Source organism: Carex rostrata, chromosome 26 (assembly GCF_964058835.1).
Source record: "Carex rostrata chromosome 26, lpCarRost1.2, whole genome shotgun sequence".
Taxonomy (NCBI): Eukaryota; Viridiplantae; Streptophyta; class Magnoliopsida; order Poales; family Cyperaceae; genus Carex; species Carex rostrata.
In genome coordinates this window covers 2050429-2122517 of record NC_135943.1, presented here as the reverse complement: position 1 = coordinate 2122517, position 72089 = coordinate 2050429, and the positions used below count along the sequence as shown (strand labels likewise).

The 72089-nt window shown below is 33.5% G+C and overlaps 7 protein-coding genes and 1 non-coding gene across 8 annotated transcripts; 4 read left to right on the top strand and 4 right to left on the bottom strand.

Annotated features, from left to right (window-relative positions):
- Positions 1-22761: 22761 nt before the first annotated feature.
- On the bottom strand, positions 22762-24531 carry LOC144544436 (uncharacterized). The gene is made up of 3 exons (XM_078292946.1): positions 24014-24531; positions 23879-23934; positions 22762-22996 (listed from the first exon to the last, which is right to left on the bottom strand). The coding sequence occupies exons 1-3, from the start codon at positions 24483-24485 to the stop codon at positions 22841-22843; spliced, it is 684 nt and encodes a 227-aa protein (XP_078149072.1). The 5' UTR covers positions 24486-24531; the 3' UTR covers positions 22762-22840.
- Positions 24532-28727: 4196 nt separating this feature from the next.
- Positions 28728-32041, bottom strand: LOC144544465 (FAD/NAD(P)-binding oxidoreductase family protein). The gene is made up of 16 exons (XM_078292975.1): positions 31786-32041; positions 31592-31717; positions 31433-31492; positions 31226-31339; positions 31035-31122; positions 30814-30959; positions 30631-30732; positions 30456-30527; positions 30283-30382; positions 29908-29990; positions 29737-29814; positions 29551-29649; positions 29388-29438; positions 29212-29268; positions 29096-29137; positions 28728-29000 (listed from the first exon to the last, which is right to left on the bottom strand). Exons 1-16 carry the CDS (start codon positions 31924-31926, stop codon positions 28875-28877), a joined length of 1485 nt encoding a protein of 494 aa, XP_078149101.1. The 5' UTR covers positions 31927-32041; the 3' UTR covers positions 28728-28874.
- A 914-nt stretch (positions 32042-32955) lies between these two features.
- LOC144544067 (putrescine hydroxycinnamoyltransferase 2-like) lies at positions 32956-33354 on the top strand. Its single transcript, XM_078292481.1, has one exon. It carries the CDS (start codon positions 32956-32958, stop codon positions 33352-33354), a length of 399 nt encoding a protein of 132 aa, XP_078148607.1.
- A 3464-nt stretch (positions 33355-36818) lies between these two features.
- Positions 36819-37208, top strand: LOC144544066 (putrescine hydroxycinnamoyltransferase 1-like). Its single transcript, XM_078292480.1, has one exon. It carries the CDS (start codon positions 36819-36821, stop codon positions 37206-37208), a length of 390 nt encoding a protein of 129 aa, XP_078148606.1.
- Positions 37209-41956: 4748 nt separating this feature from the next.
- Positions 41957-42118, bottom strand: LOC144544709 (U1 spliceosomal RNA). Its single transcript, XR_013508312.1, has one exon. It is a non-coding gene; the product is annotated as a U1 spliceosomal RNA (small nuclear RNA).
- A 7841-nt stretch (positions 42119-49959) lies between these two features.
- On the top strand, positions 49960-52039 carry LOC144544065 (uncharacterized). Its single transcript, XM_078292479.1, has 2 exons — positions 49960-50174; positions 50347-52039. Exons 1-2 carry the CDS (start codon positions 49965-49967, stop codon positions 52003-52005), a joined length of 1869 nt encoding a protein of 622 aa, XP_078148605.1. The 5' UTR covers positions 49960-49964; the 3' UTR covers positions 52006-52039.
- A 2810-nt stretch (positions 52040-54849) lies between these two features.
- LOC144544373 (putrescine hydroxycinnamoyltransferase 1-like) lies at positions 54850-57199 on the top strand. Its single transcript, XM_078292878.1, has 2 exons — positions 54850-55502; positions 56130-57199. The coding sequence occupies exons 1-2, from the start codon at positions 55086-55088 to the stop codon at positions 57027-57029; spliced, it is 1317 nt and encodes a 438-aa protein (XP_078149004.1). The 5' UTR covers positions 54850-55085; the 3' UTR covers positions 57030-57199.
- A 7597-nt stretch (positions 57200-64796) lies between these two features.
- Positions 64797-68383, bottom strand: LOC144544648 (calcium-dependent protein kinase 10-like). The gene is made up of 8 exons (XM_078293197.1): positions 67940-68383; positions 67214-67532; positions 66863-67006; positions 66616-66768; positions 66366-66484; positions 65850-66017; positions 65480-65710; positions 64797-65202 (listed from the first exon to the last, which is right to left on the bottom strand). The coding sequence occupies exons 1-8, from the start codon at positions 68249-68251 to the stop codon at positions 65032-65034; spliced, it is 1617 nt and encodes a 538-aa protein (XP_078149323.1). The 5' UTR covers positions 68252-68383; the 3' UTR covers positions 64797-65031.
- Positions 68384-72089: the final 3706 nt, after the last annotated feature.

The following is a 72089-nucleotide window of genomic DNA, read 5'->3' as shown; positions in this document are numbered from 1 at the left end:
GTCATCTTGTCAATTTTTTTTTCAATCATATGCTCTGCTAGCACTAACTGCAGAGGGCGATTGAACATGATATAAAGGGGAAATTGGATCCATGCCACTCCAAAATGGTGAATTTAAAAAAATACCACCTCAAAATTTTGATTTTGTTAAATGCCACCCCAAATCTCATTTATTAAGAAAAATGCCACAAATATCATATTAATGTATAATTTTAAATTAACAATTTACATAATAATTGAAGTTACCAAAATAATTTTGATCCAAATTTCTTTCTCTCCTTGCCAGATGAAGGTTAGATGAATAGAACGCCAAATAAAGCTATGAACAGATTAACGCCAACCCTAAACCCTCTGCTCGCCTCCTCTCCGTTCGCCTCCACTCCGTTTTCCTCTCCGCTCCGCTACACAAATTCTCAAATGAACTGATTATTATTTAGAAATTGCTGGAATCTCTAACATTCAAGCTGAGCGGTTTATTTTTTATTACAAATGTATAATAATATGATATTTGTGGCATTTTTCTTAATAAATGAGATTTGAGATGACATTTAACAAAATTAAAATTTTAAAGTAATATTTTTCTAAATTCACCATTTTGAAGTGGCATGAATCCAATTTCCCCTAATATAAAATACAACCTCGTTTCCATGAACATAATAGCATTAGTTGCGACGTAAGGGTCAAAGCAATAGCATTAATTGGCACTTTAAATAATTAAATACAACCTCGTTTCCGTGAAAATAATAATAAAAGGTTAGCAAAAAAGTTCAATTTTTTAAGTACAAACCAGATAAATTGATAATAAAAGTTAATTTCATTTTTAGCTGTTAAGAATATATATAAGGTTTGTTTCTGTATTAGAGAATGCATGTTATTCTTATAGATATTAAATATTTAGGTATCATAATCTCTATCTTTTATACAATATTTAGTAAACCAGAAAAAAAATATATATTCATGCAATATGCAATTTATATTTCAGCTTGTAATAACTACATATATGCCCGACAGAGGCGGATGTAGGAACAAGGTAGGGGGGTTAATTGACCTTTATTTTTTTTTTATATTTATAATGATTTTCGATATAAATTATAGTAAAATGTCATGATATTGTCAAATTGATCTTCATTCTATGCAGAATTTTTTTTATAAGATTGACCCCATACATGTTTGACCCCCTAATTCGAAAGCCTGGCTCCGCCTTTGATGCATGATACCGAGAATATATATATGTTGATTATGGTGATAGTAACTTGTGAAAAAGGCAAATTTAAATGCATTTGCAGTATTATTAAAGTGTTGATTTGATGTTTTTATTTTGGAATTAATGAACTGAAAAAAAAAATCATCTAAACATATCCTAAATAATTTCCTAAACTAATCATTAAATCAACAAATTTACGGATGATCAATATCAGTCATCTTATCAAATTATTTCTCAATCATATATGCTCTGCTAGCACTAACTGCAGAGAGTGATTGAACATTTTGGAAGGAACCTCGTTAAACTGAATTCACATTCTCTTCAATACCTGAAAAGAGAATCTTTAATAATTAGTGGATCCAGACAGTTCTTTTTAACTTGGCACAAATCTCAAAGCACAATAATACTGCCCCTATGGTAGCTCGAATCTCAAACCGACTAAAATTTAATCTCAAACTGTAAATTGAAAGGACATTATCTACGGTACCTGGATCCGCAACTTAATCCCAACAAAAAGAAAAAAATAAATAAATAAAAGAAACACGCGCAAAAATTTAATTGCGACATCAGGGGCAAACGTAGGGCAAACCACACCCCGGACCACAGTACCACTTGTTTGGGCTCCTCCGAATTCATATCTTCTGCATTAACTCAAAGTTTGAGTTAAAATGTGGACCGTCCGATTGAGATATGTACTAATATTAAAGGGCCCCGTGCGTTATAGGCTTGAGCCGAATTGGTCCGAGTTTTGATCATACGGTTCAGAAATTAACTCAAACAGTAAGTTAATGCAGAGGATACGCCTCCGGCTCCTCCGCTCCTCTAAACGAATCATTTTAGATGGAATATTGATTGAAATCGGATATAACTAAGAAAAAGATATCTTGACAATTGGCATTTTATAAAATTGATAAAAGGTTGGAAAAAAAATGTATAATTATATATTTATTTTTCAGCGAGGTTATGAAAATATTTATATTACGGATCAATCTGTATTATAGATCTATATCTCGATTTTTAAATTTTAAAAACTGATTTGAACTATTAAATATGATCTTCATATAAAATATACATTGAAATCAAATTGTACTTTAAAAAAATAATAACTTTTAGATAGGTTGAAAATCACCAGATCTAAAAATTCTAGAACATCCGAGAGTAGTGGTGGTTATTTTATCTAACAAAACTAGAAGCAAAATTGAAAATTTGGCCTCTAAAAACATTATCATATGAATATCATGTTTAATAGTTATAATTGTATGTTTGAACTTTAAAAATAGAAATATAATCTATAACACAGATCAATATGTAATATGCATATTATCATTTAAAAAAAAGAGTGGGGGTATAATCTCACTGATTTTATTAGAAATCAAGTATGTTGCTCCAACTCTAAATAACTGGAGGAAGAAACTTTTACAAAGTTACTGGTATAACCAGAAACACAAAAATTGGACCATAACAATACAACACCTAAACCAAAATAACAAAGCCACATAGACTAAACCATCTAAACAAAACAACATGTGAATAAAACCAAAATACACACATAGCACATCAAACATAATAGTAACCATCAGAAAAGCAAGGTAAGTAACTCAAGCAAGCAAATCATCCGAGAATTATGTCTCCATGTGTAGGGATTGAATCTCCTTGATTCAGCAATGCTGGCATGACCCCATCCTCTTCCTCCCCATCCTCTTCCTCTGATCCACTTGCCTGACTGACTCCTTGGGTTCTTATTAGAATCAAATCTTGGCAAGGCATGCCATTAGTGTCCAATGGTAAAATTAAAGACAAATTGAGTAATGACTCATTGTTTAAATTCTGACACCAAAAAATGGCTAATGAGATAATTTTAGTACCCACAGCCTTCAAAGTAGGCATATGAGTCTGTTGAAAGCACATTTTATTTTGTTCAAGCCAAATATACCACAAGATAGCTCTGCGAACAAGTTCAACCAATGGCCTATCTTTAAGAGGTATAGGGGCATTTAGAAACCATATATCATCCATGGTAGAACTATCAAAAATAAAATTGTAATGATTACCAATTCAAAGCCATAATCGGTAAGTAAATAGACAAAACACAAATAGATGACCAGTTGATTCAAAAGCACCACAAAAAGAGCATGATGATTCCCTTGCCATCCTTTATTAATAAGATTTTCTTTTGTAAGGATCTTATTTCTCTTAAGGAGATAAAAAAAAAATTACTTTTAAAGGAATTTTTGAAAACCAAATAGATGTAAACTCATTATTTGGTATACCACCATATTCAAGCCAAACATAGTAATATGAATGTACATAAAATTTACCAACTATAGACCATCTCCACAATAATGCATCATTCAAACTTGGATTAGGTAGGGTGACAATCAATGAGCTGAGTGTGCAGATTATGCCACTCAGCCAATAGAATACTAGTTAATTGCCGTGTAAAGGATATATGTAAACAATCATCTCTAAAAGCCTCAATAACCAATATATGAGGATCTAAAGTAAGACTAAAAATATATGGATATAAAGATGCTAGAGTAAATTCAGAACACAATTTATCTGTCCAAAAATGTATGGTAGAACCATTACCAAGTTGCTTTGTGAATCCAACATCTACCACTTTTGTCCCCTTAAGAATTCCTTTCCAGAAAGGGGAATATGTGGAAGAATAACCCGATGGACCATATTTAGACAACACAATAGTCTTCCATCTACTAGAAATAATTGGATCTTGAAACCTGACCCACCATTTTGCCAATAGTGATTGCCACCTTGTGATTTGCTTTTGCAAACAGTGGACCAAGAAACCAAATAATATTTTTTCCTTACTGTGTTTCCTCCAAACCAGAGGAACCTTCTTCTCAATTGGTCTATTTTTATTCTTACCTTTGTAGGCATAGCAAAGACTGATAACCAATAAATTAATAAGAATAGCAGAGAAAGCAAAATTTAATAGAGTAATTATATCCGCATAAGATAGTAATTTACTCTTCCACTCTTGAATTCTAGAATCAATTTTCTCAATAATTGACTGTCAATCAAGTGTGCTGGCCTCTTAAAGTGTAATGGCCTCACTCTTTTATCAATTATATAAGTTGAGAATTAAATTTGACACAATTTAACAAATATTCAGTTGTTGATTAAAAAAAAAACTGAAGGATCAATTTTTAAATTGGCTTGACGGATGTGATCATTTGATCTTTAAATTGTGGGGACTGTAAGCGGGGTGGGAAATATGATCACATGACATATTTAACAACATGATCGTATAACATGTCGAATTCTTGTTATTTGAACTTGCAGTTTGGTGTGTGTGTGCGAATGTGATAGACTAAGATGTTCTTAATACCATAAAACAATAAAAGAAGTGACAACAAAAATGTCATTAGTCTTTGTATTTTTTGCATCTAACATAAATATATAATTTTTCTGGTTTATCAAATCTCATATATTGTTCAATAAAAATTAGAGATTAAACCATCTAACTATTTAATATCTACAAAAATAACCTGCATTCTCAAATACAGAAACAAACCTTATATTCTTAACAGCTAAGAATGAAATTTACTTTGATTTTCAATTTACCTGGTTTGTACTCTATTTGAGCCATTTAACAGAAGCCCCCATATTATAGTATGTATTGGAAAAATAATTTGATTTAAACTGAGACATAAAATATATATAAATAAATAGTTCAAAAAATGATAACATAATAAATTAATTATTTCGTATATATTATGAATTAGGTATATATACACATTGATGAACTTTTACAAATAAACCGGGGTATTAAGAAATAATTTGATTTAAACCGAAGTATATTAAGAAATAAACCGGGGTATTAAGAAATAAACTAAGATATTAAGAAATAAACCGAAGTATTTAAAGCAATTGATTAAGAAATAAACCGGGGCGGTCCAGATCAAATTCATAATATATAAAAGTTCGGTCGGTTTGGTCATTTTGGTTTTGAAATTTTTCAAACTGAGCTGAACTAAAGTTATAATTTGGTTTTAAAAAATAAACCTAACCGAACTATTAAACCGAAAAAACCGAACCCTTTGATCCAAATTAATTTGGTTTGGTTCAAAATCAAATAAACTGGACCCAATAAACACCCCTAGTAATATGAGAGGTAAAAAATATTATATAAATATTTTTTTTATTAATATATTGTTAGCGGGCTACTGGTCAGCTGCCCTTCAAAAAAAAAGAAGATCAGTATTGCGACATTTATCGTATTTGTAAAAATAATTTTCTCACCATACCTGTATTCTTTAATTAAACTCCTGATTGCTATTCAGGAGTGAAAGTGTTCTTTTAACAAAAGTTATTACTTAAATTCCTCTATAAAATAAAAAATACATAAAATTTATTCATCCAGCCATCAAATTTAAATTTTCTTGCAACATCACCATCTTTATTACTAAATTTTCCTAAATAAATATATTCAATTATTCATTACTAAATAAGGTGTAATATAGTGGATTAAAGTCGGGCAGGGGCAGGGCGGGCCGGGTATACCCGGGCAGGGGCAAGGGTATTGGTCGGGCACGGGTATCACGGGTATCTCGGATATTTTTTTCAAAAACTATGTCCTGCCCATCCTATACCCTTGCCCGTTGTACCCTTGAGGGACAGGGCAGTCCGGTCCGGTCTGATTTTTTTTTCTGTTTTTTTTCTGTTTTTTTTTTTTATTTTTTCTGTTTTTTATTTTTAATTTTTTCTGTTTTTTCTGTTTTTTTCTTTTTTTTTTGAAGGGGAAATTAAATTTTGGGTTTGAATTTGAATTAAAGTGGGTCGGGTATAAGGGTACGGGTACGGGTAAGGGTAGATGGGTACCCGGGTAGGGTAAAGTCGGGTACGGGTAAGGTCGGGTATGGGTATGGGTATGGTCGGTCCAGGTAGGGTCGGATATTTGTCAAAAAAAAAAGTAACTGGTCCGATTTTTGCCCGTACCCGCATATCCGTTTATCCGACCTATACCCGGCTCGGGCACGGGTACCCCGGGCATAGGGTACAAGCGGGCAGGGTAAGGTATACCCGACTGGGATATAATTAATACACTAGTGCAATCTGAGGGGACGGTCTAAGACGCTAATCGGGAATTACGTATCCATCGCGATCTCAAGAGAAGCCCGACCCCACAGCGTTGACAGCTGTTGAATCAAGCCTGAAATTATGAGTCAAAAGTTTGAAACTTCGACACCAATGATGCAGAAAGCCAGAAACCAACATGTCTAGAGCTTTCCTTAAAAAAAGGAAGAAAAAAAAAAAAAAAAAAAAACAGAATTACGGTACAGAAAGTAGATTGTGACGGCAACTTATTGTCAAAGATCCTTTACAAGATTTGGATAAATTTCTTATTTATTTATTTTTTAAGAAGGGGGAATTATTTTTGTAAATTATTTTTCCAAATATGACTAAGATAAATATATTGATAGAGCATTCAACATAAATATATTAAAATATGTTTGCTGATCAAATTTTATATTTTTTAATTTTTTAATTTCCTTTTTATTTTTTATTGAATTAATTGATCAACTTGTTATCGAATATTGTTTTTTTGCTTTGGTACTATAAAAAAAACTGCAAAATACTTCATTTTTTTTTATAATTATGAATCCTACTAATTTTAGTCCTGTGGTTTCCACACAAAATATAGGGCATATTGTTCAAATTATTGGCCCAGTACTCGATATTGTCTTACATTTTTGAAATGCTATCTCATGAGCTATTTTGTGAGAATATCCGGTCCTTGGTGGGGGATCTGGTAATATTGGAATACAACTCTGGTCTTAGAAGCATAAAAAGAAGAGTCCATTATATCATTGAATTGATATAATAAAGATTTTTCTAAGATGAAACAAGATAAATTCAAAAAGATATATTAAAATATGTTCGCTGATCAAATTTTATATTTTTTGAATTTTTTTTATTATTTATTAACATGAGTACAAAAATTTAATAGTCTGAAAATAATGATTTTGTAAAATACTTAATAAATAGTAAAAAAATTCAAAAAATATATATAATTTGATATGCAAGTACATTTTAATATATCAATCATGTTGAACAGTTTGGATCAACTGTTTGAACTTTGAACACTTTGAAAATATAGATTGTAATTCGATGTCATCAAAAAAGAATGTAAGTGGATCCCTCCTCATATATATATATATATATAGAGGAGGGTTCCAATGCCTCATTTTTTTCATACCTCATTATACCTCATATTTTATATTTTCGTTTTCAAAGTCTAAATTGTCGATCCGAACCATTCAACAAAATATTTATACTAAAATATGCATGGAGATGAAATTTTATATTTTTTGGAATTTTTTTGCTATTTTTTAAGATAGGTGCAAAATCACTGTTTTTAAACCGTTCAAAAACCAGTGATTTTCTACCCATCTTAAAAAATAGTAAAAAAATTTCAAAAATTATAAAATTTCATCCCTAACCATATTTTAGTATGGATATCATGTTGAATGGTTCGGATCGACAATTTAGACTTTGAATATGAAGAAAATGAAGATATAAAATATGAGGTATGATGAGGTATAAGAAAAATGAGGCATTGGAACCCTCCTCATATATATATTATATATGAGGAAAAGTTGGAGGCAAACTATTCAATTATTTAATAACCACGAGAGATTTTTGTATTTAAGTTTTGAACCTGCAATTTTTCACACAGTGAGAATATTATCCTTACCACTAGACCAAATGTTGGTTATAAAAAAAATAAACAATTTCTTTTTTCAAACTGATTAATTTAAAAATTGAACATTTTCTTACATCTACTATATATTTTTTTTCTAAATCTGTTATATATATAGAGAGAGAGGTTGGCTAAGATCAAAGTGGTAGTTCCTGAGTTTTGGTGCTACCAATTCGTTTTTCAATTTTTAAAGTTCAAAACGTCGATCCGAACCGTTCAAGTTATTCTTCATATTAAATTGTGATTGGAGACCAAATTTTATATTTTTCTGAATATTTTTACTATTTATTAAGCCACTTTGAAAACAGCTGATCCAACGGTGCCTTCTGATTGTACTGTTTTGTTAAGTCACCATTGGATCAGCGATTTTCAAAGTGGCTTAATAAATAGTAAAAAAAATTCAAAAAAATATAAAATTTGGTCTCCAAGCACAATTTAATATGGAGAACAACTTGAACAGTTCGGATCGACGTTTTGAACTTTGAAAATTGAAAAACGAATTGGTAGCACCAAAACTCAAGAACTACCACTTTGATCTTAGCCAATCTCTCTCTCTCTCTCTATATATATATATATATATATATATATAGGACTTGGCTACGGTGCTATGGGGTGCATAGAGGCCTCCCGTGCTACGGCTCAATATTTGACTTTTCAAAATCCAAACGGTCAATCCGAACATTCATCTTGTTCTCCATATTAATATGTGTTTGGAGATCAAATTTTACATTTTTTTGGAAATTTTTTACAGTGCTATGTGTTTGGAGACCAAATTTTATATTTTTAGATTTATTGAAAATTGTTATTTTTCAGACAAATCTGGACCATAAAAACAGCGATATTCAATAAATCTAAAAAAATAGTAAAAAATTTCCAAAAAATATAAAATTTGGTCTCCAGACACATATTAATATGGAGAACAAGATAAACGGTTCGGATCGACCATTAGGATTTTGAAAAGTTGAATATTGAGCCGTAGCACGGGAGGCCTCTATGCAACCCATAGCATATTAGCCAAATCATATATATATATATATATATATGAGTAGAACTAGGGTGCTCTTAAGCTCACCAAAGTTTTGGTGAGCTTAACTCTAAAACTCATAAAATCAATTTCAAATGACGAATTCGAACCGTTGAAATCTGCCTACCTTACGTGTGATGCATCTACATATGAAATTTTTAAACATTGGAATTAATTTAGTATAAACGTGTGATGCATCTACATATGAAATTTTTAAACATTGGAATTAATTTAGTATAAAGTCAAGCGGTCAAAATTAGAAGGTTAATAAATTAATTTTAGTGCATTCATTTTTGAACGTTTTTTGACCGCTTGACTTTATACTAAATTAATTCGAATGTTTAAATTTCATATGTAGATGCATCACACGTAAGGTAGGCGGGTTTCAACGGTTCAGATTCGTTATTTGAAATCGATTGGATAAGTTTTAGAGTTAAGCTTACCAAAACTTTGGTGAGCTTAAGAGCACCCTAGTTCTACTCATATATATATATATAGAGGTAGGCTAATATACAATCGATTGTTCCTGAGGTCCCGTACAACCAAGTCATTTTTCAATTTTTTAAGTTCAAATGATCGATCCAAACCGTTCATCTTGTTCTCCATATTATTATGTGCTTCGAGACCAAATTTTATATTTTTCTGAATTTTTTACTATTTATTAAGTCACTTTGAAAATTGCTGATCCGACGGTGGCTTCTGATTTTACTGTTTTGTTAAGCCACCATTGGATCAGCGGTTTTCAAAGTGGCTTAATAAATAGTAAAAAAATTCAGAAAAATGTAAAATTTTGTCTCCAAGCACATATTAATATGGAGAACAAGATGAACGGCTTGGATCGATCATTTGAACTTTAAAAATTAGAAAATGACTTGGTTGTACGGGACCTCAGGAACAATCGATTGTATATTAGCCTACCTCTATATATATATATATATGAGGAGAGTTCAAATGCCTCCATGTTTTTGTGCCTCCATCATGCCTCCATCTCTCTCTATCATTTTCAAAGTTCAAACAGTCGATCTGAACCGTTCAACCTAACCTCCATACTAAAATATGTTCGGAGACCAAATTTTATATTATTAGGAATTTGTTTACTATTTTTTTAGATAGGTACAAAAATACTGTTTTTAGACGGTTCAGATTTACTGATTTTGTACCTATCTAAAAAAATAGTAAAACAATTCCTAAAAATATAAAATTTGGTCTCCAAACATATTTTAGTATGGAGGTTAGGTTGAGCGGTTCGGATCGACTGTTTGAACTTTGAAAATGATAGAGCGAGATGGAGGCATGATAGAGGCACAAAAACATGGAGGCATTTGAACCATCCTCTCTCTCTCTCTCTATATATATATAGATAGAGAAGGGTTCAAATGCACCCAAATGCACCCTATCTTTCAAATTCTTTTTGTAACACTGTGAACTTTTAAAATTCAGATTAATGAAAATAATATGTGGTTAAATCGAATAATATATATATATACGTGTATACGAAATTAGTGACGTGGATGGTGAACAATAATTATACGATTAATTGTGTTAAGGAAGAGGAGCAATAGGTGTTATATAAATCATTTAATCAATATCGAATAAGTGGAGGGTTTATTTTGCAAAAATACCACTTACAAGTGGGGCCCCTTGTCATTCTTTTCTTCCCCTCCTCCCTTTCCTTTCCTGCGCCCCCATCTCATTCTCTTTTTTTTTTTTCCTTTGCTTCCGCCAAGAGAGACAGAGAACGAGAGAGTGAGAGAGAGATCTAAACCCCCCGGTGACCGTATTGCCCGAAAACGGAGATTTAGGAAGAGGAGCTCAAACCTCGCACATCCATCCGTTCCATTGGTAATTCCCCTTTCTATTTCTCGCTCATTTCGTGATTCCGTGTTTTTAGGGTTTCGGTGAAAACCCGTAGAATCGTACCAAACTGATTATTTCGTGCCTTTGTTGTTTCTATAGTGTAAATTGACTGATTCCGTGTTCCAAAGTGCAACCAAATTTCCAATTTACGGATTTTCCCAAAAATTGATTAGGGTTTAAATTGTAAAAGTGCCGGAATTTAATAAGTTGATCTATGGATAGATCCTAACGAGCACGGCTAGCGGGATTGACGAGCTTACCGAGTCGCGAGATCGCGGACCCTCTACGTGCCCTACATAACCAGGTGCGGGGGTTCACGGGATCTGTTTTGGGGTTTATTCGTAGAACTAAATAACGGTGCATATTATTATATTTATGTTGATTGCTTGATTTAAATAAACTGTGCATATCATGTTGAATCTCTGATTGAAAGCATTTGTTGCCGCATTGCATTAATTGTGATATTAGTGTAATTGAATTGTATAACTGTTATGATTCTCATGTTGGTACGGTTTATCGATTGTTGATCTGTCGTTTTGAATAAGTGAGTGGAACCACAGTATGACTTGGATTGATTGTGTGAAGTGAACAGTGTATCATAGTGGAAAGTCTAGCTAGCTACTAGACTTTCATCCAGGACCCTTATGCGCATCTGGAGAATGGCCCTAGTGAACCCAGTACCGGTTGGGTAAGGGAAGTGCAGTGAAATTTTAGGTAGAACTGTGGTTCAGTGGTTCAGTGATTCAGTGAAAGTGTTCAGTGATTTCTTTTTGAGAAAATTGATATTCTGTTGCATATTCGCGGAATATGCCCGTGTATATTTTAAGTGATGAATTGATGAAATTGTATGACTTGAAACCAGAAATTAGAACTGTTAAGCCGGAGGTGATCGATAGTTGATATCTGTACCTCATAACCAGACCTATACATATTATATCTGTGAAACCAAATCTTTCTGGAAATTCGTTGATTGATGTTGATGAGATGTGAATTGAAATCCGTTTGAATCTATTCCCGGTACATGTGCATTTATTATTATTGGTGAATAAATAAATAGATGCTCTATTGCTAGTGTATTTAGTTCTGGTGATGGATTACTCACAAATCCAGTAGCCCTTTTTAAATTCCGCACTGAGAAAACGAATGACAGGTTTTCTCACCCCCTCCCCTCGGGGAATTTTTCCCCTTTGAATTGATATGTGCAGGTAAACGCGAGTGAAGTGGGACTCGGGCTCGACACGTGAGTATAGGCCGGGCTAATAGGTTATGCCAAACCCTTTTTATGCCATTTTGAATGTGTAGTTGAACCCGTAGTCGGTTATTTTGATGTATAGGTTATTATCGAACCGTATTATGTTATAAAACCCTAACGGTATGTTTTAAATGGTTGTTATGATTTAAATGTTGAAATTGCATGTTAAACGTCATTAAAATTTCTAGTGAATGGGGAATAATTGTTTAGTTATACGGGGATTTGATCGGGTTTGAAAACGGGGTGAAATTTCACGAAAATGGGCAAAGGAATGAAAAACAGTACCCTTATTGCGGGCTGCAATAACCCTATTGCGAGCCGCAATGAGAGTAGACAGAGAAAAATTCGCAGATTAAAAAGCCAACCAGGTCATTGCGGGCCGCAATAAATTCATTGCGGGCCGCAATGAATGGAGGCAAAAGCGCTTTGCAGAGGCTGGAGATTTTGAAATTTGTTGCGGGCCGCAATAAATTCATTGCGGGCCGCAATAAATTCATTGCGGGCCGCAATAAATTCATTGCGGGCCGCAATAAATTCATTGCGGGCCGCAATGAATTGAGGCAGAGGCGATTTGCAGAGGCTGGAAATTTGGAAGTTGTTGCGGGCCGCAACAGTCCTATTGCGGGCCGCAACAGTCCTATTGCGGGCCGCAATGGGTTCTGAAAAAAAAAGCTGTTTTGGGTATAACTTAGCCAAATTAAATCGGATTTGAACCAAACTTGTTTTAAATCAAATCATATGATAAATTGACTAATCTGGGCAGTCGGTTAAAGGATTTTTATGCAATTTGACTTCTCTGAAATAAAATTCCCCGGGCTCTTTTGAGCGGTGCTTCGTAACCTCAGACAACGCTCGCAGGGGGCTGCCGCCCCCCTGCCACCCCCCGCATACTCCTAGAAGCGGGCCCACTTACATAAACATAACAATATATATATATATATATATATATATATATCTACATGAACAAAACCGCATTTTAAAACAAAACTGCGCGACCCCCTGTTCCGGGGTGTGACACTTTTTCTTTGTTTTCAAAGTCCGAATAGTCAATCCGAACTGTTAGATGCGATCTATATATTAAGATGTGCTTGGAGACCAAATTTTACATTTTTTGGAATTTTTTTACTATTTATTAAGCCACTTTGAAAATCGCTGATTTTATATTTTCTGGACCATTGGATCAGCGATTTTCAAAGTGGCTTAAAAAATAGTAAAAAAATTCCAAAAAATGTAAAATTTGGTCTCCAAGCACATCTTAATATATATATCGCATCTAATGGTTCGGATTGACTATTCGGACTTTGAAAACGGAGAAAAATGATAGGGTGCATTTGGGTGCACAAAAAACCCTCCTCATATAGATATAGATATATATATAGAGAGAGAGAGGAGTTGGCTACTATATTTACACAAGCATATGATGATATATGCTTATAAGTCATTTTTTCTTTTTCAAAATCCAAAAAGTCGATCTAAATGTTTACATTTTTCTGAATTTTTTTACTATTTATTAAGCCACTTTGAAAATCGCTAATCCAACGGTGGCTTAACAGAATAATAAAATCAGAAGCTACTGTTGGATCAGCAATTTTCAAAGTGGCTTAATAAATAGTAAAAAAATTCAGAAAAATATAAAATTTGGTCTCCAAGCACATTTCAATATAGAGATCACATCTAATGGTTCAGATTGACTTTTTGAATTTTGAAAACAAAAAAATGACTTATAAGCATATACCCCCATATGCTTATGTAAGTAGAGTAACCAACCTTTATATATATATATATATATATATATATATATAAAGAGAGAGAGAGAGAGATGAGCTACGGTGAGCCATGGAGTAAAATGCGTTTGTACTCCATATCGTATTTTCATTTTGAAACTCCAAACGACCGATCCGAACCATTAGATGTGATCTCCATATTGAAATGTGCTTGGAGACCAAATTTTACATTTTTTGGAATTTTTTTACTATTTATTAAGCAATTTTGAAAATTGTTATTTTGCTGTAAACAATAAAAATTTATGGACCATCGGATCAGCAATTTTCAAAATTGCTTAATAAATAGTAAAATTTGGTCTCCAAACACATTTCAATATGGAGATCATGTTGAGCGGTTTAGATCGGTCGTTTGGATTTTTAAAATAGAAATATCGTGTCATGGAGCACCAACTCATTTTACTCCATGACTCACCGTAGCCCATCTCTCTCTCTCTCTATATATATATATAACAAACTAACAGAAAAGTTTATACATTTAAAATGAGTCTTAATAAAAAGACAATAAATTAGATAAATTATGAGTTTTGAAAATTTAAAAGAATTATATTATGAATTTTAGAAGAAAAATACGTAATTTCAAGATTTTTGAAAAATATATCTGGAATGTTCCCTAGAAAATTTGGTCGACAAGATAAATATTTTTGTAAAGAATGTTTGAAGTTTTTTTTTTTTTTTTTTTTTAAAAGTTTAAGATAAATATGTCGATCGAGCGTGTTCCAACTATGATATGGTACACGACTAGAAGATGACAGTAGCTATAGGCTAGCTAAACCATCAAACAGATCCAATATTCCAATGTACCGTCGCATTCATACAGCCATTTGTTCACCATTAATTTCATCAATGGATACCGTTGTCTTACTCTTACTAGTCCACTCCAGTACCTATCCAGTATTTATTCATATCTTAATCAAAATTTATTTCATGAATTTAACAAACATAGGAATGATTCTCGTATTTCTCAACCAATAAATTTATAAATCTTTGGAACAATGAAAGGTACGGTATTAGGTATACGACAAAGATTAGTTATTACTATTTAATTTCGAAATTCTTTTGTATTGAATAATTGAATTATAGCAAATAAATAATAATAATAATAATAATAATAATAATGTCATACAGAATCAAGATTTTATTTTGCCTATCTGTACAAGAGTCCCCACCTGTCAGTAGTAAAGCTCCAAAAATGCACAAAAAAATATCCTGTGTTGACATGATAAAAATATGTAATATAATGAAAATAGACATAAAAATCAAAAGGCGTCATATATCAGGTTAAAATAGCCTCCGGATTTTAAAAGTCCAAAAAATGGTTATTTAAAGACATTCATTTTTCTAGAATTTTTTTTTGCAATGTAGCCTGGACAGGTTATGCAATGGGGCCATGCCTTCTTGCATACTGGGGGCCTGTATTGAATGAAGTAGTATGGCACAATTGAGTGTGTTTATATAGAATGCTAGGAAGCCTTTCAATTTTCAAGTCACAGGCTCATAACAACAACAAGTATAGTCTAATCTAGAAAATAAAAATTTGGGCCTACGACATGAAATTTGTCCATATCCTCAAGACCTCAACTTCGACAAGGGTTCGATCTAGTGGATCATGCAGCAAGTTGTCCATTTCCTCTTGAGGTAAAACAAATATTTCATGTCCCGGACAGAAGGATTGAAATTTGGCGAGCAGTCTCCTTGTCGACATAATATTGAATGAAATTCTCAAATAAAATATTCTGACAAGCAGAGCATAAAAGAAGGAAGCCACAAAAAGAACCTATTCCGCATGGACTTCCCCAGACCACGAAAAAAGGCTGCTTTCATTGATTTGATAACTAAAATAATAACTTGTTCTGTGCTGTGATCTCAACCTCGATGTCCGCACCATATCATCCAAAACATGGAAGTTCCAACCTGCGCGTCTTTACGTGGACACGTTTAAAAAAAAAAAATTATAGCTTTAAAATTAAAATGTAGAAATGTCAGAAAAAAATAGTGCTTCCCTAGTGGTTTGCAACTCGGGCGGGTACGGGTACCCCGGGTATACCCGTCTCGGGTACGGGTACGTCTCGGGTACAAGGGTATTCGGGTACGGGTATAGCGGGTATAATTTTCAAAACCCATACCCTACCCGTCCTATACCCTTACCCGTGTACCCTTGACGGGTAAGGCAGGTACGGGTACGGGTAGGGCGGATACGGGTATTTTTTTATTTTATTTTATTTTTTTTGCTGTTTTTTTTTTTTGGTTTTTTGTTGCTGTTTTTTTTTAGCTGGTTTTTTTGTTGGTTTTTTTTTTTTTTTTTTTTTTTGCTGTTTTTTTTTTCTGGTTTTTTTGTTTTTGTTTTTTTGTTGGTTTTTTTTTTGTTATTTTTTTTTAACAATGTCGTATAAATGTTATTACGTGTTTATAATTCAACTTTTAAAATATGAATAATTCAATATCAAATAGTGTGTATATATATACATAAAATTATCAAGTCACATCTTTATAATTCCTAAATAATTAAAATTTGTAACTTATATATATAAATTATTCTTGCCAAAATTTGTTTGTTTAGTCGCCTAAGTACAAATGTATTTAATTATTTCTTTACACGAGTCATTTTATTTTATTTTTAAATTCTCGTTCTAATTATATAGTTTCATAATTTATTTATATTTCGAAATTTTTAAAACAATAGAAGGTACCCTCCTCCTTTATTCCGGGCTTGGGACCGGCTATGTAAAATAACATAGGCGGAGTTCTAACTTTTTTTTTGTTAGTAATTCTTCTTTAAAATGAATAATTTAAAAACTAATTGAAATATTTAGAAATTTATAATTTAAAAAACAGAAATTAAAAAACAGAAATTTAAAAAACAGAAATTAAATCTAACCTATTCAAAATAAATCTAACATTTTCAAAAATAAATCTAACCTATTCAAAATAATTCTAACATTTTTAAAAATAAATCTAACCTATTCAAAATAAATCTAACATTTACAAAAATAAATCTAACCTATTCAAAATAAGTCTAACATTTACAAGAATAAATCTAAAAAACAGAAATTAAAAAACAGAAATAAAAAACAGAAATAAAATAACAGAAATAAAATAACAGAAATTAAAAAACAGAAATAAAAAAAACAGAAATAAAAAAACAGAAACAAAAAAACAGAAATTAAATCTAACCTATTCAAAATAAATCTAACAGTTACAAAAATAAATCTAACATATTCAAAATAAATCTAACATTTACAAGAATAAATCTAAAAAAAAGAAATTAAAAAAACAGAAATAAAATAACAGAAATAAAATAACAGAAATTAAAAAACAGAAATAAAAAAAACAGAAATAGAAAAACAGAAACAAAAAAACAGAAATTAAAAAACAGAAATTAGATCTAACCTATTCAAAATAAATCTAACATTTTCAAAAATAAATCTAACCTATTCAAAATAAATCTAACATTTTCAAAAATAAATCTAAAAAACAGAAATAAAAAAACAGAAATTAAAAAACAGAAATATAAAAACAGAAATTAAAAAACAGAAACAAAAAAACAGAAATTAAAAAACAGAAATTAAATCTAACCTATTCAAAATAAATCTAACATTTTCAAAAATAAATCTAACCTATTCAAAATAAATGTAATTACTTCACATATTTTCAAAAATAAATATAACCCATTTTTTAAACCTATGAAAAATAAATCTAACAAATCTAAATATCTAAGGAAGCGTCTAATTGTCCACAGCCTTTTGTCCACCATTTGTCCACAGCTTTGACTTGCGCGAATACTGTAAAATTACTTCTACATGCTGTATAATTATACAATATATCACATAAAATATATCAGTTAATCACAAAACATCCAACAACTATTTGAAGTGGTCACATAATAGTTAAAAAAAGATTGCAACTTGCACAACATGACAAAATAAATGTACTTTCAAACTGTACTTTCGGAAATTGCAGTTATAGGAAGTTATTGGTAGTTAGAGTTAGTTATTAGTGGTTATTGGCACTGAGTTGAATCTTGTATACTGTAAAATTGAATCTTGTATACTGTAAAATTGAATCTTGTATACAGTAAAATTTTCAATTTAATATTGTATACTGTAAAATTGAATCTTGTATACTGTAAAATTGAATCTTCTACATAGTAAAATTTACAATTGAATCTTGTATATTGTAAATGTACAATTGAATCGTCTATACTGTAAAATTTTCACATAATACTGTAAATTTTTAATTGAATCTTGTATATTGTAAAATTTCTAAAACTAGACCATAAACTATTACCATCTATACTATAAAATAAAATGTAAAAAAATGCTATATTTCAGTTTAAACTACAATCTGCAAACAATCATGTATACTGTAAAATTGCAAAATATAAACTATAAAATAATACCATGTATACTATAAAATTGCTAAATCTATACATACATCCATCATCACACACAAAATCTATTCACCACAAAATAACATCTGTTCACCACAAACAACATCTGTTCAACACAAGATAAAAATATTCACTGGAACATTCAGAATAGCATAACATCAACAAAAAAACTATGGACAAATAACTTTTACAGTAAAAACCTCCTGTGTTCATTGTTCAGATGAGTAAGAAGCCTCTCTATCATCTCTTTCCTCTAGATTTTCACAAGATGAATACTGTAAAATTACAAAATGAATACTGTAAAATTACAAGATAAATACTGTAAAATTAACAAATCATCTCTTTCTTCCAGATTTCCACAAGATGAATACTGTAAAATGACAAGATGAATACTGTAAAATTAACAAGGCAATACTGTAAAATTAAAATATTAATACTCCATATCACCTCTCTATCATATATTTCCTCCAGATTTTCACAAGATGAATACTGTAAAATTAACGGGGCAATACACTAAAATTAACAGATCAATACTCTATATCGCCTCTCTATCATTTCTTTTCTCAATTAAATGAGATCGAGTCAGTAATCTCAATTAAAATCGACATTCCAAAGGAAAAATGAATCAGAAATGTACAATATTTCTTACCAAAGCTTGAAACAATGCATTCACTGTTCGGAGTAGCGAGCCGAAATCGAACCAGTACTTGATTGAAGCAAATGAAGGACAGAGACAAATGAAGAGCGAAGGGCTTGATTGAAGCAAATCGAACCAGGTTAATGAACTAGCGAAATGATTTTGAAGAGCGAAGGGCTTGATTGAAGAGCTTGATTGAAGAGCGAAGGACATCGATCAGGGAACTAGCGAAATGATTTTGAATGAACTAGCGATTTTAATGAACTAGCGATTTTCTTCTTCATATCGCCTCCAGATCCATCTATAAAGTCGTTCACCGATCCATCTATAAAACGTAGCGAAATCAATTTGAATGAACTAGCGAAATTGATTTGAATGAAATCGTGCAGATCAGGGAAGGAAGAAAATCGCCTCAGCAAGGAAGAAAATCGCCTAAGAAAGGAAATGAATAATCGGAGAAGGTTTAAATAGGCGGAGATGAGAGCCCAAGGTGGGACCGGTTCGTTAAAATTAGTTAAGAGACGATGGATAAGGGTTTGTGGACAGATGGTGGACAAAACTCAGTGGACAGAAACATTTTCTCAATAAATATAACCTTTAAATCTCGCGGAAAAATCTTGCGGAAGGTCCCGAACTTCGTAATTTCGATACCTTCGTAATTCCGTTTGCGTATTTGTAGAAGGAATTAAATGTACAACTATATATTTTTTTAACAATAAATTTAAAATTTGAGAATAATAGAAATTTAGATTAAGAGAATAAGAGAATGAGAGAATGAGAATTGAGAAGGAGATGTGAAAATGAAGGGAGAAAGAGGGGTATTTAAAGAAATTTTGGTTGGAGGGATAAAATTTAAATTTTTAATTTTTAAAGAATAACAGTAACAGTAACAGTAACAGTAACAGTAACAGAAAAAAACAGAAACAGAAAAAAAAAAAAAAAAAAACCGTCCCATCCGGTCGGTCCGGTCCGGTTCGGGTGGGTCCGGCCGGATGGGATGGCACCGGTTTGGGGGGGAAAAATTCAAATTTTTTGAATTTTGAAATGGATGAACAGTACTCGGGTATACGGGTACGGGTACTCAGGTAGTCGGGTACGGGTTTAGTCGGGTACGGGTAAACTCAGGTAGGGTATGGTCGGGTATTGGTCCAAAATAACGGGTCCAGTCCAGTTTTTGCCCGTACCCGCGTACCCGAGTACCCGACCCATACCCGAGCTCGGGCACGGGTACCCCGGGCGGCGGGTACGGGCGGGTATACCCGACTGGGGTAAAATCAATCCAATATGCTTACCACGGAGAGTTGGTAAACACACATTCAAAACATTATTGGATAGACTTCGAACTATGAGTCTAAATCGTTGAAATTCAAGTATTTCGTGAGTCATGCATATACATGTAAAAATTTTAAAGTTTTGAATTCATTTAGTATATAGTCAAGTGGTAAAAATAATGAACATTTTATAATTTTTTTTTATGTATTAATATTTCATCATTTTTTTGTCCACTTGATCATGTACTAAATAAATTCAAAACTTTAAATTTCTTTCATATACATGTATAAATCATAAATTACTTGGATTTTAATAGTTTGAATTCGTAGTTCGAAATCAATCCGATAGTCTTTTGAAGATGTGCTCACCAATTCTTATTGGTGAACACATCATACCATATTTTTGCTCCTTTTTTTGTTTTTTGTTTTATCCTTTGATGACATGTGATTTGATTTTCTTTCATTTAAATATCAGCAAACAAATACATTGGAAATTTAAATCTTTTATTCGTTTACTCTTTAAAAACTCGCTAAAATAAGAAAAATATAATATAATAAAATTATGAACAATTGTATTTCAATATTGTATTTAATTTTAAAATTTTAAAATTTTATTGTACAACTACTTTGTACAAAACTAAAATTATTATCAAATTTATATATGTAAATATCTATCTTATTATATTTAAAAGACGAACTTTAGTGTCACTCCGTAGTCCACGTCGATCTTGTCAGATACGTCTCAAATAACGTGTGGCCAGCTTATTAGAGAGATAGAAAATATTAAAAAAAAAAACATAAAAGTACCTGTAAATTTTTATGAGCAGAAAGATTAATAGAAATTCTACCATTTAAAATTTGAATAAGTTTGAATCAGTAGAATTCCTATCAATGCAAATAAGTTGTTCTTTTTTTATGTATTCTATATTAAAATACAAAAAGATTTTAGAAAAATAGATGGAGTTTTTGTAATATATTTAAATTCTAAGATAATTTATTTATTTATTTAATTTTTTTTATAGTTTAGTAAAGAAAATTAAAAATAAAAACTGATTTAGATCGTTGAGAATTTTACCAATCTAAAAGTTTATTTGTACTCTTTCCTCAAAAAAAAAAGTTTATTTGTACTCATAAAAATGTATTGATACTCTTTTTTATTTATATTTCTTCTATTTTAATATTTTCAATAAAATTTGTGCTAATTTATGACAGTACTCCATCGCGAAAAGTACCGTTGTGAATAGAAAAAAGCAAAACAATTACGGTACTCCGTTGCGAAAAGTCACTTTTTTATCCTCACAAAAAGTGTCTCATTCTTGTTGTGGATCTACTGTAGCACATGGGGTAGTCGTCTCCTCTCAATTTTGAGTTTTAATGGTGATTTATTGGTATCGATCGACTTTGTCCCTCTCTGAAATTTTTTTTGCGTTCCTCTAGATGTTTGATTTGTAATTCGGATTAAATTTAGTGTTAAAATCAAAATAAATTTTTTGAATTATGATTAATAATATTTATTATAAGTTATAGGATCATAAATTATAAGTCAGGGTATTGAAAAATATAAGTCCAAATATTGTTTTTTTATTGAAAAATTATAGTTAATGGGTTTAAATCCAATTCGATATTTTTTTGACTGACAAAAATTCTAGGTCCGCCCGTGCTTTCGGTGACACTCGCACGCTTTTGTTTCCAGAGTTCTGTAGTTTCCTACGACGATCCTTGTGTATCAATCACTGTTACATTGTTATATATAGGAATATGCTAGCATGCTGTGCATAGCATAGGGCCTCTCCATGCAACACATTGAATTTCGACTTTTCAAAATCCTAACGGTCGATCCGAACCGTTCATCTTCTTCTCTATATTAATATGTATTTGGAGACCAAATTTTACATTTTTTGGAATTTTTTTTACTATTTCTTTAGATTTATTGAAAATCGCTGTTTTTTTATGGTCCAGATTTGCTGAAAACAGCGATTTTCAATAAATCTAAAGAAATAGTAAAAAAAATTCAAAAAATGTAAAATGTGGTCCCCAAACACATATTAATATGGAGAACAAGATAAACGGTTCGGATCGACCATTAGGATTTTGAAAAGTCGAAATCCAAGGCGTTGCATGGAGGGGCTCTATGCTATGCATAGCATGCTAGCATATTCCGTTATATATATATATGGAATAAGTCTCAATATTTAAATAGGAACAATTCACATTTTGACGATTCATCATTAACAAAAAGGCAATTATGATCACGCATGTACTTACTGTTGATATTACAGTAATTAGTCGATCATTAAAAATTGGTTCATGGAGCAGGATCTCCAACGGATGTTGGACCAAAATTCACTCCACATTTGACTAACTCATCCGATTCAAATATATACTAATCACAACCACTTCGTAAATTTCAATCGTCTATAATGTGTGCAAATTGGATGCCTTAAATTAAGCATCAGACATATTTAAGTCTGGTGCTCATCAAAACCACCCCTCATATATTAACAAGCAAATTTTTTATCTTACATTACATCAAAATATCGGTTCGATACCCATCGGAACCACTCCTCACCCATAAAATAAGCAAATTTTCTATCATACATTACATTACATCAAATCTTACTCTTATTTGTAGAGTGCTTATTTAATCTATCAATACAATATCATACATGATTCCTACAATTAAATGACAACACATTGCATGTCACCCCCACATTTGGGGCCTCTTCCTCCTTGTAAGGTTCTCCCGAGATGAAACATTTGAAAAGGAGGAGATAGTGCCGTTTCGGGTAATCCGTCCAAAATTCCAGTATGAGAAAGGCTCACCTTCTTGATTTGTTACATATAAAGGAGGAGACCTCTGCCATAGATTCAAACAGAGTCAGACTCACATGGCATGAACAATCAATTCACATATATTGAATAGCTGTTTCTTCACAAACACGCAATATTAGCAAATAAACAAAATTAAATGGCTCTCCAAATCTTCAGATTATTACAAGTTAAAATGCTTATGTAACTTTTTAGTTTCTAGCCTTCTATTCTTCCCATTTTGCACCTCATTTTATATTGAATACTAAGCAGGTGTTTGATTGCGGAATAAAGTTGGACCGGACTAAGTTACTCATTAAGTTATGCCGACCTAAGCTATGCTGGTTTAGTAGATGCTTATTAGTTAAGAAAACCTACGTAAGTTAAGCAGCAGAGAATAATATTAAAAATCTCGTTTTACCGACAATAACAGATGTCATCGGCGCAGGCCAACTTAAAATTAGACTTAACCATCCTAAATTGACCTAACTATTCTACATTTAATAGTCTAAGTGAGAGCTAAATCTATTTTTCAATTTAGTTCTCAATTATAAATAGGCTAATTTTTTTTTTCTAAACTAACGATGCTTCCATTTAATCATAGTGGAATTCCGATAATTCGATTTTGACCCACTTTTCATGACTTTACTTTTAAAATTAATGGAGGTAGTAATTAAGGGTTTGACAACACTCGACTATGATGGCACGACCGCATGAATCTGAAATATGAGACAAAATGCATGCATGATTGATATTTTGGGCTTTTGATAGACCAATCCATCCTTGAGCAGTTGATACACAAGAGTTACTTCCTTCCAAAATTTTCAGAACATGGAATTAAGTTACTACAAAAGGGTGAATAATTACATAAAGCAAGATCAGGCATCACAATTAAAACTAAAAGTAGGACTACAAGTAATTGTTTTTTTACCTGCACACTTGTATTAGGTGCAGTCTCAGTTGCATCAATGTGAAAATCATCCTTCCCTAGATACAATCTCAATACATGCATATTAATATTATCAATAATTACATTAAAATTTATTAAAAGGATCAAAATGCAAACCTTCTATCACTGAAAACCGCCTCTGTGAGAAATTCTGCATTGTGAAGCGGGCCCCAGGCGATGGCCTGATCTGAAAGAAAGGCGAGAGCTTAAATTCTCTGCGCCTGTTCTCCATCCACTCCTCACAACTGAATCGCGCAATTCTCGCAACAAGAGGAAACTGCCAAGAAAGGATCTGATTGGTCGCGTCGAACTGAAATGGATCGAATCCTGAGATCACCTCGCCAGGCTCGTCCTGATCCCTCTGAGGCAATTTGAGAGAAGTGCAGGACTCGTCGGTGGAGATTGTGTAGTGTCTGTGTACAGTGGGGGCCCTGGCGGATAGAGATCGGGCAGGGGGAGGGGGAGGGGGAGAGGGACTGCGACGGAGGCGCTTGATCCAGGGTGAATTGGCGTACGGACGGCGGTAGTGGTGATCAGTGCTCCTCCTACTCCCGACAGAGCTTTTCGCGGGATCTCGCTTGGACGACATGAGAGAGAGAGCTCGGTGAGATTGAGTAAGCGAGTTTCAAAAGTTAGCTTTTAATTCGCTTTTAACTCGGGAGTCACGAGTTTGGAGGGAAGAAATGAATGGAAAGACATTATATTCTCCAGTTTAATATTCATCAGAGGCTCCATTTCATAATGAGTAGGTTCAAATACTCATATTTTTCATGATTCAATTGTGTCGCCTATTCTTATTTTATTTTTTAAAGTCTAACAGTTAATAAAATTTTGGAAACTTTACTAAAGTTAATATGCATATCAGCATTTTTTTCCTTTTATTTGTAACCGGATTAATGGACTAACAAGTCTTTTATTAAAAAAATAATTAATTAGAGAGCCGCTCAATATAATTTTAAATTAAAATGCAATACACAATTATTATTTTTCAGAAAATTATGAATCATTTAAAAACAAATTTTTTTTATTTATCTAAAAGTCTATTAAAAGGTTTCCAAAAAAAAAATATATAAGTTAGTTTTCAAGCACATTTTAATATGAAAATTATAATAAGTGGTTCAGATCAACTGATTAAACTTTAAAATTGAAAGTAAGAATATAAAATATGAATAACTCATGAAAAACAGAAGGCATTAATCCCTACTAGTGTTGTAAATAATATTATTGCGATCGTCGAACAGATAGGGTATCATCAAACGATTAATAGGGAATAATCGGTCGATTAGTTAGAAAAATTCATAACAGTTTGATCACCACCAACGACTAATCGGCCTAAATGGACGTTTTTTACAGCTCTGATCTTTTTTTTATAATTTGTTTGTGATGGTTATATTTTAGATTTTTAGGAAAAACTCCGGAGGATATTGTTAATGGAGATGATTTTGTATAGGAAAGTGTGAGAACGATGGGAATTTGATCCCGGACTTTTTTTTCGCTTTTGCCAGGCCTTTTGGGATATCCAGCGGGCACCATACCCGGTCTATGTTATTTTAATGTATATATCTATTGCAAATTGCAAGGAGTTAGGCTGGGGTGCTATGGATAGCATAGTGGCCTCTATGCTACGGCTCAATATTTGAGTTTTCAAAATCCAAACGGTCGATCCGAACCGTTCATCTTATTCTCCATATTAATATCTGCTTGGAGACCAAATTTTACATTTTTCTGAATTTTTTTACTATTTATTAAGTATTTTACAAAATTGTTGATCCAACGGTGGCTGCACAAAACAGTAAAACCGTTGGATTAGCGATTTTCAAAGTGGCTTAATAAATAGTAAAAAAATTCACAAAATTATAAAATTTGGTCTCCAAGCAAATATTAATATGAAGAATAAGATGAACGGTTCGGATCGACCGTTTGAATTTTGAAAACTCAAATATTAAGCCGTAGCATAGAGGCCACTATGCTATCCATAGCACCCAGCCTAACTCAATTGCAAGTATTGTAATCCTAAATATGGTTTACAAATGTGTAGAATGGGCCATTGAATGTAGCCCACCTCAAATATATGTTATCTCATAGCATCTGATCTCACTATCAAAAAAATTCCTTCCCTTTACAGCTTTGACTGGTTCCCACGAGGTGGAGTAAAAGGTAATGAGGAAAATGAAAGAGAATGGGACAGAAAAGAGATTATCATATTCTTTTGTTTGATATTTATCTCAATTATATCATAATAATGAGGAGAGTTCAAATGCCTTCATTTTTTGTGCCTCCACATACCTCCATTTTTAAAAACTTTAATAACTCAAAATTTAAAACTTAAAAGTTAAAATAAAACTCTCCTCTATCATAATTTGGAGATTAATAAAATATAAGCATTAGGGAATATTGTTTGGTGCGGATGGCATGCCACAGTTCCCATGACTCGATTTGTTAACTGGACTTATTTTATTTTCCTTCTGATTTTATACATTTCATGCAATCATGAAAGAGGTGAGCATCTTCATTTGATGCAGTCATGAAAAGGAATGGTATTTGTTCGACTTGTCAGATAAATGTTGCGGAGCTGGTGGGTTCTGGCATGGATGGTGAGGTACCAGAGAATGTAAAAGCGGCTGCTTGGAACTGAGAAAAGCCTCTTTGTTTCTTCGGTCAGTCACTATGCATACTTGACGCATGAAGGCTCTTATTCAAAGAGAAACAAAAAAAATCGACATTTGATCTGATTTGGAGCTTTTGAAATTCTTTGTACTTACTGAAGCTGCTAACACTTGAAATTGACATTATTCCTTTGTTAATTTTTGCACTAAACAAGGTTACAGAAGCTAAATGGAGCAAGTGATACAGCTGTCCTTCTTCAAAAACTTCTGACAGGAAATATTTCCCAGGCCAGGGGAATATGTTGTATCACACTCTTGTTAGATGCTAAGGATAACTGACGCTTAATTAATCAATAAGGTACTTAACATAATATTACATTGACTGGATAGCATTATCCTTTCCTGGACAAATATAGCAACTGTGTGCCTCTGTGTATTGTACATAATATAATTATTTCGAATTGTTTGCTAAATTGTACTGTCTCACATGTTCCTGAGTATTTTAATATTACTCTATAAATATAATTCTATGTTGTTGTTGCTTGTATGTTATGCTATAAGAATTGGATATTATATATTCTACGTTTTTATTGCTGGTATGTTATGCTATGACAAAAAAAAAATTCAAATATCATGTTTCATTTCACCTAGAGGTTTTGAAAAGAAATATTATTAGTTAATTAGTATTGGTACAACCTTGTTAGGAAAATTATTAACATGCATCTCAGCTATTTGCGGCGATGTCTATAATTTTAGTGTATCATTATTTATTAAATTATTTTTTTTTCTATGAAGCAAAATATTATTTCTTATTTTTATTACATTCTCACTTAAAATTTAATTTTTCTTCAATAATTATAATTTTTGGGAAAAATCCGAAAATTCATTTTAGTTAAAATAATTAAAAATACTCAACATAACAAACTCTCATATGTGTGCTCAACAAGTGCACATCAATAGATATAAAGGATATAATCCAACTAATTTGCTAAATAAAGGCAAAAAAACCGTTATGTTAGCTCAACTCCTTGCAAAGTCGTTAAGATTATCTTGAAATATCTAACAAGAGAGTTTATGTAGGCAACAAACTGAAACAGGAAATTCTGGTGGAACCTTCAACGGATGCATGGCTGATCTACAATGTACAACGGAGGAGCCATGTCATCCTCGTCGCCACCACCGTCGGGGCAGCCGCATTATGGATAAAATTATCACTTCCATTACATGTATTCCTAAGGTGATAATAATAATAAACTCTAGTTTTCATTTGGTTTATGAGAATTGAACCCATGTATTGAATGAATGCCTATGAATTATCAGGAAAAAAGAGAACATGTTCTGTTACTATGAAACAAAAGTAAGAAAAATGCAAATACAGTATTGGAGCAGAAAGGCAAAACGAGATTTTGTTTAATACTCAGATAAAATATTATCCTGGAGAAATGTTCCAATCCAATTTTTACAAATTTTAAATGTGTTTTTTAATTTTCTTAAGAAGAGCAGAAAGAAGAGGAAAAATCATGAAGGAGAGCAACCACTGCCTCCAATCCCACCTAAGGTAGGTTGGTAACTTTGTTTAGCAACTTCTAATTACTACAATTACATTTTGATTCCTTCTGATGTTTTTGGCAATTTTTGATAACTGTAGACAAGGCATGAGATGAAGGCTTACAACAACACATCAGACGCAGGGGATCATGACGAAGAGGAGATATCAGACAGCGGTATGTCAGACATGACAATGAGCCCATTCTCCGATTTATTCTCAAGAGAAATGTCGATGACGGAGTCGGCAGAATCAACATCTTCAAGACAATTTTCACCAGAGACTGTTCAACTAAGGAAGGCTTCCCGGGCATACACAGAGACACCAGACACAATGTCAGAAGCCACAACAGAGTCTGAGGGTGAAAGTGAGATATCATCGTATTATGTATCTTCACCATTGCCTTCTATTGATTTAGGGCAACCCAAGAGGGGCACTCTGAGGCAGTATGGATCAGTTCTAGCTGCCGTGTCGCTCATAGCAAGTTTTGTGAGGCTGATGATATGTGGCGAGACTTGTGCCTTGCTTCTGACATCATCGATAGCTTTCCTAGTTATTATGTGGTGCCCAACGGTGAAACGTTTGGTACCGATGTGGAACAAGGAGAGGTACAGGATGTCAATGGAGATGCGCCCGCCACGTCCTCAAATGCAACGAAGCAACAATGTTTGTGCCAGGATGGCATATGCAAAGCTTAATTATAAAGGATGAAATTCACACAAATTATAAAGCATCAAATTAAAAACTACCATCTTTTCTTTTTTCTATTTTCTATTATTGTATAAACATTCCACTCTTTGTTGCAGTGAAGAAATACCATGCATGGCTATTCAAGGTTTTTTATTTTCTCTAATGGGATTTTTAATTGCTCTCGTGATGAATTTTCACAGTTACTGCTTGATGCTAATGTGCCAATGGTTGTTCCAGCTATGTAACCCCCAGTCCAAGCATTCTGTTACCAAAACAAAATAACATATACGGTGAAAATTAGAAAATATAAATATTTTAATAATTCACAGAAGGAAAATGTGAGTAGATGCTTCCAACCTGAAAGTTGAATCCACCAGTAATTCCATCCACATTGAGAACCTGAAGAAATGTACCATAGTAAAAATAGTAATCAATGAAAACTGAGAGAAATATATAAACTTTCTAAGAATTACCTCCCCAGCAAAGAAAAGATTTCGACATTTCTTGCTCTCCATGGTGTTAAGAGACACCTTCAAGTACCCAAAAAGAAGACAAAATTAGTAAACTAACTATCATGTAATAAAATTTATTTTTAGTTTTGAACCAACGATATCCATAAAAGAAAGATATCAATTCGAAAAAAAAAAACCTCTGAAAGTGGGACCCCTCCAGCAGTGACAAACTCATCCTTAAATTGGCCCTATGTTAAAATATAAACATGAATCATGATTTTTTAAATCTTTTACTATAGCCAAGGATCATAAATTCTTGATACTGTACCAGTGGGTACATAAAATAGAAAGAAGACTCACTTTTCCTACCACCTTGAAGGGGAATTGCTTCAGCAAAAGTGCAATTGAGTTCAAATTGTTATTTGAAACAGTTGCCCATGGCACATCACCATCTAAACCCTGCAAAGCGATATACTGTGTAGAAACTCAAAGAGCAAATTCAAAATCAAGAGAGTATGTAAATAATGTGTTAGTGAGAGAAATGACCTCTTCTGCAACTAAAAGCCTCCAAAATCTCTTTGACAGAGCAAATTGCAGAGGGAAACAATTGTTTAGCTTGTTTTTCTGCAGAAGGAAATTTATTAGCATAAATTAAAAAAAGATAAAGCATACAATTTTTCCGAGAACAGGAAAGGAAAGCACAAATATGAAACAAACCGCAAGCTGGTCTCTATGGTGAAAGAGGGCTTGCTTCACCTCTTCAATGTGGATATCTGGTGTGAAGTCAACATAAAGCATTCCTGTTTGATATAATAAAATAACCTAATACGTGAGTATGTATTCTACCAGACTTCCCGACATATCATATCATTTCTTTTTTATGGACCGTATTATCCGATCCATCTTTTCACATCATTACCATAACTCCATAAGCGGTAGGCATCATTACACACAAATGATCTGCTAGTTGACCTAACATATTACAATATTGCAATCCAACAATATAATCTTGCTTGTTCCATCATTGACTAGCTTAAAGATGCAATAGTTTACTGCATATTCTTCCAATAAACATTGCTTATGGCTATGTACCTCTATAATTGGAATGGAATAATTCACGTGCACCCCAAGCTGACAACCGCAGGATCACGGGCCCACTGAGTCCCCAATGAGTCACCAACAATGGACCTACCTGTCAAGGTGGCAAGTGATTTAAGAATAGAACTCAAATTTACTTTAACAATAGGAGAAATAAAAATTACTACCTGAGTTAGTTCAGGTATTCTTCTTTTTACATGATCCAGCTCCAGCTTTGCTCTAACTTTTGGAAAAGAGACCTAAATAATGCCAGGGATGTAATTTGCTCTTCTTTTAGAAACATATCAAAAGCAGGACTAAATTAAGAACCTGCACTATAAAGAAAAAAAGAAAAAAAATTACCCCAGACAAGCTTGGAAGCTTCTCATTTGCGATTTTAAAGGTAAACAAGCTAGGCATGGGCTCAATAATAGAATGACCGAGTTTAGCAGCAATCGAGTAACCCTAGAAAAGTCTCAAGTTACATCTATAACAACTGAAGAACACTAATTCCATACTATTTGAAAAAAAAGGATGTAATAAAACCTGCCAACTACTCCCAGTAGAAACCAAAACATAATTAGCCTTGATTTCTTCAACAAGGTTGGCAGTGCGTTTTTTGACCTTGACAAGAAATTGCTCGTTATCAATTACAGATACATCAGAGACCGTCTTTCCAGTCTGCAAAAGAACTTGAAAATAACTTTAACCTCAGATACAATCTACAAAAGACATTTAACTTTAAAATGAATTGCAAATTCAAGTACCTCCAAGCCTTCGAGCTTCATTGAGAAGGCAATCTACAATTGAAGCTGAGTTGTCACTCACAGGGAAAACCCTTCCATCATCTTCTGTCTATGAGCAAGTGAATCTCAGCATTAGATTAGTAAAAAGAACAGCAGCAGCTGTAAGCAATTCTGAAAAAGAAAGATGTAATTTGAAATGGTAGAAAAGAAACCTTCAGTTGAATGCCTTGGTTTGAAAAAAAATTCATGGTATCTTGGGGACCATGAACATCAAAGAAGGACCACCTCAATTCTCTATTCCCTCTCGGATAGTTCTCTGCCAATCTCTGCAATTTACATATAAATTTGGTACACTTAAGATCTCTCTAGTGTATACCAGTAACTAACCAAGTATAAGCTGCTCAGGATGAAGGCATCACCACTGGTTCGTGAAAATGGCCGTTAGTCACATTGCATCTGCCTCCACCAGAAATCTTCACCTATAGTTAACACAGCATGGAGGATTCGTAATAATAAGAAAAAAAAACCCAGTTCAACGAGTTAATCTCAATTCATATTTTAGGGGAAAAAATTCACACCTTTGACAAAAATCTGCCTTTCTCAATGACCAGTACATTAAGCTTAGGAGATAACCTCTTGGCATGAATTGAAGCATATACTCCAGCGGCACCACCACCAACTACTAACAGTAACTGCTCACTCTTCTGCCACAAAAATTATGCTTATAGAGTCTCGTGAAAAAGAGAGAGAGGGAGAGATGGTTGAAACATACTTGGTTGCCGGTGGCAGAACAGAACACAGGAAAGGAGCTGGAAGTTCTTCTGAAGATATAGGGGAGAAAACGGCTGGTCTTGCATAACCGTGTGGTTTCCATTGAAGCCCTGTAGTGGAGAAGATGGAAAGGTTCCAGCATGGCGAAGGCATCAGTGAGGCATTTCGTCGAACAGGTTGTGACTTGTGAGTGCTTCTGTTTTCCTTTCCTATAACGCCGGAGGAATCCGGCCCAGATAAGGCCTTCGGATGGGTACGCTTACTGGGCCGACTCTTACTAATATGGGCTTTGGCCTGTTAACTATTACAGCGTATAAGTTTGCCCAATGAAGAACCCTGCGGCCCACCAAATTAGGATCGTCTACAGATGTCGGATTGAATCGTTTGGTGCTAGCCAGGTATTGACCGTCCATTTCAAATATAAGCCGACTTAAGTGATTAAATCGCAAACAACAGATATACTTATGGGGTTGGTTTTGATCTGGACCGTATGAAATAAAATTAACGGTTCAAACTTGTCAGCGCTATCTACGGAGCCATTACAATCGGAGAGGAGCCAGATTAATATAAAATACGGTAGCGTGTTGTAGAGCGAGTTGTCAATTACAAGCTGATTAATATAAAAGAAAAATTTTCCTTATATTACAAGTTGCTGATTAATAAAAGAACAAGTTACCTTATGTTAATTATGTTACGAATCTTCGCTGATCTTGCATTATAGAGATGAAGAAAATCTATCGTTGTGAATTGAATGGAAAATTCTGGGGCATTCCATTATTTAGGGAACATCATTATAAGATATATGGTTTGTTCCTCCTCATTTTAGTTCAAAGATTCACATAAAATCTCCTTATGCGAGCTACCGACAGCGTATCTCTTATTTCTTCTTTTAGAAAGCCAGGCCCACCCCCACATGCATGCAGCGCAACAAAATCATTGACAGTCCTAATTCGAAGAAAATCCAAATTTAAAATAAACCAACAATCCAAATAATCCAATAGTCAAGCTCAACCGGAACAAGAAATTACTAATCTCAAATCCAACCCGACCCGACCCGTTTGCTTCTGTCCCCTTATAAAATCACACATGCACTGCACATAGTGTCCTTGACAGCTACTATTAAAAAATTTCAGAGAGAGAGAGAGAGATGGTTGAGGTGGTAGAATCGTTCATGGTGGTTCCTAGTGAGAAGACGCCACAGCATGACCTATGGCTCTCCAACCTGGACATCATGTTGGCACAAAACGGATACACTCCAGTTATCTACTTCTATCCGGCCAGCTCCAGCTCTGATCCGAAATTCGTTTCGGTGGATGCTGTCAAGATTGCCCTTGCAAAAATGCTTGTGCCGTATTACCCTTTTGCTGGGCGGCTTGTGATGGGTGCCGACGACCGGCTCAAGATAGACTGCAATGCAGTCGGTGCTCTGTTTGTGGTGGCCAACTCGGAGTTCACACTCGACAACTTTAATGAGTTGGAGCCGTCACCCGAGATGAGCAAGATGTTTCTCCCAAGCATGATTGGATCAGCTCATCAGTACCCAACCGTGCTGCTCATGTTACAGGTTTAATTTCTCATCAATTTAGTGTAGCTTTAGCAACAATTCAAAATTTTCTAAAATTGCATATACATACAACTTTACTTTCTGTATTTTGATAATTATTTTGTTTTCATACTGTATCTATCGTTTGATCTAATACCACCTGTCCTCATAAAAATATTAACATAATGTGAAGTATACATCGTACAAGTCAGATCTTTTATATTTTGACTTTACACGACGCGAGTTGTTATATCTTCCTATAAGTTTGATTTATGTTGAATTTAATGTCAATATTGAGCATATATGTAATTTAATTATGGATTGTTTACCTATATGATTGTCAATTAAAGTGATCAAATAAGGTAATAGACAATTAATATATTCATTAAGATGTGGTCCATAAATGTATAGAATAATTTAGGCAAAGATCAAATTATTGATGTACTGATTTAGAAATTTGCAATTCAATCTGCCTTTATGGAGGTTGTGCTTTCCGCACAAATATCGATGCAGTTGCACGGTTTTTGATGCATAGCACATTATATCTTTTTTCAATTTGGCAGATAACCATAAAGGTTATTATATATAAGGATTGGTCCCCAAGGCACAAGGTAACCAAAAAAAGCACAGAAACTGAACATATATTTTTTTCTTAAGAAAAATACAGTTTTGTGTGTCTTCTTTCTTCTTTCACCATCAAAGAATAGAGAAGAGAAATCCATTAGGTAATATGGAGAGGATTTCTCAAGGGCCACACCTTGCTGTCTTGGAAGACTTATTCCTCGACCCGACGACAAAATGCGAGAATAATTTCTTGCCATTGAAGACTTGTCTCGTGCTCATGGAGACGGCTTACTCTATAAGGCTTTGGTTATTTCATGGCAAACGACATGGAATCAGGTATTATGTTCCGCAATTATGATTTATGTTTTGGGTCTCTTTGACATAGGACGATCCTTAGGTTAAGGTGGAGAACTGTTTCTCTTTCCCCGTGGTATAATTGTTTGACCCCTAGATGAGATATAATTGTTTGATCTCCAGATAAGGCGTAATTGTTTGGCCTTTATGATTTCCTAACAAGTGATATCAGAGCCTTCCTATGCCGAAGGATTAAGTCTTTTAGGATCTAGAGAGAATAAGAAATTATTGATGATTTTTTCGTCGATTTTTTGTTTGATTTTTCTTGATTGTTTTAAATCTGAAAATTTTTGTTTGGAGAGCACAAAACTTGTAAAAGTTCGCAGTCATAATTGCCTATTTTAAGTTATTAAGTTGGCTAAAATTTGCTAGAAGATTTTCAATTGAAATTGCAAATTTTTAATCAAAATTTCGGTCCTAACAGATTTTATACAACCCTCCGTGTGGACTCACAGAGGCTACGCAAAATTTCGCATAGCCTTTATTGGCAAATTTTAATAGGTAGTTATGGATTTTCTTTTTGTTTTTGGTGAAATTTATTTTTGATAAATTTCCTAAAACAAAATATACAGATTTGGAATTAAATTTTTAAATTTCAAAGGTTACTTAAGGTGCTTCCAAAATTATGAAATCTCTCTAGGTCACGAGTCAATTTCAGCATAATAAATGCAGTTTTACAGCTACTCAGAAAAAAGATTCGGCCGCACGAATTTTGATGCAAAAACACGGTTTTTGATGCAAACGCACAAAATACATTTCTTAAATTGGCAGATCGCACTAAAATTCGTGGAGGCCACATAACTCTCTAGAAAATTACAGAATAATTTCTGAGATTAAAATTGCAGTTATTATGATGTAATTATATTTATTTATTTAATTGCAATTTTGTTTTATGGCTAAAGTATAAATTATAATTCTTATAAAGACATTAAAGTTGTATGTATCTTGAATTGAATTAATTGAGTTCTAATTGTACTCAAATGTATCTCTTTTGACAAGATTAATTTAAATTCATTTTACAAAAGAAAGTTAAGGTGCAATTAATGGATGTAACCATTATCGGCCCAAAGGAAGGTAATAGTTACAAAAATTATTTGTACAAGTAAGTGATAATAAAGTATAGTGATGACCAAAAATTTTATACATATGTCAACATTGTCGGCCCAAAGGAAGGCATGTTGTTCGGTATGTTCTAGGCTATCAGTACTTTATTATTGCGTCAAAGTATCATAAGAAATTGACCCATTACTCAAAGGTAGCCGCTTAATGGAAATCGATACTTTGGTTTTAAGATGGTTTTTAAGTCTCATATAATGTGATGATTTATTAAGATTTACGATACTATGAATGTAACAATGTCGATGAAAGTTCTGTCTAGGCAAGTCAGAATTCGAAGTGTATCCTTAGGGATCCCTGACTTACCTGGTTGTGAAATTCGTGTGTATAGTAACAAAAGGGAAAATCATTTTATATATTTTGAGCAAGTTGGACCTTTATTTGAATGTAATTTATAAATTTAGATTTTTTATTCGTGTTGTTCTTTGTGATTTTTAGTTCGTGATTTTTCAGTTAGCATTGTTAAAGGCCTAAACAATATTTTTTTTTTATGTTAAATAGAACCAACTTCAAATTTTGATATGAGAACATAGTAATAGTTCTCAGTGTCATGGATCTGGACCTTGCGTTTAGAAAAACTTGTCCCACTATTACGGATACAAGTACTTTTGATCAAAAGAAGGAAAAGGAAAAATAGAACAGGTCTAATTGCATGTGTCTTATGATAATGAAGATGTTCATAAAGAGGCATTAATGAGCGCTCAAGGGGTTATAAATTTTATAATCCTACAGAACATAATGTATTTGAGACAGGAAATGCAAAATTTTTGAAGGATGTTGAGTTTGTGGGGGTGAGAAAATAATTGATTTTGAGGAAGAATATGCAAATATTCCATCAGGTGTTGCGAGTTTTGTGGATATAGATCCGAGTTTTACTCAAAACACCATTATAGACTAAATCATTATTGAAAATCAAACTCAACAAGATGAAACAACACAAAATAAAAATTCAGAGACAGGTGCAGGCCACTCAGGGCCGCACCAAGTTTTGGAAGATGTTGTTGTAGGCCAAATTGTTTCAGACAATATTGGAAGCCCTCAAAAAAATTCAGAAATGTCAATAAAAAAATATAAAGCCCGTCTTGTCTCTAAAGATTTAAGAGACTTTCTATTTGATTTTATTTAATGAATGCAAGCATTAACCGGCCCAAAGGAATGTTAATGATTGTTAAAATTATGTGCACATAGAGTATAGTGATTATTATTATGTTTACATATAATTAATATTGTCGGCTCAAAGGAAGGCATATTGATTAATATGTTATTTGAATCATCAATACTCTATTTTTGAAAGTATCTTTAAATATCATATTGGCATTGATTACGCATTTTAATTTGGAGCTTTAGTAGATGAATATTAAGACAACGTTTTTAAATGATGACATTAATAAAACAATCTATATGGTGCAACTAGAAAACTATGTGTCAGGAGATGCAATCTATATGGTGCAATCTATATGGTTGCCACAGTCCACGACGTGTTGTTCGAGTCTGTGGCAAGCTTGGTGCAAAAGATAAAAGGTGCGATAGATTGTGTCGATGATAGCTACGTAAGATCAGCAATCGATAGTATGGAACTGATGCACAGCAGTGGGAAGAGTTTCTTAGCAGATGATGACAAACTGGTATCGGAGCTGAAGGTTGTTAGCTGGCTTGGAATGCCCAATCTGGATGCTGACTTTGGGTTGGGACCCCCAAATTTTATGATCAGAGCATGCACTCCAGATAACACTGTGTACATAAAAAATGATAGTGCCGGAATATCGGTCCAGATCACGTTGGAGCAAGAAACCATGTCGAAATTCAAGGATCTCTTCTATGACATGCCCATTTTTTCAAGAATATGAAAACCGTACGAATTCAAATTTGTAGACAGATGCAATGGGTGACATATGATTGTTGGGAGAATTAGAGAGAAGATTGTCTCTGGCAATTGTTTGCAGATCTCTTAATTAAAGTGCATGAACAAAAGTAATTGTTCCAGGTTAATGCTTTTGCACTCTACTCACTACTACAAAAATGGTCATTGTACACTGCACATTGTACACGGATTTGATAATTTTACCTAAAAACCGTGGAGAAATTGTAATTTTTTGGAAGCCCGAAATATCTATGGGATCTCTACACGGATGTTTATTAAAGAATCAGTGTAGAAAGCCTTGAGAGAGCTACACGGACGTTTATTAGGAACTGTACACGGATTATTATTTAAATAACAGTGTAGAAAGCTTTAAGAGAGCTACACGGATATTTATTAAAGAACCGTGTAGAAAGGTAAGAATTGTACACGGATGTTTGTTTAAATAGCAGTGTAGAAAACTTGAGAGAGCAACACGGACGTTTAATAAAGAGCCGTGTAGAAAGGTGAAAATTGTACACGGTTTTTTGTTTAAATAACAGTATAGAAAGCCTTGAGAGAGCTACACGGATTTTTAAGTAAAAAATCCGTGTAGAAAGGTTATTCTAGGGTTTTGGTTATATAAAAGACCTCCTTCTAGCAGCGCCGTTTTGATCAATTAATACTCTCTCTCTCTCTCCTTCCAGAAGTGTCATTCTGATTTCTGTGCACAAAGAGCTAGGATCTGAGATCTTTGAAGTTAATTTGTATTTCTCATCTCTATCTTGCTAAGCTTAGTCATGTATATATATATATATATTTCTCTTTTCTGTTACTAGCTTATTATTGCTTATTTAGGTCAATTATTAATTAATACATGCATGCTTGATTTGTTAAGATAATGTAAATAATTAGTGTAATGTGGACCATTTTATGAAAGTGAGAAGTAAAGAAAACGCCTAAGGTCTCCATCATCAGATCTGAGAAAAACCGTTGAAGATCAGTACTAACGCTTCCGCCTAAAGATGTCTGCACTTCAGAACTGTAAGATTTAAATTACTTTGCTATTTTATTTTGAATTTACAGATTCTGGATTGCTTGTGTTTTTTTAATTGCAAAACACGTCATGAATTATTAAGACTATCATTTGATATCAGAGCCATCGTAAATTCATATAAGATGCAATAATTTTTTTTTACGAAATTGATTTTCAATGGTTCGTATAAAAGCTAGACAGATTCAACTAATTTTATATATAAATATTTTCTTATAATTTTGGATGAAAATTTTAAAGGAGAATTTTTATTCCCTATTATGTATGCACATATATGTTGATCAATGGATTCTTATTGGAGATGCAATATGTTGGAGACCTTTAACCAAGAGGCATCATGTCATGGATCACATGGGAGCTCCTTTTTTGATATGTTGGATCTAATACGCCTTAGTTTGTATGAAATTTTGGTCCAAACTAGATCATAACCAAGAGTTTTGGCAATTTGAGCCCAACTTAACGAATTTTGGGCCAAAGCTTGATCATGTGATTACTAAGTGGTAAGGATATAACTTTTATACAAACATTGTATTGGATCCTGAGGAGTATATGTTATGTTTTATCACATCAGATTGCATGTACAAAAGGCTTTGTATATATATATGTTGCATGAATTGTAATCTTCTACCTTTTCTTGTTACTAACTAATACCAAATTATAATTGTAGTATGGACCAAAGCAAAAGTGTTACATCAAGGAGCAAATTGACGATGTCAGATGTATGTGGACAAGGCAGTTTCAATTTAAATTTTGTAATGCTCAATATGGATTTGTATAATTTTGTATAATTTAGTGTACATAAATTATTTATACTGTTGTATAGTTTTGGAATTATGAGTTTAAAAGACCTCTGTTTAATGTTTCTCTATTTTGGAATTCTAATTTTAAATGGCTAACAAAATTGGAAGCTAGCCACAAAAAAAATGGGAAAAAAAGAACAATTCTACATGGACATTTAACTAAAGTCCGTATAGAAATGTATTTAAACATTAAAAAAAATTGAAAAAAAAACAATTCTACACGGACATTTAGCTAAATGTCCGTGTAGAAAGGTATTTAAACATATAAAAAAAAAATAAGAGAGCTACACGGACATTTAGCTAAATATCCGTGTAGAAAGAGTAATTCTACACGGACATTTAGCTAAATGTCCGTGTAGAAAGGTATTTAAACATATAAAAAAAATAAGAGAGCTACACGGACATTTAGCTAAATGTCCGTGTAGAAAGGTAAATAAACATATAAAAAAAATAAGAGAGCTACACGGACATTTAGCTAAATATCCGTGTAGAAAGAGTAATTGTACATGGACATTTAGCTAAATGTCCGCGTAGAAAGAGTAATCATACACGGCTGTTTATGTAAATATCCGTGTAGCTCGGTTATTTTGAGAGCGACGCTGGCAAGCGTTTGTACACGGTTGTTTATGTAATAATCCGTGTAGCTCTCGATAATCGCACACGGATAAATATCCGTGTATAAATATTCAGGGATTTCTAAACCCTCACATTCCACACGGTAGGAAATCCGTGTAGCTCTCCTATTTATGTCCGTGTACAATCACTTATTCTGTAGTAGTGACTTTTGTCTTTTGAATTTTGTTTGTAAGATTTTTCTTAAAATGAGGATGTCACTTCTGATACTTTTTACATGTATTTTACAGAAATTAAACTGGTATCTGTGTATTGAAGCAAGACACATCACTTTCAGTCTTTCACTATTTATATTGGGTGTATAGTTTTGTTACCAGTAGTACGACTTGCATATACAACCCGAAACTTTACCAGTACATATATTTATGAGATAGCCATAATTTATATTTAATCATAATTTATATTTTGATTAAAGAAAATTTAGTAATTACTTTTGACCATCTGAGTAAAATAAGATATTTAGGGATTGTTTGCTTTTGTAATATATATTTGAATGACAACAAAATTACATTTTATCTCATTTTCATTTAATTTAAAGAAATCTCTATAATATAGTATAATTTTCTGATCAGATGAATACAAACCATCCTACAAAAATTTAGTATATGTATGAACCATCTGCCTTCACCAGAAATCTTCACCTATAATTTACACAACATGGAGGATTCATAACAATAGGAACAACAAATCCAGCTCAATGAGTTAAGAGTTCTTATTTTGGGGGAAAAAGTTCAGACCTTCGACAAAAAATTACCTTTCTCAATGACCAGTACATTCAGCATATAAGCTAGCCTCACATGAATTGAAGCATATACTACACGTCTACACTGGCACCACCACCAACCACTAACAGCAACTGCTCACTCTTGAATTCTTCTCAAAACATCCCTAGTCAGCACTTTACCTTGTAGCAGAAAGAAAATGAACAATCTTACCTTTGGTGGTAAATGAAACTTCCAAACTTTGGTGAAACGGTATCGAATCTTGCCAGCCCCTATCATCATTTTATAGACCGAGTTTGCACTATAAGTTCCGGTAGCAGTCCATCTCCAGGATAGAGTTTCCCGGGCCTGCGATAATTGAACCCCCTGCACTGGATGTGTACCAGCACTTACTGCTTTTCCCAAGGATACCTTTCTCTGATGTATTTGATTCCCCTGCGTATCAAAGGAATCTTTAGTGTTCAATTGGTAGCTGTTTGATCCAGGGTATCACATCAAATTTGGTTTCGTTCGATAGCAAATCAGAGACGTTCTATTTGTATCAAGATTCATGTCAACTTTATCAACACGAATCTTGAAGTTACTGTAACAAATCTTGAAGTTGCTCAGCTTAGTTTGCTGAATTTAAATCTAAGGGTGTGTTTTCATTTAAATATATCCACATGGGAAATTGTTTCTTTGATATCTGAGATCCACTGGTGAAGTGAAGAATCTGTAACCTGTTTTTCTTTTTAGAAAGAGAAAGGAAAAATTGATCTAATATGTTCGATTTGATTCGATGTTGTGCTTGAACTCAGCTGTCTATACTGATAAAAATCAGACAGTTTGCAATTGTATTAATGCAATGTAATTGCATGGCAAAATTAGGACCCGATCTCAGTTTGAAAGATGTATATAGGACTAGAGGAATCCACCTGCACTTTATAAGACCAAGAGCATTGTTTCAAGCAATTTGCTTAACAATTAGGCTAATTAGACATTTCTCCAGGCAATTTGCTGAATTTAAATCAAAGGGTGTGTTTTCATTGACATATATCTACACAGGGGCTTGTTTCTTGGATATCTGAGATCACTGGTGAAATGGTGAAGCATTTGTAACCTGTTTTTTGAAAAAGAAACAAGAACAATTGATCTTATATGTTTGTTACCAAAAACACCATGTCCAAGATCCTGATTGCACGGTATGTTGTACTTGAACACTAATTAGACAATTTTTGGCACTTACATAAATTAGACAAATAATTGCTGAGATTTGGGGGTTAGGGGAGATTATTAGATACTTGGATGTGGAGGTAATTATCCCTATTAAAAATTGTAGGCATTATTTTCTCAATATGATTGTTATTTGACATTAAGCTGTAACCTGTATATCATTTGAATGATGAAGTACAAGTTTTAAAATTCTACAAACAAATGACACTTGTCTATATTAAGTTATATGAACTCATTTTTCTTCCTTCAATTAAACCACAAAAGGATAAAAAGTTGAAATTTAAGAGGTATCCAAGAAATCTTTAGTGTTCAAAGAAAAGGTTTAAATTGAGATATGGCGGGGGCCGCGCGAACACGTGCCCCCTCATCCAAAAAATGTGACGTCCAGCCTCCCACTTATAGGGAGATGGTAGGCCAGAGATCCTCCAAAGTGCAATGGAGGTCACTGACCTAGGCTTGAGTCTTCTTGATCGCTCAATGACCCCGTCCAGGTAAGTACCTTTCAACGCTGCACCTGTTACCTCTTTTATAGGCCTTCACTCGCTGTTACTTCATTTCGTAATTTCATGTGGGACTAACCAGCCGGGAAGAGGAGTTGCGGACGGAGAAGCCGAGCAGCGAGCGCATGGCCGAGCGACTTCATTATTGGGTCACAGAGTTGCGGCATTGGAGCATTGGAGCAGATTGTTTGTTTTGACGTGACTATTAAAAGTAAAAGGCCGCACACATTCATCTCGGATCGGACGGTCGGAATCTAAAGGATCCGGACTCGTATATTCCACCATAGTGCTAGGTTTATGTTATGATCTGTATCTGCTTTGGTACTAATTGTCATCTTCTGTGTTTGTTCTCGTATTAATTGTTATGATATGAGTGCTTCTTTGCTGGACACGATTTTTTTTTATATATATTTTAGAATTTTGGAGGACTAATTTTTGGAGCTTTTGAGAGTTGGGAGTTATTTAAAAAAAAAAAATTAGGTGCATTCAGATTGGATAATATCCGACCGTATCTGGATCCGTATCTAAAAATTTGATATGGATATCCGAATATTCTTGTGAATACGGTTTTGAATTTTAATTATTCGTATCCAAATAATAGATATATACTATATAATTTAATATATATTATGAAAATATTTATGTATATATCTACGGATATTCGATTTCCGATCTGTATCCATGCGTATTCATCTAATATCCGATCCGTATCGGAAAAATAAAAGCGGAGACAGATATGATTTTACCACCATCCGATCCGTATCTGATCCGTTTGCCCCCTAAAAAAATGCATGAGATGAGAAAACTATTTGTCATGATATTTGGACCGGGCTGAAGAATTTTAACTAATAAAGAAAGTGATATGTACTACTTAGGGGTGTAAACGGTCGGATACGGATCAGATAGTGGTCTTACCGTATCCGTATCCGTTATAATTTTTTGGATACGGATATGGATACGGATAGTCTCGGATACGGATACAGATTGGATATTAAATGTTACGGATACGGATCGGATATCGGACGGATACGGATATTTTTCATAATTAGCTTGTTATTTACAAAACATCTATTATATTATTAAAATATTTGTCACTAATTATGTCATAGTGTTATATTGTTCATCAAAATATATATCTATATGGAATTTAATAAATTATTCATACAATATGCAATTTAATAAATCAATTTAAAAACATATATCACATTTGTTGTGGTTTAAAGTATAAACGGTCGGATACGGATAGTAAAATGCTTTACCGTATCCGTTATAATTTTTCAAATACGGATACGGATACAGATAGTCTCGGATACGGATACGGATAGTCTCGGATACGAATACGGATCGGATAATTTAAGTACTTTTTCGGATTCGGATTCGGATAAAATCAGATATTATTCGATCCGTTTACACCCCTAGTACTACTAGGGTGGTAGAAGCATTTTTATATCCATATGTCCTGGTAATGAAAAAAGTATATTTATCTTTATCCGTATCCGATAAATTAACGAAAAAATATTAATTACTTTCATCTGTCTTTTCGAATACATTAGAGATCAGATAAGCGGGTAAAAAAATGTCATTGACAATTCCGATTTGTACTTTTGATAAAATATTAATAAAAACAAAAAAATAAAATAAAAATAATAATAAATACAACTAATTTGTATATTGAAATTTTTTTAAAGTACAAAACTTTATTATATTATGTATCATCTCCATACAAATATATATAAAATTATATTTGTAAAAATTATCTTATAAAATAACGGATAAGAAATGATTTTTATCCGTAACCTTATTCTATTATAATAATTAAAGCAAATTAATCAAACGGCAGAGGAATCCATCAAATATACTATTTTCCCATTGACACCCCTATGTATGTACTACCATTCTAAAGTAATTGCACTAACATTAGCCGAAGCACAGCATGAAAGAATCACATTGTTGAAAAATAACTAAATAAATAGAAAAGAACAACAAACTCATTGACATATTTTTCTTCATCGCGTGAAGCGCGATCATTCTGGTAGTAAATATATATTGAGCTCTAACAGTAACAAACGATCAGCTGCACATGCAAGATCAATAATTCCATTTCTGCTGCAGTAAATTGGAGCTCAACCACTCGACTGAAATGGACTTGCATTGCGTATTCGGAATGGGGACTCGGCGGGTCATTCGCATCCTCTGAGATATCTCATATTTTGTGTGACCTTTTGGAATATCACAACCTTTCAAATACGTTCTGCACAAATCTCAAATCTGAAATAATACTGGGCCCCGTGCTATCTCCGAATAGGCACCGGACACGTTGGTTACGCAAAATATGAGATATCTCAGAGGATACGTACTCCTCGGCGGGCCCGTGATCCTCCGTTTGCCAGCTTGGGGTCCATGTGAATTACGCCATTCAAATTACAGAGGTGCATTTTTGCATAGACACAGGCAATATTTTTTTTAAAAATTTGTGCTAAATTTCAGCTTTAAGCCAGTCAATGATGGTACAAGCAAGATTATTATATTGTTGGATTGCATTATTGTGGTAGAATCAGCTCGTTAACCTGTGCTGTCGCCTGTCGGATTTCATCAAGTTTTTGCATGAGATTTCAATTGGGCGGCATGGATCTTTTCTCTTTTTTATAATTTTGCAAGTGCTTTTGTAGTTTTGAAAAATACTGTAGCATTATATACAGAGAGTTATCAATCACATGCTGATTAATAAGAACAAGTTGGCTCATTCTATGACAACAAAACCACCCAGGAAGTTACCCAATTTTCTCAGCAATTTTACACGTGATGGGGCTCGTTTACGCCCAATTTTTTTTTTTTTTATCAGTACCATTAAAAAATAAAACCCATGGCATTGAAATCGAAGAAACTTGAACTGTAGCACAACCATGTTTGCCCGTAACGACTGATTTAATCTCTAATATAATTAAGAAAATGATGTCGACGCAGCATTTGTATAATCATGCATTAGTGAATGAAAGATTTTTTTAATGAAAAGAAAAAGGGTTCATAAATATAATTTTAATTTATTTCTATGTTTTATATTAATGTATAGTTGTATTTCTGACCTCATTAGTTAAGCCAATTACTCACCCTTACATAATAATCCTCTTAGCTAAAAAAAGAAGTTCAATGAAAAAAAAAAATTATGAGAAAACTTCCTAAGGTAGGATTACATCTCTTTTTGGCGATCCTAGCATTTCAATATAGCTAGTTTTGCTTGATGAATTTTGGATAATGGATGAACCAAGAAAAATCAATATTTATCATGACTATTTTTGGACTTGTCAAGCCTTAGCTCTATGAAAGACACTTGTATTTTTTTTACTTTGGAGTAGTAGGCAAAAATGCTAAACGGTTATATAGACTTCGTCTCTGTTGAATGCACGTCGCACAAGATTAGCTATGCCTATAAAAAGGAAGAAGAAAGAGAAATAATCTGAAACAATTTAATAAGCAGGACCCAATATCTATTTTCTTTACTAGTATACATAATTGGCTTGAAATTTAAACATTTAGTTCACTTCCTCTTGTAATGTATAAATGTGCAAATAAAAGCGTGCATAAGTCAAAGAAAAGGTCAACAACAAAAGAGAAGTTCCAATGTTCGAATTCGTATCCTCTTTATTAACTCAAAACAAAATCTTTTGAGTTAATAAATTTTGACTATCCGATTTATTTTAAAATTCATGCAGACTAGATCTGTACTAATATTAAAGGGCATCCTATATTTTAGGCAAGATCCAGATTGACTCCGTTTAAAATCAGACGATTGAGATTCATTAACTCAAAAGATTTCCTTTTGAGTTAATGCAGAGGATATATACGCATTCCCTAAGAGGTGTTTGATTCACACTATAGATCATTTCAGGAAATAAAAAAAAATAAAAAAAAAAGAATCACCCGATGAAATCCTTAGGTGCATTCGGAACACAGAATCTCTCATTTATATTTATGCGATAGAAGGGTGAAGCCAATTAAAATGTGATGTTTTACTTTTTGCATTTGTTTTTAAGGTTGCATTTTTACTAGTTCCATGCATAGACTACAAATTCTTATATTCGAATGAGAGATCAAAATTTAGAGGGAATGGAAAATTTGAGTATTATTAGATTTTGATCTCTCTTTTACCATAATGATTTTAGGATTAGTCATCTTCAAGATTATTTCAATTGAGATCGAAATGTTGGTAATGCAAAGGTTTCCATTGTCTAAAAATTCATTAAATACAAATATTAGGAATTGTGTAGGCATTTTTGTTTATAGCTTATGCTTAGAAAATTTTCAATTATTTGCTAATTCATATTGTATGAGGACGTTTTAAGTCAACCTAAAACTAAGTTTTTACTTAGTTTGTTCGAGGATGAACAAATGTTTAAGCTTAGGGGGTTGGATAAAGCTAAAACATATAGCGAAAATCACTACTTTTTAGTATGGAAAATGGCGGAAATACGTATGCAAAGTACCCATTTTGCCGAATTATTTACTGCAAATGTGTTTTTAGGCTATTTTGGCAGGTTTTGGAGAAAATTGCGAATTTATGTCGAAAATGGAGTAAAAATATCATATTTAGGCCGATTCTAAAGAAGACGTCAAAATAGGGCAACACATGGAGTATGCAAACACCTCACACAAATTGCATAACATGCAACATGACAAAATTGACTTAAATTCGGATAAGTACAGTGCCTTGCGGCCTCAGCTATGTCGCATGCGGCATAAATGTCTATACCGCAGGGGCACACGGATTGAATCTGTGGACTGTCTAGTTTGGATTAAATCTCAGCCATTGGACATCAACCTTCTAGAATGACGAATCTTCAGATGTGGCAAGCCTTGTCTCGCCTTGAAGTCTAAGTTTAGCGCTCCAAATATAGCATTTTATGCTACATTTGGCATCCATGATCTCCATGTTCTCCATGACTCCTCACCCCAGGCTAGGATATATAAACCCCTTTTGTAATATGAATTAGTATCCATGTTTTAGTTGTGTAAATTCATAGTTTATAACATAATATTGCGTGAAATATTTGGAGTCGTGGAGAAGGAGGAGTCTTCTAAGGAGGAGCCTTCTAAGGAAGAGGTGTCTAGGTTATAGGTTATGTCTTTCTTTTATTACTTCTTTTAATTTGTCATGGCTTTGAGTAGCTAAACTCCTCCTCTCTAGAGATAGATGTAATGAATTCTAATTGCTCTTTACTATAATATTTATTTTTCTTTTATGTCTATTTGAGATTTTGTCATACTTCGAATGCTATTGAAATATGTCCTTGCATACATAGTTCTGTCTATAGATGGTCCAGTGCCCTCTACATACTAATAGGTGTTATAAGTCGTTGTACCTCGGTGTGAGAGGGGATAATGTAAGTACTATAAACACTTCAGCTAACGAGGCCTGGCTGCGGTTCAAAGGCTAGGGTTCGAACCCAGTGGGCTCCCTTGGCAAGACATAGATTAGATACCGATTTTTTTATTTATATCCAAAAAATAAATAAAATTTTAAAAAATATCCAAATTCCGACTAAATTCGAAAACTACCCAAACCGGTTATCCAATAACCGAAAATATCCATTCTTTCTGATCCTCCAATTCCCGGAATTTGAGAATTGGACCGGTTAATGGTTAACCAGTTGTTGGTTAATCGGTTTATGTGTCCGGTTAATGGTGCGCCGGATTTGTGGATTTTGCTTTTTTTTTTAAAAGAAAACATAAATTTCTAATTTTTTTTGTATTAAAATATTAGAAATGTCGAGTATATTTCTTTGAAAATAGATGGAATACAATATAATTTGATTTACTAGAAAGATTGTAATAAATAACTCGGATCAATATTTTTCAGGCCGAATTTTTCGCAGTTGTAAGAAAAATTAATATATTTCTTTATGTGTTATTGGAAAAAAAATAAAAATGTTTAGATTCTGAGTTATTGATCCCGGTTCAAAAGTCACTTCTAGGTAATCCAAAAAATATTGTGATCCTTCTAGTACATTTAATTTATAAAAAGTTATATATATTTTTGAAAAAAAATAAAAACTTTAATTTATTTAATGATTGTTTTTCAAAAAGAATTCTTAAAATTGGTTTAATTACATTATATCATGTGATAATCAGAATTATCTCCCACAAGCCGACCTTAAAGTCTGAGAACCTTTTAAATACACATATAACCGAACTCAAGTAATACGTGGGGAATAATAGTACCGGTATGCGTCTCTGCTCTGTGGGGTGGTCTATATCGTATATGGCAGTGACAGAAGGCCGTATGCGGTAGTGACGTATACAGATAGACATGAGTACCATAAATATTGTATTGAGTTAATTAGAAGAAATTCATCCAAAATTCTAGAGACTCCCTAAACTTTGTTTACAGCAATTACATTTTGAAATAATTGGTAAAGACTACCAAGTAAATGTCAGATAATGTAACGTCAGAAAATGTCATTCCAAAAAAATGTCATTATCATATTTGATTAGCACAAAACTATCAACATTCCAAGGAAAATCTATCTTTCGTCTAGTATTAAAAACTAGCGCATTAATTTCCATTTCCGACCAAATGCTGGCATGCTGCAACTGTACCTAGCTTGACAGAAAAGGACACAATTAATAATTAAAATAATTAAAATGAAAATGAGATATAAGTGCGGACTTGCGGCTGCAAATCAACTCGGATCCAAAGTAACCTAAATTTTGAGTTTGGATTCGGACAGTTTGATTTACTCTGACAAGAATATTAAAGAGACGCCGTATATTTCGAATTCATATCCCCTTAGGTAATTTGACTGAGTAGAATTGATTCGGACGGTCCGAAAATCAGGGGCGGATCTACTGTAGCACAGGGAGGGTCAACTGACCCCCTCTGGATTTTCAAAAATAGTACTAAAATTCTGCTTATTTCAGCTCTGACCCTCCCTGGAAATTAAATTGCCCCTCTAGAGTCTAAAATAAAATATCTATAGTTCAATCTGAAGCCCAAATAGATTTAGTGGAGCCGCAAAATTTTCGCTGACTAAACTCGCGAGGCGCTGTTCAATTCGAAATGAGATTTCGAACTGAAATAAGCAGTTTTGACGGACAGGCGGAGCCCAATTAATACAAGAGAGAGGAGCCCATCTAAACTATATATCTCTCTGGAAATTAGCGAAGCCCAATCAATTTTAATTTTAATTGGCAGAGCCCAATCAATTAATTTTAATTAGCGGAGCCCATCTCTCTGGAAATTGAAAATGACAGATCGAAATCTCATTCAAATTTGACGCAGCTCTCTCTCTCTCTCAAAACGAAATCGACGACCCTCGGTGAAAATTGAGACCTCTCTTTCGCTGAGACGCTGACTCGCCGTCTTGCCCTGTAAACAAACCCTCTCTTTCGCTGACTCGCCATCTCTCTCTCTTTGACTCGAAGTTGATCAGTGACCAGCGTCCAATGGTGCAAACTGCACACGGGCACGGCACACCATTACCAAGCCTTTCTCTCATTCTCTGACTCGCGGCAGCACACCAGACCAGCGACACTTCGGCAACACATCAGAGCGATATCGAATCTCACGGTAAATTTGGTTCTTTCTTAATTTTGAACTTTACTTGAATTCCTTGAATTACTTGAACTCTAATTTCTATGAATTCTTTGAATAATGATAAATTGAATTCAACCCTAATTTATTGAATTAGGATAAATTGTATTGAACTCTAATTTATTCATGGAATTAGAATAAATTGACTTGAACCAAAATTTATTTGAATTAAGGTTTAGGGTTTACTTGAATTAGGATAAATTGACTTGAACCCTAATTTATTTGATTTATTTTTTTCAATATATAGGGTAAAAGAAATGGACAAATTCTATCAGAGAGTACCCAAACGTCCATTTGATTCATCTTCGAGTTCTAATTCAATAAATGAGGTTATTAGTAATGAACAAGACCCTCCTTCTGATCCTGCTCAAAGAAAACCTATATTGGATTATAACCCAAATGAGCGTGATCGCATACGTCGATATTACCTAATCGAGGGGCATGGTCCATGTCAACCTCACAACCATGTTTTTCCCCAAAGAAATTTTAGTGGTATAATGAGAAGATTTAATCCCTCTTGGTTTGGTCTACACAAAGTTTGGTTGGAATATAGTATTGAAAAGGATGCGACCTTTTGCCTTTTTTGTTATTTATTTAGACCAGAAAATCTTGGTTCAGGTGGAAGGACAAACTTTGTAGGAGAAGGTCTACACAAAGGTGATTTTTGATAAGGCTCCCCAAAACCTAAAGTTGATTGCACCTACAATCCAAAAGGATATAGTCAATGCTTGTGCAGAGGAGACAACTAAGGATATAATTGCAGAGCTTGGAGATGAATTGTTCTCGGTTTTAATTGATGAGGCAAGAGATGCCTCAACCAAAGAGCAAATGGCGGTTGTTATTCGGTTTGTGAACAAGAGTGGTTCTGTTGTCGAACGGTTTCTAGGTATCGTTCATGTTTCCGATACTACAGCGTTGTGTTTGAAGGCGGCACTTGAGAATTTATTTGGCAAGCATGGTCTATCTCTCTCTCGATTGCGTGGTCAAGGTTATGATGGGGCTAGTAACATGAGCGGGGAGTTCAATGGTCTCAAAGCATTGATCATGAATGAGAATGAGTCCGCATACTACGTGCATTGTTTTGCCCATCAATTGCAACTAACTCTCGTTGCGGTAGCGAATAATCATGCTCAGGTTGGATTATTTTTTCAAATGGTTGCTAGATTGCTCAATGTTACTGGTGGATCTTGTAAAAGACGTGATCAATTACGTGATGAGGCGAGAATTAATGTTGTGGAAGCTATTTCAAGTGAAGAGATAGTAACCGGAAGTGGTTTGAACCAAGAATCGAGCCTTGCACGTGCCGGTGATACCCGATGGAGTTCTCATTTCAACACTTTAAATAGTTTGGTGGTACTATTTTCACCTACGTTTAGGGTAATTGAGCAAATAGAAATGGATGGGTCAACATGGCAGCAAAGGTCAGAGGCGCGTGGATTACGTAGAGAAATACAAAATTTTGAATTTGTATTTGTGTTGCTTCTCATGAGGGATACATTAATCATCACACATAATCTATCGCAAACCTTGCAGTGCAAAAGTCAAGATATGGTGAATGCTATTCGGTTGGTGAATATTGCTAAACAACGCTTGCAACGCATGAGGGATAGTGGTTGGGAATTATTATTAAAAGATGTGTGTGCATTTTGTGAGAAACACGGTATTAAAGTTCCAAATATGGAGGAAGAGTACTTCGATAACCCAAGGTACCAAACAGGCACAACTAATTTGCATTATTATCGTGTGAATCTTTTTAACACAGTTATTGATATGCAATTGAAGGAACTTAATGATAGATTCAACGAAACCAATACTCAACTTCTTATTTGTATGTCATGTTTAGATCCGAGAAACTCCTTTTCAGCATTTGACATAGAAAAGTTGGTTCAATTAGCTCAATTCTATCCTTCTGATTTCAACCAATTCGAGCTTCCCGTCCTAAATAGTCAATTGGAGAATTACATTTTGGATGTGCAAGATGATAGAGCTTTTTTGGAGGTAAGCACCATACTTGAACTTTCTGAAAAAATGGTGAAAACGAATAGGCACAATGTTCATCCCTTGGTTTACAAGTTAGTGAAATTGGGATTGATATTGCCAGTAGCTACAACTAGTGTCGAAAGGGCATTTTCGGCAATGAATATTGTGAAAACCAGTATGAGAAGTAGAATGGGAGATCAGTGGATGAACGATTGTTTGATTACTTTTATTGAGAAGGATTTGTTCAAGAGGGTGAGCAATGAAAGAATTATGCAAAGGTTTCAAAACATGAAGGCTCGTCGAGGAATCCTCATTTAGAAGTGTTGTTAGAAATGTTATTTTTTAATATGTAAAAGGATATTAGAAGTGTTGTTTTTATCATGTAAGATTGTCTTATTTTTGTTGTTGTTATGTTTATTGTTTGTTATGATGTTGAATTGTTGATTATTTTTTGTTATGTTGGATTATTGATTTCTTCAAGTAATTTATGTTTTTTGCTATGTGTGATTGTATTTTATTATGTTGAATTATTGATTTTTTTTCAAGTTTTAGTATTTTTATTATGTTGATGGATATGTTTTTTTGTTATGTTGAATTATATCCTATTAGCTAATGGGTTTGAATCCAATAAGCTAATTGAATTCGATTTCTGACCCCCCCCCCCCCCCCTGACAGAAATCCTGCATCCGCCCCTGCCGAAAATGAATTGGCACGTTCTCAAATAACAAATAATCCTGCCCCCTCAGTCATCCTGAATCCCGACCGGCTGAGAATAAATATGAGCCATCCGTTTTAATTGTGTTGAATCAGGTACCTGGGAGGATACAGATCCGTATATTTCACCTCAAAACATATTAATCCAAATTCTAATTGGACAGTCCGGATCCAAACTAAAAATTTGGAATACATTAGAAGATCCGGACCCGGTTATGGGTTGCCAATCAATTTAGTTCAAGGCTTTAATTAGTTTGTTGGAGTGTACCCTCAGAAGTTGAGGGTGCGTATCCTCTGAGATATCTCAACTTTTGCTTGACTGACGTGTCCGGTGCCTATTCGGGGGAGATGTAGCGGGTCAGTATTATGTGTGCTTTTAGAATCGTGCATAACGTAGTTAAACGGTTGGGATTTTCCATAAAGTCACGCAAAGTTTGAGATATCTCAGAGGATACGAATTCAGAAGTTGATGGGCTGTCTAACTTTTTGGTGAAATGGAAGGAGTAGAATTCGCATCCTTGGAAAATCTCAACCATTCAAATACGTTCTTCACGAATCTTAAAGTTCAAATAATACTGCCCTTGTGCTAATCCCGAATAGACACCGGACATGTCAATCACACAAAATATGAGATATCTCAGAGGATGGGCACTCATGACCATAGTGACAAGATACCAGAATTATATCCGAATTATACCCGTTTAATTCTTTTTTGGGGTGATGCCGAACCGAACACCGAATTATTCGGTTGACCGAACTTTGACCGAATTAAACTCGAATAATTTCCGAATTTTACAAACTTTTCCCGAATTTTACGAATTATTCACGAATTTTTCCTGAATTTTTCCAAAAACAATTATTTTTTTTGTTTTTTATTTTTTTGCTCCTTTGCAGGACTGAGATTTCTGATCTGAATAATTCCGAATCATTCCCAAATTATACCTGAATTATATCCGAATCACGAATTTTTGATCTCGCTGAACCGAACCTGAATAATTCATTTGTCACTATGCTCATGGCCTACGGGCATTAATGATCAAAAATGAAAAAGAAAATGCGTTGTTGGTCCTTCCCATGTGCAGCTGTTTTTGTGCCTCTCTCTCTCTACGCCGGATCAGAATCAGCTATTTTTCTTTCAAGTTTCAGATTTTCATCTTAACAGTTTATATATTTTTAACAGTCCAGATTCGGTGTTATTTTTAATAATCTGCGTATCAAATCTGAACTGTTAAATTGACGAATAGGAAGAAGAAAAATATGAACCTACCTTTATGAGAGAAAAGCAGCGAATTTTGTTCCCTCTAGGCCCACGGAAACAAATCTGCTTCGATTTGAATTGGAGCTACAGTACTTTAAAATTTCTGTTTTTGTAATCCAATTGTTAATTCCTTTTAGATATGTACATAGAAAAACTAACTATTTAGAGATGCGTTCATAGAAACATTGAACAGTGAAATTTGAAAAAGCAAAAATTTTAAGTTACTGTAGCTACCAGGATTGCACCAGATTTATTTCCCTAGGCCCACTATCGCATGTGTGATTTGTTTTTTGGCAGCTCCGTGTCATGTGCATGTGTGATTTTATGAAGTCAGCCGACTGCGGGGAATTCACATCCAGTGCAATACTGAGGTGCAATGACTAGATCCGAACCGTTCTTTTAATTTGACACAAATCTCAAAACAGACCTATATTTTTTTACAGCATTAAGGTTGATCAGGCTGGAATTAATCCAGGCCCTCCGTTTTTTCATTGTAACCCTCCAATATCCGAGGAGGCGCACTCAGTGATAGGTCTTTAAAATATGGGAATGTCATGCATATCTCTCAAAACTCTCAAATTACTGATTTCTTCTTCTAAATTTCATAATATCATATTTATCCAACTTTTAAACACTCACAAATTTGTCTAGATTATTGGGTTTTCTATTAAAACTTACTCTAAATTAATGAAGTGCTCATTTTAACTTTTATTAAAAAAAATAAAATTGTAGTTTGTGTAAGAAAACTAATATGTCTTTTAACTGGAATTTTAAGAACAAATGATTCAGTTATCTACTTGTGACACTACACGGTGATATTTAAACATATACTTTGTGTGCGTCACATGTAAGAAAATTAATCATTTGCTCTCAAAACCTATCAATTAGAAAAAAAAAATTGATCTTAAATAGTTTACATGTTTTTTTATTTTTTAAATAAATGATACAATGTATACTTTATAAACTTAAAATAAGTTCTAATAAAAAAAATCAGTAAACTTAAAATGAGTTCTAATTAAAAAATAGCGGTCAGTAAACCGAATTAATTTGTGAGTCTTTGAAATTAAATTTCAAAGGTTAATTATCATATTATGAATTTTAGAGAGAGAAATACGTAATTTATGAATTTTTTGGAGAGATATACATAAAATTCCCCTAAGCAGGTGAAGTCCTGAACTCCTTTGATCACGAACCTTGAATATATATAACCGAATAGCATGAAAATCGTGGGAATCCAAAATCTTTTTCAAAACATTCCAAATGATTCAATAATAAAGCTCAGCGGAATCACGAAATTACCCATCTCAAACCCAACCCGACCCACTTGCTTCCGTCCCCTAATTATATCTAAAATCACATATACACTGACATAGCAAAATACACAAAGGAGGCTGAGAGAAAGAGAGAGAGAGAGAGAGAGAGAGAGATGGTTGAGGTGGTAGAATCGTGCATGGTGGTTCCCCTTGAGAAGACACCACAGCATGACCTATGGATCTCCAACATTGACATCTATTATGAACAACTCGGATACACTCCACTTATCTACTGCTACCCAGCCAGCTCCAGCTCCGATCCGAACTTCTTTTCGGTGGATGCCATCAAGAATGCACTTGCAAAAGTGCTAGTGCCGTTTTACCCTCTCGCTGGGCGGCTTGTGATGGGTGCTGACAACCGGCTCAAGATAGAGTGCAATGCAGCCGGTGCTCTGCTTGTGGTGGCCAAGTCGGAGTTAACACTCGACAGCTTTACCAAGATGGAGCTGTCACCGGAGATGACGGAGAAGTATTTTCCAAGCAAAATTGGATCAGCTCATCAGTACCCCTCGGTGCTGTTCATGTTACAGGTTTAATTTCTCATCAATTTAGGCTAGTTTTAGGTTACATCTACCTTCAATTTATGGTATGTTTATTTAATATATAATTAAAATTATATGAAATGAGTTTTCATTATTTTAACCCAATTTTTTTTTTTTTTTTTGTTGTTGTTGTTGCAAACTTTCACGCCCTTAGGCATTCCTTTTCATTGATCACAACCAGTACAGGTTTTAGCAGAGTACAAAGGATATTTTAGCAACACTGCCTAACCAAATTTTCTTCTGATGAGAATCAGACCCAAATTTTTCTCTCTTTACGGATGACCAATCAAATTTTATATATGCCAATTCTAAATAAACAGAGAATGCATATATAATTTTAAGTTTTCAATTTTAATGATATTTGGTGAAAAATATTAAATGCACAAATTAATTGCCCTCAACTAATAGTTGTGTCATTCTGAAAAAGGACAAGTTGTATAATTAATTGTTGTACTTGAGTTTGCAGTAAGAAAATTGGAGCATGTTGCACAACGGAAGAGTAACCTCGTGGCAAATATTGAACCACACATATATATATGTGAAAATATTTTGGATCCTTTTGTCTGGTACTTTTTCTTGCAAAATAGATATTATCTAAAATACATAAATAAACAGATGACCTTTTTTAAATGCGGCGGCGTGGCGCTGGGTGTGGCGAGGCACCATGTACTCCACGACATGCGGAGCGCAAATCACTTCCTGCAGACTTGGGTGAACATGACTCGAGGCTGCATCGGTGCTGATCTCCCCCCACCACCATTTCTAGACCGTACCGTCCTTCGTGCCCGGTCCCCTCCAGTTGTCCAATTCGATCATCCTGAGTGCATCCCCAAAATAATCAACCCATCACAAACTCCCGGTGCCACGACTTCTATTTCCTGCGCAATGAAACTATCACAGGATCAGATCAACATCCTCAAATGTAGTGGCAAACCAGACTCAACCGTTGATTTGTCCACGTTCAGTGTGGTTGCTGCGCATGTTTGGAAGTGTGTGTGTGCAGCGGGTGGCCACGGCTTCTCTCCAGAAAACAATGCACGTCTCGTCCTTCCAGTTGACGTTCGCAATCACGTACACCCTCCTCTTCCACAGCAATATTTGGGCAATGCCATCATCCAGACTGCAGTGGATGCGAGGGTCCACGATGTGTTGCTAGAGTCTGTGGTAGGCATGGCTCAAAAGATTAAAGGTGCGTTAGATCGTGTCGATGATAGCTATGTAAGATCAGCAATCGACTGCATGGAACTGATGCACGGAAGTATGAAGAGTTCCTTGACAAATGATGACAAACTGGCATCAGAGTTCAAGCTGGTCAACTGGCTCGGAATGCCGACTCAGGGTGCTGACTTCGGGTGGGGACCCCCAAAGTTTATGATTCGATCACACACTGCAAGTGACAATGTGGCATTGATGAAAGACGATGGTGCCGGAATATCGCTTCAAATCAGCTTGCAGCGAGAAACCATGTTGAAATTCAAGGATCTCTTCTATGACATACCCTGTTTGGATGCCTAAACATTATTGTTTTCTGTATCTCTTATTTATTAATTGCTTTGGTGTGGTTTGCTTCGATCCGTGGAGATGTTATTAATTTGGTTACAATTTGTGTATTCCTAGTTGCTTGTCACCTTATAAAGAATAAAGCAATTGGAAGAACTTTGAAATTATTGTTCCGTTCATTTTCAGAACCATCAGTTTACCTATGTTCTCTTCTATAACATGCCCTGAAATTATTATATCCCTGTTAAAAGGCTTAAGCCCTGAAATTATTATATCCCTGTGGTTTGGCAAGACCAACCCTTTATATCGCGAGTTTGTGATGGGTTTATCACCTTGCGGTTGCGGAAGTACTCAGGATGATCAAATTGCACGACTGGAGGGGACCGGGCGTGGAGGACGGTACGGTCTAGAAATGGGAGTGGGGGCAGATCGGCACCAGTGCTGCCTCGAGCCAGGCTCACCCAAGTTTGCAGGAAGTGAAATCCACTCCGCCCGTTTTATGAGTTATGACAACATGGTGCCTCGCCGCACCAAACGCCATGCCGCCACATTTAAGAAAGGTCATCTGTTTAGATAACAAGTATTAGTAACTCTTTTTGCTAGAATAAAGCCCCAAACAGAAGGATCCAATAATTTTCACATGAATTCAGAAACTTTTTTTTATAAACCATAATTAATAAATTGAAATTTACGGAACCAATATGATTATTATTTTTTTTTTCAAAAACCACAAAGACCGAATTGACAATTCAATCTTGAAATTGAGCTTTTTTTCAGATCGAAATAGCCATTCGGTCTCCTCCATTTTTTCACTTTTTCACGTGCAGCCTTTGTACCGCCATCTATATTTCTCCAGACCGAATTGCCAATTCGGTCTGCATCTATTTTGTTTCCAATTCGGTCTGCATGCTTTGCCACGTGGATTTACGTAACAGGTGTGGGGAGAATATTTTATCAACTACTTTGGCCACATGCAACAAGACGTACTATTGTTTTATTAATTTGGACATATGTGCATGATAATCTTATTCCAGTGTACGCAGATCGGATCCTCTCCAATCAAACCGTTTGTTATTTGAATACCAGAACTCGGACCAATCTAATTACAAAGCCTCTCTAATATTTATATGAATTTTTATCGGATTGACAATGTCTAAATAGAAAAAATTCTTAATCTTTAGAGGATATGAATTCTACAAGTTTTAGGTTATAGTACATCAAGTATTGTAAACACGCATACTGTAAAAATACAATACAAAATATTTTTTTTTTTTAAAAAAAAAAACATGAAAAATGTTGTTCTGTCGTTCTAGGAAATACTTTCAGAATTATTTGCACAACTAACGAATATCCAACCTTAAATATATTTAAAGCAACCTTAAATATATTGTATATAAATATGTAATTATGTTTTAACGAAATATTCATCCTATCCATAAATGATTAAAAATGTCATATTTAGATACTTTATTAGAAATAACAATAATTAGTAAAAGCTTGTTCAAGCAATTATAAATGAGTTTAGATATATATCATGAATAAATGAGTTTATACTTTGGTGCTGCTGTGCCTCCCAGCTTGCACCAGATCCGAGACAGTAAAAAAAAACCAAGACCTAATGCGCCATTCGCTAGAATTCGTATCCTTTGAGATATCTCAAACTTTGCGTGACTTTATGAAAAATCCTAACCATTTAAAGACGTTATGAACGAATCTCAAAGCCCACATGACACTGTCCCCTACATCACCCCCGAATAGGCACCGGACACGTCGGTCACGCAAAATTTGAGATATCTCAGAGGATACGCACTCCCGAATGGCCATTTCGGTATGAAAAAAGTCCAATTTCAAGACCGAATTGCCAATTCGGTCTTTGTGGTGTTTGAAAAAAAAAAAAAAAGTAATCATATTGGTTCCGTAAATTTCAATTATTAATTATGGATTTATGGTTTATAAAAAAAATTCCGAATTCACGTGACGTGACGTGATAAAAATAGTCATAGACAGTCACGTCACGCGAATGATCACATCACGACGTGATTTATACGTCAAATTATAAATATTTATTAAACTAAATAAGACAAAATAAAAATCAGTACTATATGAGTACCGGTATTACTTAATATACATTAAAAGAGAAACCTGAATATTCTATGCGTACCAAAATAATTAGATACTCTATGTTTCATACTGTGACATGACTGGTTTGCGTGACGTGACGTGATGAATCTCAAATGCAGTCACGTCACGTAATCGACACATGTGACATGACGTGATGTGATGTGACGTTACGTTACGTGACATGACTAGTCACGCCATGGCTAATTTCCTTCTCTATATGTGGTTCAATATTTGTCATAGAGATGTTACTGTTCCATAATGCAACATTCTTCATTTTTCTTACTGTAAACGCAATTAAGTACACTAATTAAACAACCAATCATTTAAAAAAAAAAACACAAGTATTAATTGAGAGCAATTTGTACATTTATTATTTTCAATTTCTTTTTAAATTAAAAACTTAAAATTATCGATGTGTTCTCTATTTAATTATTTAGAATTGGTATATATAAAAATTAAGTTAATTTAAAATTTTATTGGTCATTGTAAAGAAACCGCTAATATAAATCATTAATTAGCGATTTAGCGTAGATATCTACCTTTTAGTGTACATCCTATTGTTGAAATTTAAATAATAAATATATAAACATTTTTTATTTAGAAAGATTAATCTACATGTAATGTAATAGTGAGACATTACGAACGTGAACATGCATGTACATCTAATTATTATAATAATATTAGAAATGACTTTTTTATCCTTTAAATTATGCACTATGTACATTAAAATCAACTGAACGCCAAATCAAATCTTTCACAATGAATACGCGCCGGAAGCACTCATCCAAATCTTTAATAGAAAAGAAGTTTGATTTCTATATGAGACATCCAAATTAAGAAATGTTATCAAAATTAGTAATTTTCTTATTCAACAAAACTCATGCAAACACAATAATACATGAAAATATTCGGTGACATTTTTCGACAAAATTTTTTAAAGACCAAGTGGTGCCGGTTCCAACATTTTTACGAACAAAAAAAAAACAATCAATATCTTTTTCAAAAATTTGTTTTTTAAATTTCTGAAATAAAATCTTCTTTGTCATTATATCCACTGTAGTTCGGCACGTGCCTTAATATAGATAGACGAGTAAGGTGCAGTTCCAACGTTTATCAAAGAGAAAAAAACAATCAATACATTATTCGAAGAATTGGTTTTTTAATTTCTAAAAAAATCTTCTTTATCATTATATACGTTGTAGTTCCGCATGTGTCTTAATATAGATAGATGGATAATGTGCGGTTTCAACAGTTTTTCAAAGAAAATAAAAACAATCAATTTTTTTTTCTGAAAATTTGATTTATTATTTGTTTTTTTTTCTTTATCATAATATCCAATGTCGTTCAGCATGTGCCTTAATATAGAGAAATGGATAAAGTGCGGTTCCAACAGTTTCTGGAAAGAAAGAAAAAACAATCAATCAATCTCTTTCTTGGATATTTGATTTTTTAATATTAAAACAAAATCTTCTATATCATTACAAAGTCCAGCTAGTATGACATCAGTGTCATATGACACTAACTTCAAAATTGATTGAATAAACTTTAAACTAATTCAATCCGTTCAAATCAATTTACTTTATGAGTGATGTGTTTACATACAAACTTTTTATATTTTCGAGTTATTTTAGTATCAAATCCATCGGTAAAAATATTGAAAAGTGAATGTATTAAAATTAACTTAAAAACTCACACATTTGACCGCTTGACTTGATGCCAAATAAATTCAAAAGGTTATAAATTTTACATGTAAACGCACAACTAATGAAGTAGATCGGTTTGAACGGTTTGGATTTACCGTTTGAAATTAATTTGATAAATTTTAGAGTTGGTGTTATATAGACTAAAATAACAGTGATGTTATACTAGCCAAACTCATTATTACATCCACTTTAGTTTAGCGCGTGCTTTAATATAGATTGATGGGTAAGGTGAAGTTCCAATATATATTGAAGAAGGAAAAAAAAAAAATCAATATATTTTCCTAAGATTTGATTTTTTTAATCATTAAAAAAAAAGATCTTTGTCATTGTCTACTGTAGTTCAGCATGCGCCTTCATGTACATAGATGGGTATGGTGAGGTTCCAACAGTTTTTTTTTTCTTTTTTTTTTGTTAAAATTAACAATCAATTTATTTCTGATTATTTTATTTTTTTTTAATTTCTAAAAAAGAAACAACTTTATTATTACATTCACTGTAGTTTAGCACGTGCATTAATATAGAGATGGGTAAGATGCAAGTTCAACATTTATTGAAGAAGAAAAAAATCAATACATTTCCCTAATATTTGATTTTTTTTTTTTTTTTTTACGGCCAGTAGCCACGTAGATCCAAAAAGAAAAAGAAAAACATATTATTTGAAATTTTGTAACATGAGATATAGTTATATGATTTTTTTTTAGAAAAAAAGGCAGTTTGGTAATCTTATATTTAATTCGACAACAATATCTCGGCCATTTTTATTAATACCCTACAAAAAAAGTTAATTTTAAAAATGCCCCTGTCATTTTTTTTTTTCAAAATTGTCCTGACCGCCAGGCCCACGACGGCCCAAAAACCCACCAGATCCCCCCCCCCCCCTCCCACGGGCGGTCCTCTCTTCTTCTTTTTTTTTTTAGAGATCTTAGTATTTTAATTTAAATAATTTTGTGAAGAAAAAGTTTTCTTTGTTTAGAATGTATGCCAAAAAATAAGACATTTGATATACTTATGAAGTAATGTCGTAACTCTTTATAACTTTGATTTTATTTGTCAGTTGGATATCACAAGTCTAAATATAACACTAATTAAGAACTTGGCTTTTATTCAAAAATTTCCAAGCTCTGACAGCTTGTTGATCTTCTTCTCTTTTTACGGTTTTTATAATATATGTATAATACATACATACATATATACATATGCATATCTACATATATACATACATATATACATATATACATACATATACACATATACACATATACATAAACACATATACACATACACATATACATATATACATATACACATATACACATATACATATATATAAAAAAAATTTATAAAATCATTTTTTTATAATATATGTAAATATGTATATATAAATATATACATATACATATGTAATATACATATATATACATGTATTATATTATATATACATATATATACATGTATTATATTATATATACATATATATACATGTAGAGTAAGGCTACGCTATTTCGCGAATTAAACGGGGTGTTTTAATTCGCGCTCATATCTCTAGTTTCGAAGTCTAAATAGCCGATCCAAACCGTTAGATGTTTAATCTATATTAAAATGTGCTTGGAGACCAAATTTTACATTTTTTTTTAATTGTTTTACTATTTATTAAGATGGTTTGAAAATCGTTGTTTTTTAATGCCTACCGTCAAACGAAAACTTAAATTGGATTTTTGAGGCCCTAAACGACGTTTTTTTTTTAATTCTGATGCTTTGGATACTTGAGGATGTTCCCTAGGGTGATATTCAGATCCATCTCGCCCCCCCCCCCCTTCCGAAAAGTCGTCATACGCGTGAATCCGACTCTCGTAGCCAAAGTTATGGCTGTTTAAAGTTTTTTCGAAAGCTAAACTTTGAAAATTCATAACTAATTGTAGAAAATTCCAAATAAATTGAAATTTGTGTCAATTCTATTTATTTTTGAATGCTCTACATACTGGTGTAATCGCTTTTGCACTTTTGCAGACCCTGTATTAGTCTGGACTTGCTGATTTACCAGTAGAGGTCAAATTTGATGTTTTTAGTGCATTGCACTATACCAGCGACCTTTGCCTACTACTTGGCTGCTGAGTTTGGACTTGGTACCATACCAGAGGTCAGTCTAGAGTGCTTGTGCATGAACAGAGGTCTGAAAATGCTATAGCGCCGCTATAGCGCGCTATTGAGTGTGGAATTCAGATCCTAGATACCTGAGGTTCAGTTATAAAATCTGAACCGTTTTTTAACTTGGCACCCATCTTGAAACAGACTCTTATATTTTCTTAAGACATTGAATTTATTTCAGCTGAGAATTAATGTGGACCATCTATATAAATTGAACCTCGGGTCCCATAAGATACTGATTCTTTGAGTGTGGTGTTCCGGTTTGCTCTTTTATTTTTTTGAGTGGTGATTTGACGAAAGTAAAACATTGATTTGACAAAAGTTAAAACAATGCATGTGAGTTGCAGATTTGATTCCCATGCTTGTATCATGTATAAATCGTAGTAAAGAGTTATGACATCACTTCATAAATATATCAAATGTCTTATTTTTTGGCATACAATCTAAACAAAGAAAACTTTTTCTTCACAAAATTATTTATATCAAAATACTAAAAATCTTTAAAAAAAAAAAAAAGAGGACCGCCAGTAGGTAGGATGGGGGGCGGTGGGGCGGTCCGCTAGTGGTGTGACCCGCCCGTGGGGGAGGCGGTCTGGTGGGTTTTTTGGGCCTGGCGGTCGGGGCAGTTTTGAAAAAAAACAGATAGCATGGACATTTTTAAAATTAACTTTTTTTTGTAGGGTATTAATAAAAATGGCCGACAATATCTCAGCAGCCCAGTATTATATATTACACACTAGAAAATTGTATATGCACACAATGATTTCAATTAGTTTAATAATCTCTTAACAATAGAAAATTTGATGCTTTACGATGGTCAAATATTATAGAAATATATATTTATACAATATTTTCTCTTAAGAATTGTTAAATGAAAAAAGAAATATTATTGATATAACAATTATTTATTAATTGGACAAGCCAATTAAATAATAAATTTTAACTGTCTATCCTGTTACACTGTGGCTCCGCCAATGCAAAGAAATGCATGATTTTGTATGGGAAACATCTAAGTAAATTATATGCTGAGCATTTAGACCTCATTTCTTTGAAAGTGTATGTTGAATTAAATTTTGTTTGCAACTTGTCCTGGTTTGAGATTGAAGAGGAAGTGAGAGAGGTCTCAGTTTATACTCAGTGTACTGGTGTCAGGGCCTCAGTATTAGTGGAAACTGGAAAGCAATTGTAAAGAGAATGGACCAGAGAGAGCTCCCAAATGCATATAGGTTATGTGACAAGGAAAAGACTGACAAGTGAAAACACAGATTATATTATTTTCCAGCATAAATTATACTTGTATACAATCTACAAATTAACCTTGTACTCTGCACATATATATGTATCTGATGTACCTACATTTTATTAATAACTAGATTGAATAAAGGATGAGGAAGGCACTTATTTACATCTTGTTGCACCTTGCTTCATAGGAATGCAAGGAGCAATTTTACCCCTTTTCGGTATTTTATCATATAATTTACTAATTTTACTTTGAAGCTATTATTTAGCTAGCCATAGGAACAAGCCTCTGTTAGCAAATAAACAGAATTGCTGGTTCATATGAAACAATATTGATAGTTTTCTGAAATTAATAGCTATGATCTAGAATTTGGTTAATTCCAACATCCAATACTTATTATGACTTTGAATTGAATGTCTTGTTACCAAATTGTCAACAAGAATTAATAATTAAAAAAATATAAAGAAAACAAAATGTCAAGAAGGTTGGATAACTTGCCCAAAATCAAGCATATATATGATTCTCTTTACCTTTTTAAGTTTACTACAAGCATCATTAGAGCGGTATCTATCATATCTAGAAGTTATTTCTCTCAATCAACACAATCTACCTATATAAAAATAAAATATAATGAAGAAATGAAGAATTTGACCACATAACTAGAGCCCCGTGGTCTACCAAAATATATAAAAACAGCCAAGATAATACCAGTAGCAATTTTATACAAAGCTGGATGTTATGCTATATATATAACCCTGTACGGAGCACACAAATTGAAGGGGGATTTATCATTGAAGTTCTAATGGTACTATGAATACTTAGTGCTAAGATTCTTCTGATTTGCAGGATAGCGGGAACCATGCTTTATGTCAATGCTGAGATTTCTAAGTACCTCCCTTGAATACTGGCGCGATGCCTTTCTCCAGTCTACACCCGCTTTCATCATCATAAGGAACTCCTCGTAACTAATACGCCCATCCTATAAGATAACACAAGACATGATTGAATGCATCAGAATATGCAAAGTTTCATTTGAGCATATATAATTGTGAAAGTTGGGGTCTGAACCTTAACCAATTACCAGAAATCAAACAAAATATATAACGTACTTGTGTGCGCTTTTTATGTGATCATTTAAATTTGACCTCTTCTAATCAAATTGGTTCATGCATATCAGGATTTTGATTTTATGTTGGCTTCACATTAATAATCACAGTGAAAATAACAAAAGGAAGTAACAATTATGTATATAGCACCTTGTCAATATCAACGTCATGCATTACGACATTCAAAACCTCAGAATCAGTATGGCCTGAATCATCTGCTAAAGCATCAGCTAGTTCATCAAGCTCGATGTATCCACTCTCGTCCTTGTCGAAGAAAATGAAAGCTCTGCGCAAATGCTCGTCAATTGATATCCTTTGCAAATGAATTGAGATGGCGACAAATTCTCCATAATCCAAAAAACCATTTCCATCCACATCAGCCTAGAAGCATATATGTTAGGAACACAAACCTCAGTTAACATAAATTAATTTATTTTCTATTTTTGAGGAAAAGAATATGTTGCTGCTCTATATTGTAATGAAATCTCATATTTGTCAAAATGGAATAATATAAGTTTACCGCTTCCATGAGAAGCTCGATCTCTGATTCTGTAAGTTGAGAATTCGTATTTGTAAGGCCGACTTTCAGCTCTTCAAATGTTATCTTTCCATTATTATCTGTGTCTATAGTCCTGAACATCTTTCTAATAAATTCTACTTCGTCAATCGATAAGTGCTCTGCAATCACCTGAATAAAATCAACTTCACAGATTAGGCCGTATTTTGCAATACTGGATATCTTTGTAATGCGCAAGAACTACTGTTTCCAGTTTTGATTTGTTTCCTTTACTGGTGTAGAGCTTGAATTAAAGATTTGTTTTTCATTTTATTCGTATCTTTCTACCGAAAAACATACATTGAATAGGCACTGTGCCATTAAACTAGAAAACTGGTCCCGATCATTGCAGATACCCAGAATTTATCAGCTAGCCTGGCTAGTAATTCCGTGTTTGTCGGTTATCGGTCATGAATATGTACAAGAAATTGTAACAGAAAACTAAAGGAAATTAAAACAAGCTAAGTTAATTTAACTCACGCGCATAACTTTCTTTTTGAATCTGTTCATGACCGAGAATTGCTTGAGTCGTGCTCTTACAATTTCTCCTAAATTGCCACCATCTTCAGCCGTCTTTGCATTTTGCAACCATGGGTGATCTGAAAAAATAAAATCTTGAGGAAATCATTGGACAAAGAAGGCAAAATCCGCAAAACCATGTGAAGGATTATCACAAATATCATCATAATTTGAGAAAAAACAAAGACCGGTACAAATGATTTTAACTTACCAAGCACTTGTTGTATAGTTAAGCGCTTCCTCGGGTCAATTCGAAGCATTCCATTTACAAGGTCCTTGGCACCATCTGAGATTTGTGACCATGGTGCTCGGTTAAAATTAATTACACCATCAAGGATCTTTTTGGCAACACCTTGTTCATTTTCTACAACAATTAAGCAAGATGAAAACTCTTTTTCAGCAAAAAAGCTGCTCTGCACAATTAAAGGATCTTTTATGAAAGCAAAATAACTGATTACCAGCCCAGAATGGTGGAGCTCCACATAGCAAGATATAGAGAATTACTCCCGCACTCCAAATATCGACCTCAGGGCCATAATGTCTTCTCAGCACCTCAGGAGCCATGTAATATGGGCTGCCGACAATCTCGGAAAAAACCTCCCCTGTCAAATCAATTAGCCAAATTGCGTAGAGTTATCATCGCCTCCACATATACAAGCTTCAGAGTAAACCAATCACCAATAACATATTAAAGTATATCTATCAGATCAGTCATTTTTATTTATCAAACTGCCGGGCTTTTAGATATGCAGAAAAGTATTCTTGTTTTTTTTTTTACTTTTTATTTCTTCAAGTTCAGTATCCTAAACCTGGTCTGAAAAATACTGAAAGCCCAAAATCAATCGCTTTCAATGGTGAGTTGTCCTTATTATTAGCATACAAAAAGTTCTCAGGTTTGAGATCTCTATGGATGACACCATTCGAATGGCACACTCGAACCACCTCAACAATTGTCCTAAAAACATCGGCCGCTGCACGCTCACTGTAGTGTCCCCTTGCAATAATGCGGTCAAACAGCTCGCCTCCCTCACACAGCTCCATGATGATATGCACGGCCTCATGGTCCTCGTACGCTGCTTTGAGTCGTACTATGTTGGGGTGATCTGGTAATACTGACATTATGCCCACCTGTGACAAATTAATTATAAACCAAATCAAGCAACAAATTAATTAGCTCAATGCTTACATTGTCCAACAAATGTTTTTATACCTAACCTCTAGATTTTATGGTATGTATTTTTATTTGTTTAATTAATTCTATTTTTCGTTGTTTACGTGTTAAGGTATATAATGACTCCTGGTCCATTTTGACTGATTTCATGACTAAAGTACAGATTTTCTTCCTAAAGAATTCAATTATAACCTACTGCTAAACTAAATATAAAATTAATCATCGATTACACTTGATATTGTATACAATCTTAAGATTAAATAACCCAAACATGTGCTAAGAACAATTCATCTGAAATGATACAAATGTAAGAATTAAACCATATGAACAGAGAATCTATATACAAAGATAAAGAGTTACAAACCTCGCGGCGCACATCCTCGACATCAACAGCCGTGCGCAGCTTCTTCTTGGAAATGGACTTGCATGCAAGACTATCCTGCGTTTCGTGATCAGTACACAAATACACTACCCCAAATTCACCCCGGCCAAGCTCCGCCCCGATAGTATACTTATCCCTCACCTGGACATCATTGGCTCTTCCAAGCGGGACAACATCCTTTAGCACTCGGTCTGCGAGGTTCGGTACACTCACCGGGTTGAGCCCCTGGTTGATAAAACACATGCCCCGATAGCACTTCCTTTCTCTCAAGGACATAATGCAGGAGTTACCCATGGGTGCGCCTAGCTGGAGCTACCAATCGATCCAGCAAGAAGCTATATCTCTGTTTGCTGTTTTTGTTTTGTAGTTGTGGTGAGAGAATAGGAACCGGCGTTAGTTGCCAGTTCAAACTGGAAAACAAAGGAGGTTAGTATTATTATTATTATTATTATTATTATTATTGTAAATTTGTAATAGAGAAAGAAATACAATTATAAGGCCTTAATTAAAGAAAAATATATCAATTGGCAGCGGTTTGGGGGGTTAATGATGCAATTGCTCTTTTGGAAATTTAGAGTTAGCGAGACGCGTGATCCTATGCAAATGCCATTTGGTACGGAAAACTGGTGTTGGGATTGTATGTAACCTACTTGTTTAGAACCAAGTGTGTATTGAGTAGGATAACACTGTGTGTATTATTGTATGGACTATGGAAAATTGTTTCAACTCCAGAGAAGGAATACAATGTAACCAGCCATAGAAAAAAAATTCCTTTTTAGTATGGGGATAATTTGTATGGACCAGGTTCACGGTGTTCGGGATATTATATGAATTTCTAGTTCATGGAGCTTGATTAGGCTTGATTTATGCGTCATAATTCTCAATTGCAGAAGTGGAAAGGTTGTTTCAGATGATGAAACCAATGATTTTGGTTAGTGTTTCAGACGAAAAGTTGACAAGTGCCTTTTGGGAAAAATAATGGAAAGATTGGTTAGATTAAATTAATATTAGTGAACATAAAAGAATTATATATGATGGCCATAAAGTATCTCTGAGACTGCATGCATGCCAAATCTCAAATCTGCTCTGTTTTTGTTGGATTGAACTGATTAGTAGAGTTGCCGTTATATCAAGAGAAACATAAGTTATTGTCAATATGTTAGTTTGATAATATTTGAGAAAAAGAGATAGAGAGAAAGAAAGAACGAAAGAAAGGAGAAGAATCAAATAAACTATCCTTGACAGCCTCTGTTAAGTTTTTCAAAAAAAGAAAAATGAAACAAACAAGTGCTCACCTTGTCTAAATTTTTAATATATATATATATATTTTTGGCAAACAATTTTTAATATAATTAATTTTTATTAATGGTGATTAAAAACATTTACTAGCTTAGAAGATGTCATTCGGACAATTATATTGAATACTTATTAACCAGCTTCATATTTTTTAGTACTTGCGTCAATTTCGGCCATTTTTATTAATACCCTTAACAAAAAACTTAATTTTAAAAATGTCATTTTGTACCGTTTTTTTGTCAAAACTACCCCAACCGCCAGGCCTACGGGCAGCCCAAAAGTCCAACCAAACCACCCGTGGCTGGGGCGCTCCATATCACTAGCAGACCGCCCGTGGTTGGGACACCCCACAGGCTTTTTTTTTTTTTTTTTTAGAGATCTTAGTATTTTGATTTGAATAATTTTGTGAAAAAAAAATTTCTTATTTAGAGTGTATGTCAAAAAATAAAATATTTGATATATGTACGAAGTGATGTCATAAATTTTTATAACTTTGATTTTTTTTATTTTTATTTTTTTGGTGAACTTTGATTTTATTTGTCAGTTGGATATCACAAGTCTAAATATAATACTAATTAAGGATATACATATACATATACACATACATATACACATACACATACACATACAAATACACATACACATATACACATACACATATACACATATACACATATACATATACATATACATATACATATAAAAAGCTACATATATACACATACTATTTTAGTAGCTCTAAACTATTATTTTGAATAAAGGTCAAGTCCTTAATTAGTGTTATATTTAGACTTGTGATATCCAACTATAACAAATAATATTAGTATACATATACACATACACTTTTGCTTTGGTCCATACTACAATTATAATTTGATATTAGTTAGTAACAAAAAAAGGTAGAAGATTACAATTCATGCAACATATATATATACAAAGCCTTTTGTACATGCAATCTCATATAATAAAACATAACATATACTCCTCAGAATCCAATACAATGCTTGTATAAAAGTTATATCCTTACCACTTAGTAACCGCATGATCAAGCTTTGGGCCAAAATTCAGTAAGTTGGGCTCAAATTGCCAAAATGCTTGGTTATGATCTAGTTTGAACCTAAATGTCATACAAACTAAGGCGTATTAGATCCAACATATCAAAAAAAGAGTATGCATGTGATCTATGACATGATGTCTCTTGGTTAAAGATCTCCAACATATTGCATCTCCAAGTAACATTCATCAACATATATGTGCATACATAATAAATAATAAAAATTCTCAGTTAAAATTTTCGTTCAAAATTATAAGAAAATATTATACATAAAATTAATTGAATTTGTATAACTTTTATACGAACCACTGAAAATCAATTTCGTAAAAAAAAATTATTGCATATTATATGAATTTACGACATCACTTCATAAATATATCCAAATGTTTTATTTTTTGGCATACACTTTAAATAAGAAAACTTTTTCTTCACAAAATTATTTAAATCAAAATACTAAGATCTCTAAAAAAAAAACCCGTGGGGCGCCCCAGCCACGGGCGGTTTGGTTGGACTTTTGGGCCGCCCGTAGGCCTGGCGGTCGAGGTAGTTTTGACAAAAAACGGTACAAAATAGCATTTTTAAAATTAAGTTTTTTTGTTAAGGGTATTAATAAAAATGGCCGCGTCAATTTCTCATCAATATATATTGAACAAAAGATTGTTATACTATTCATTTTGCCCATTTAGTTATTCTAATTTTCTAGTGCACTCATAATATAAGGAGATTAATATTGCCGCAGTCAATTTTTAGCTGCTGTCTTTAAATTAAAAAAAAAAAAAAGATCCGGATTAGAGCTGGACCCAACCCGCATCCGATTCGGACCAATCAATGCCAATTTTGGATCAAAGAGTCTAGCACGGATTTGATCCAACTCTCCAAAATGGGACCTGCTGAATCCAACCCTAGCTAACCCGTAGATCCGCCGGACTCGAGAACTGTGGGAATCGTGGCCCGGTCGGATCCGAGCCGACCCTACCCAACCCGCCCCGTTTTCAATTGACTACCGCAGTCAACACATATCTTTTCTTCTTTTTTAATTTCAAGCATTTAGGCACTTGAATCCCAAAATTTACACTATATTTTCAATTCAGATTTTTCTGAAACTCATGCATTCCGTACTATGGGACACATGATAAAAAGTTCATTTTGCATTGAACTTGGTAAAATGTTCTAATTTGACGGAGATTGTGTAAATTGTGTAGATTGTGGAACCTGACAACAATAGAATTTGAGGCTTAATAATTTTGAAGTGGCAGTTATATGTTTTAATGTTTTATCATTGTTTTGATGAAGTTGCTTATTGTAGGAATAAAGTAAGTTCGGCAAAAAAAAAAAAATTATCACACATCGGCATATTTTTTTTTTGGTTAGAACATTATTAGTGTGTTACTAGTATCATACTCGTGCGTTACGACGGAGACATATTATAAGAAAAAAAATATCAAAGAAAATAATAATAATTATTCAAAAATTAAGACACATGTTAATAGAAAATTTATATGATGTTGTATTTTTAATTAACTTTAATTGTGATCACTGATAACAATTTGATGATGTGATGATTCTTTATTTTTAAGTACCAATGTTATCAAATAATAGCTCGATTCGAATCTAATATCAAATATCGTACAACAATTCAATATCAACATATAATATGATATCAAAAAACATAAATAAAAAGTGTTATCGTGTGTATGTATAGGATACACACACATACACATATTATAAGAGAAATATATATTCACACACATGTTCCAATTTATATTCTTCTTTGTTTCCAAT

What these genes read in the sequence shown, in the direction of transcription:
- LOC144544436 (XM_078292946.1), bottom strand. Translation starts at nt 24,485, where the DNA reads ATGTCGTCCAAGCGAGATCCCGCGAAAAGCTCTGTCGGGAGTAGGAGG. An exon ending in GCGGTTTTCAGTGATAGAAG is followed by an intron (nt 23,935 to 24,013) that starts GTTTGCATTTTG and finishes GATTGTATCTAG; the next exon opens with GGAAGGATGATTTTCACATT. An exon ending in CACCTAATACAAGTGTGCAG is followed by an intron (nt 22,997 to 23,878) that starts GTAAAAAAACAA and finishes AATCTATGGCAG; the next exon opens with AGGTCTCCTCCTTTATATGT.
- LOC144544465 (XM_078292975.1), bottom strand. Translation starts at nt 31,926, where the DNA reads ATGCTGGAACCTTTCCATCTTCTCCACTACAGGGCTTCAATGGAAACC. An exon ending in AAGGCAGATTTTTGTCAAAG is followed by an intron (nt 31,493 to 31,591) that starts GTGTGAATTTTT and finishes TGTTAACTATAG; the next exon opens with GTGAAGATTTCTGGTGGAGG. An exon ending in ATTCCATTCCAATTATAGAG is followed by an intron (nt 29,991 to 30,282) that starts GTACATAGCCAT and finishes TATATCAAACAG; the next exon opens with GAATGCTTTATGTTGACTTC.
- LOC144544067 (XM_078292481.1), top strand. Translation starts at nt 32,956, where the DNA reads ATGGTGGTTCCTAGTGAGAAGACGCCACAGCATGACCTATGGCTCTCC.
- LOC144544066 (XM_078292480.1), top strand. Translation starts at nt 36,819, where the DNA reads ATGGTTGCCACAGTCCACGACGTGTTGTTCGAGTCTGTGGCAAGCTTG.
- LOC144544065 (XM_078292479.1), top strand. Translation starts at nt 49,965, where the DNA reads ATGGACAAATTCTATCAGAGAGTACCCAAACGTCCATTTGATTCATCT. An exon ending in CATGTCAACCTCACAACCAT is followed by an intron (nt 50,175 to 50,346) that starts GTTTTTCCCCAA and finishes CAAACTTTGTAG; the next exon opens with GAGAAGGTCTACACAAAGGT.
- LOC144544373 (XM_078292878.1), top strand. Translation starts at nt 55,086, where the DNA reads ATGGTTGAGGTGGTAGAATCGTGCATGGTGGTTCCCCTTGAGAAGACA. An exon ending in CGGTGCTGTTCATGTTACAG is followed by an intron (nt 55,503 to 56,129) that starts GTTTAATTTCTC and finishes ATAAATAAACAG; the next exon opens with ATGACCTTTTTTAAATGCGG.
- LOC144544648 (XM_078293197.1), bottom strand. Translation starts at nt 68,251, where the DNA reads ATGGGTAACTCCTGCATTATGTCCTTGAGAGAAAGGAAGTGCTATCGG. An exon ending in TCGAGGATGTGCGCCGCGAG is followed by an intron (nt 67,533 to 67,939) that starts GTTTGTAACTCT and finishes AATTTGTCACAG; the next exon opens with GTGGGCATAATGTCAGTATT. An exon ending in ATGACGTTGATATTGACAAG is followed by an intron (nt 65,203 to 65,479) that starts GTGCTATATACA and finishes GTTATCTTATAG; the next exon opens with GATGGGCGTATTAGTTACGA.